The 72,089-nt window shown below is 39.9% G+C and overlaps 1 protein-coding gene across 2 annotated transcripts; it reads right to left on the reverse strand.

Annotated features, from left to right (window-relative positions):
* Positions 1-497: 497 nt before the first annotated feature.
* Positions 498-39,567, reverse strand: LOC119725894. 2 transcript variants are annotated; one of them, XM_038197488.1, is made up of 25 exons: positions 39,445-39,567; positions 39,079-39,153; positions 38,724-38,837; positions 28,563-28,688; positions 28,117-28,236; positions 25,731-26,114; positions 25,178-25,315; positions 24,041-24,424; positions 20,514-20,624; positions 17,881-17,991; positions 17,153-17,545; positions 16,398-16,505; positions 15,981-16,094; positions 14,751-15,131; positions 11,428-11,526; positions 8,990-9,361; positions 8,333-8,458; positions 7,637-7,753; positions 7,291-7,411; positions 6,735-6,806; positions 6,078-6,149; positions 5,710-5,781; positions 3,812-3,883; positions 1,936-2,028; positions 498-1,820 (listed from the first exon to the last, which is right to left on the reverse strand). In XM_038197488.1, the coding sequence occupies exons 2-25, from the start codon at positions 39,149-39,151 to the stop codon at positions 578-580; spliced, it is 5,016 nt and encodes a 1,671-aa protein (XP_038053416.1). In that variant the 5' UTR covers positions 39,152-39,153; positions 39,445-39,567; the 3' UTR covers positions 498-577. The 2 variants fall into 2 exon arrangements, with proteins under 2 accessions (XP_038053416.1, XP_038053417.1); XM_038197489.1 differs by lacking the exon at positions 11,428-11,526.
* Positions 39,568-72,089: the final 32,522 nt, after the last annotated feature.

A 72,089-nucleotide genomic window follows, 5' to 3' on the forward strand; every position in this document is an offset into this window, starting at 1 on the left:
TTACATTAATCTGCATTTAATTTCTCCGGGTAACGTTAAGAAATATTAAACAAATGTGTTCTGGAGATTCAGGATTCAGGAACTCAAACCCGAAAAATTATATTTCATATTTCAAAAAATGTGTAGCACAGAAAATAATAACGAATAGAAAGCCAATTTTATAAGCTACTGTTAGATGGGAAAAAAACAACTGAAATGGCTGAATCCGTTCAAAGAATATGACCATTTCAACACAATGACCCTAAAACCTGCCTCGTCCCAAAAAAAATGCGATTGCAAGAATCGTCGTCACAATTGTCTTTTAACTTCACCAGCGATAAAACCTCAACTTAAAGTTAAAAATATTCAACAAAGTCTTTAAAGGCCCGTCTTAGATATAAAAAAAAAAATAGTGATATTTTTTTAACGGATTGAGCAATTTCAGAATTGTTTCAAAAAAAAGAGTAGCTTATGAAATTGACTTTCCAGTCATTATTAATGTTGGTGCTACATATTTTTGTAAATATGAAATATATTGTTTGAGGTTTGGGTTCCGCTTTTTTGACTCACTCCGTATTTTAGCTTTTTTTCCGGCTCACTACAAATGTGTTTCACTCTCGGGACAGGAGTGGGCACATTTACAAGCGACGACGGTATCTGCTACCTGGTTCTTGTTCTTGCCCTTGGTACGTAATGCCGAGGTAGTTTTGGTAGAACTGCTGCCGTTCGTGGAACAGCGAATTGAAACCACGCTGAATATTGTATACAGGTACGGATTGAGGGAGGAGTTGATGGGGAGAATGAAGACCACAGTCCAGGCGTACATGTGTGGTTGAATGGTAACGGCACCACTCTGAGAGAGAAGACCCATGACAATGACAGGCATCCAGCAACAGAAATCGGTCCCAACTATCACAGCCATCCTGAGCGCCATGTTTATTTCCTTCCTGTCGGCCTGATGAACTGTTGAGCCTCGGCTCCTCGAGCCTCGAACTCGTTGATAGGAATCTCGGACTTTGATAAAGATAAAGACATAACAAAGGGCGACGGTTAGGAAGCAGAGCAAATTCACGCCGAGGAAGAGTACGATGGAGTAGACCCAAGCTGGCCTGTGATCCTGGGGGATTGGAATTTTAAAACTCTGGCTACCAAGTGGGTTACCGATGTCATCTTCTTTGAGAGCGTAACTGGCGGGTTTAGTTATGAGAGGAAGGCCGATACAGACGTCGGATAGACCGTAAATATCAGAATTTGTGTCCGAACCAATTAGAATTGTCGGTAGGCTGCTTAATACAAACGCTACTACCCAAATAATTAAGGCAGCACGTCGAGCTTTTGACTTGGCTAACCGAACTCTCCCATGAGGGAAACCTATGCATAAAATCCGGTCCAGACTTATGAGTGTAATGAAGAACACGCTTGCTTCACTGGACAAAACTGACATGACACCAGCAAGCTTACAGACAACACTCAGTCTCCATTCGGAAGCTACCATATAGTACGCTTCACCGAAAGAGACATCAGCTGCAGCGATTATCACCATGTATATTCCCATCAGAAAATCGGAAACGGCCAAGTTCAAAATGAGGAAATTGTTTACGTATTTGGTACCGTGACCAAGATTTCCGTTCACTGATGTCCAGGACCGCCAAACAACTACTCCTAGATTACCGATGACAGCGCTCAGACCCAGGAACCACATGGAAACCCGTAGAAATGTGTTCTGCATGAGACTTCCGCAATTGAAAAGGGGCGACTGTTGTTCGGTGGTGAAACAATTGTCAACGTCGAATGTTTCGCGTTTTCGGAACTCGCAGCACAGTCGATGGTCATCGAGATATCTACGTACAAGTTGACAGAGAAATTGTTATATTATTAGAGTAACTTGGTCACTGAATCTATGTTATTCGTGTTGCACAGTTTGTCCGATTCGCGAAAAAAATCGCAAATACTTACAATGTTTGAAGGTTTGTTAGGTCCAGAACAGCAGAAGGGTGAATATTTACAGGTTCATCCTGAGCATGCGCAAACCTTCCGCGAATCAACACTCTAGAAGGAAATAATACAACCCCGTTTGACTTAATAAAACAAACTCATTACCGATAATAAGTTACTCAAATGGGAATTTTCAATTACATTTTACAATCACATAATTAAGGGGACGCGATTCTGTTTCCACGTGTGTGCTTTCTTATGGTATCGTTAAATTTAAGGAAGGGATGGCTGGCCTTGGGAGACGCTCACGCCTCTACTTCCTGCAGTTCATCATTAAACTTTATAAAACCGACATACAGATCCTTGTCATTTAATTGGTGGAACTCACATCAAGTGACATTTGTTATTACTCTCATTCACCGACGGGGCTCAAAAGGTCCCATTTGCTCATGGGGAATGGGAAATACTATCGAAAAATAAGGATCATTCTTATTCCATGACGCGGTATTTGTGGGCAAATGCATGTTGGTGTGCGCGTTCAGCGTTCCGCGTAGCGTGTATTATTCCAAAGAGCCAGCGCTACAGAGTTGGGTTCAAACGTTTTCGCTAAGGGGTGGTTTAGAAGAGAGTTAACACATTTTCCACCAATTTTGTATTGAAATAAAAGATCAAGTATATCAAATGACAAGTATTTATATGTCAGTTATATAAAACAAATATTGAGTGACTTCGAACTGTGAAATCGGAGGAATATTATTGCTCGGTAAAATCTGGACTTTTCCAGTTCACTCGGCTTCAATCGCCTCGTGAACTCCAAAAGTCAAGATTTTACCTTGCGATAATATTTCTCCACTTGTACTCTGAGCCACTCAATATTTGTATAATATTGCAGCAGCAGTGACTACCTATAAGTAATTGAAGGAACCAGCAACTTGGCCAATTTGAAAAGCGAAGTAGTGAACTGGTCAGGTCACCAAGTTGATATTTTGGTACCGAAGTGAATACATCACGCGCACAAAATGTGTGTAAAAGTCATAAGCGCGTGATTCAGCCACTGATCTCTATATAAAGACTGGATAGCTAATACAGAGCCGCACAATGTACGAATTTGACGCCATATTGGTGAGACCGGCTGGTGATCTACAAAGGACAAGTTGCCGTTTTTATAGACAGCATGATTTATTTTGTAACGTCGCGGTTCACTTGACTTATATTTTGACCACCACCACTGACCAAGGTTAACTACAGTTTTTCTAATGTCGTGGTTATTAAAATGCCGCAAATATCACTTTTTCGGCGTTTTGAAATAATAATCACTACGGAAATGTGTCCCTTTTAGAACATCATAATATGTGTACGTGACCAAAATGCGCGTATTTACGCGTAGAACGTTCGTGTTATACGCGGCCATCTTTGTGAGACCGGGGGCGAATTGGTCAATATGCAAAGTCTACTGTGTGAATGTTGTATGCATATCCGCTATCCAGTCTTTATATAGAGATCAGTGGATTCAGCCCGTGAACCAACACGCGCGCGTACTAGCACGTTTGTACTGCACTTCCTGGTTCTAAATGACGTCACACTTAATTCGGTACGCTAAAGAGGTGCTGTTTAAGTATGTTTGCATATGCCTTTACATGAGTACACAAGCAAAATTACACCCGTTCCTGTATGTTATGTTTTGTTGAATTATAACGTAAATTGGGTGTTTGGAGCGCAGTTGTAAGTGCTACACAGTGGTGACATTCCTGCAATCTAGGTAATTCTGCTAAAATGGGTATACACAGGGAACATTTAATCGGGGACGCCTTTTGAGTGTTGGATGGAGAGCAAATGGCCTCCTTCCCGGTATCGCCGTTCATGGTCTATTACAATTAAATGAACCTTGAATACTTACAATGTTCGTAACTCCTGCAGTCCGTTGAATGCAGATTCCTCAATGGTTAACAGGGGAACGTGAGATATGACTCTGAAAAAAATAAAAGAACACAGGGACTGAGGAAGATATGATTAGTTTCTTTGTAAACGAAGTATTGGTATATAGCCTTTCATGCAGAAAGACAACTCAGCATTTGAATTAAATCAAATAAAAGCTCGAGACATACCGTATATTGCAATTTCATCAAAGGCATGATACCTATCATTTCAGAACAAATAGCTCCATGTAAACCATACGGAGAACATGGAATTATAGTTTTATTTGGCTGAGAGGACAGCACGGAACTAGCAACTTCAACATTGTTTTCTATTTAACAGTTGGAGCTAAGTGAACCACACTATAACAGTAAGGTTCAAATGTCTGCAGAACTGCAAATATAAGCAACAATGAAATGAAGAATAATGGTGGAAAATGTAAAGGATAAAACGCGAGGAACATTGTTTTGGCTGCCCCCCCCCCCCCCCAATAGTCTACGTGGTCTATTACGCGCGAACAGATTTGCTGATTAATTAGGCAAGACCCCGTCTCTTGACTTCCTAGATTTAGACCAATCAGCAGGCGCTTTCTATAGGCCTATCGGGTCTTCGGTCATTCACCCGTTGCGCGTCATAGACATAGATTTAAAAAAACTGTCACAGCGCGCGGCGCTCGGTATCATGTTACGCGAATGCGCTCCCGGCTGTTGTTGTATTACAAAACACTGCATTCGAATTGACCAATCACAGCGTTAGTCTTGATTTGGGAATGAAATGGCGTCGCAATTTAGTAAGATCGACTCCGATTGGCTGGCACGCGGCTTGCATAAATTTGCATTTCGGGATATGTCATAACGTTCGACGGAAAGAGATAGGGCTCCGTGGAGTACGCGTGATACTTAGACTATTCCCCCCCCCCCCCCCCGCCCAAAAAGGTAATTTGTTTTCATCAATTATAAAAAAAAACACCAATTTCCATATTCCTATTCATATCTCATAAAAAGGGGCACTTAAAAAGATGCATATTAAAAACAAGATTAAAAACCAAACTGTTTCGCTTTTTTTACCCACGTGTTTAAAGTGGCAATAAAAGCCACCCATTAAAAGGTCTTCTTTTGAAACATTTTAGTACACTTTGTTTTCATGCAAAAATATATGATATTAATAATATGATGTGATGTTAAATCACTTATATTTAATACAAATTAAAGGTTTCTTTAGTTTAAAAATGCATAAATACAATTCCATTGTTTTGGTGTTATAAAAATAACCTAATTGAAATTACCAAAGTTGTCTTTGTTAAGGGTTGATTTCGAAATCATAGTGGCCCCTTATAAAAGTATAAGCCTCGAAAAGTTTGGGAGCTATTGTAACAATAACTGTTTGGGCCATTGTCCTCCGAATCCGTCAAAATGCAAGAAAAAAGAACAACAACACAGGATTCCCAACTTCTGAAGAAACTCTCATATATGCAGCAAGAAGAACTCTGCGATTAACCTGCCACACTGCTACCAGTACCACAACTGATCATTCCCAGCATAGACAAGCACAGCTTCACAAAATCTATTACAATGTCACAACTTTACCCAACCCTGGAATCTTGCCAAGCCCTAGCGGCGTGAGTGAACAAGAGAAAAACCCTATTTATATACAGAGCCTATTTCCGGAGCGCGCGCCATCCAGACCTAAAACCAGATGGGGTGGGCGCCGCCGAAGTTAGACCCTACGCCGGTGTCCCAGAGCAACGGCATTGACTAGAAAAGTGCTGCATAATCTGTTCGTTACACTATTATTGAAATATAATAAATAACGGGGAAGGGGAATGTATGCCTCTAGTCCTGATGTGTTACAGACAATGTATCTGGAAAAAATCGCACTTACATCCCTTGCAACTTGTGTAAACCCTGGAAGGCATTACTTTCCAAAGTGGTGAAATCATTCAGTGATATGTTCCTGCGAAGGTGATGAAAAAGTAACAAACTTTCTATAAACTTAATGAAGGCACAAAGCGATTTGGTATCTTGGTATCCTGCTTTAACACGTATTAACTCAAGGGGACTGCACTAAAGGCAAACAAAATTTAATCAAAGACCAACTACAAATTCTACAATTGTCAGGGATGAGGTTAACTGAGGAATTTCATTTTCAAATATTTCCATGTAGTATGATGGCTACAACATGAGAAAATGACCGCAATGTAGGCCTATCAATGTAGGGTTGATAAAAGCATCGCATTTAAATAGACCTACAACCAAAGCAGATTCTGCAAGCCGTCGAAAGACCAATGTGGTATCCTTTGGATGTGATTGTCGGTGAGGTACCTGCAAAGCATATACCATAAAATGTATTAGTGAAAATAGAAGGAAAAAAAGGAACAAAAAATTTAATTCATAACGAGAACAACTTTGCCAAAGACAAAATGTTTTTTTAGTTCAGGGAATAAGTGAATTCTCACACCATTCATGTTTCTGATTGATAGTGAAATACTTGCTTTCTACTAGTATACTAAATGTCTTCGTTTGGTTGTGTCAACATTAAAGAAGCATTTTTTTATTAAAACTATTTTCATGATTTTTTTTACAGATGGATTCGTAACCATGCTGGAATTTCGTGCCTCCCTTCATAGTGTTTCACTACAATGTCTACTTTTTGTTGACCAAATCCATTCCACTGATATCAGGGGATTCCAGTCGGGTTTTCGATCATTGTTTAAGTGCTTGCAAATTCTACTCAGAATAGGAAATGCAATCACAAACGTTAGAAAATAATACTGAATACCCAATTTGCTCCATTTCAATGATAATACCTAAAGTTACTCCATAAAAAAGCTCATTCTGACTTTGTTTGCACTCAATGGGATATCTTCAATGCCGCAGCTACACACAAGAAACAATTGCACTACTTACAGAGCTTGAAGCTTGAAGAACCGTTTAAACAGGCCGGGCTCAAGGACGTTAATAAACCCAGAAGACAGCTCACTGATGGAAAAGAAGTGACATAAGTCACCGTTTTTGAATAACAGTCGCAAAATACCAACAGCAACATGAGTTCTATGTAATTTGATCGACTAAAGGGAAAACTGTACAGTGATATAAATGTCGCTGTCGGTTTTGTGGAGTAACTAAGGGGGCACGCCCCCTCCTTAAAAGTCGATGCCCCTTCCCTTGCACCCTCTATCAGAATGAAACTAAAACAAACAAGGGACGTTAGTTGTTAGAAACACATCGAGTGCCCTTCCAGAAAATTTCTCGGGAATATTAGAAATTAAAACCATATTTGATTCCAAGAAAGTGTGCGATGAAATTAATAATTGTTCTAGGAAATTTGTGTTAAGGAAACCTATACCTTGCTTCAATTTGGCTGAATAACTCACAGCCGTGTTTAAGCTGTAAACAATTTTTGAGAAGTTTGTAGATCTTTTCTATGCAATATTGATTCATGTATTATGTAAAACGCACTTACAGCACTTCGGTAGTGGCTGCCATGTTTCCAAGTGTGTCCGTCGACCATCCCGACTGACAAATGACATAGAGTGCGTTATCCTTGTAATAACATTTACAGCCACTTGGACAACGATTTACATCTAAAACGAAAACACAAACAAATCATAAACTAATCCAATTTAGGGAAAGATAAGAAGAACCCTTTTAGGATACACATACAATGTATCGATAATCAAAATGCCCTTTGAATGTTACTGATCACACATGTTTTCACAGTAGTTGTTTGATTTCCCACAACTAGCTGCAAAACGTCTGAGAAAATTCCAAGACAAATGTTTTGATAAAGTGCAGTGAGGGCTACATACCACAGCGAATCTCGTCATCACCGAGCAAGCAATCATCGGTTCCATCACAGACTTTATCCCATAATATACATTCCCTGCTTCTACTACATTGGAAGAACCCAGAACAATCGATTGTGTCTGGAAACAAACAAAATGGTGGGGAGATAATCAGGTTGATTTTAACTACTCAGTAACATGGCTTCTGTCCGCTCAGGTTCGTCAGAAGTACAGGCTGTCTCAGCAGTAAAGTATACCAAACATTTAATGTAAATTATCAGAAATGTACTGAATACTTCAGATATAGCCAACTACTATAGAAAAGGTAAGGATGTCATCTATCCAATGGTATTAATTAAATTACGTCATTGTCAAGCAATTAGGTCATTGGTAACAAACTCGCTGTGGAGGAGGCGTGGCGCCCCGGGCAGTATATGAGTCCGTCCCAATCACTAAGGAAAGAGATATGGGCAGTTCCTACTAACACAGGTTCGTCCTTTGTTTACGTCAGCACCCTGCCACGTAGTTTGTCTGTTGTGCTCAGGTTTATATCCAATTCGACGCCATCAGCCTTTCTTGTGCCGTGAGAAAGGTTGTTTAAATATGTGGCAAAAGGCAGACAAATGTGATCATTTCCTGTTACATATGAATGTGGACCTGCAGGGACGCCTAATGTGGGCATACCTGGATATAGTAACTTTAGTCTATGGCAAAACTTACAGCATTGCTGCTCGTCGAATCCAAAGGCACAGTCCTTGAAACCATTACAAACCCCATCTGGTGCTATGCAGATTGTTGTATTTTCACACAGTAGATCCAAATCACCGGAACAATCACCCAGCGGAACTGACCAGTGAAAACAAAAACATGAGTTATATCGGAAATCCGAAAATACCTCCGAAACGCTTCGGCTGATCGGTTTGAAAGAATTTGATCGTGTATGATAGGATGACGCCAAAACCAATGTTATGGGATGCCACTGTTATAACTAGTAGACTATTCTATTCTGGTAAAAGGCTTACATTTTGCATGAATTTTTTTTTTTTAATTCATATTTTTTTTTCCTAGGAATTGTATGCAAAACTCGTTTTTAAACCTTTGAAATAACTTCCTGAGTAAAATATAAGTTGAAAGAAAGCGGGAGGATTGTGTTTTTGTAGAATGATTAAGCAATAAATTTTACCCATTACCTGTTTGCGGAGGGGGGGGGGCCGAGGAAAATAATACGACCGATTTCAAAATTTGTTATAGCAATCTACATAATAAACTTTCGTACAGGTGTCAGTATGGGACTGCAACGTACACCTCTTGTCTTCAACCTCCTAGACACATCCTTGCTAACGTATAAGGTAGCTTGGGGGAAGAAGGTATACTTACAATATTTAAATGCTTCAACCGTCATTTGGAATCCTTTTTTCGTAATTGACCAGTCGGTGGTTAGGGTGACGTTAACCGTAGATATCTGTGAGGTTACCGTAGTGATGTGTGTTGTTCCGGTTATGATTATACTGTTAGTGGAACCTTCAGCAATATCGCCGAGATACAGTCCCGGTCCTCCTATTCTGACCTTATCGTATTTCGATTCGGTCTGGAAATCCAAGATGGTCACGACAATGGCTGAAAACTCCCGTGAAGCTTGAAATTCCCACACACAGTTCACGTCGTTGGGGTAGTCGTTAGGGTAATTCGGAGAAGTCAAAGTGTGTGGAATATTCTCACCCAGGTGCATTTTCCTCTTTCCGCAGATATCTGGTGCAAAGAGACAGTCATAAGAAATAAAATATTGTAATTTATTTATTTTTATTTTTTTAATTTTCTGCATAGTTGTAGAAAAACAAAGCTTTGGTATTTCCTCTGATTTTGTGTCGCTGTTCCGCATGTAGTTACAGAAAAGCCTTCGTTTTTGTTTCGATTGCTTAAAAGCGGGAAAGTCCTTGTTTTGTCTTGTTTTTTCTTTCTTTCTTTCTTTCTTTTCCTTTTTTTTTTCTCTTTTGGGACCAAAATCCCAAAACTCTGTATACGTTTGATTCTACCCTTCAATTTTGGCATAAAACAAACTCATATCCCAACAAATTAACATGGGCAAATACATTATAAGTAAGACCAACCTTTGGAAGAGTGACGTCATGATGGCTCATCATGGGTTTAGTGACGTCATCATAAAGGTTCATACTTTAAAGCCATTATATGGAGATAACTATACGTCCGATCGGGTTGAAACGTCAGATTGGGTTAAAATTAAGGTGATGTCATTATGACTTCATATTGTGATTTTAAGTAGATTTTAAAGATTTTAAGATTATCACCATGTCTCTCGAACCGTAGGCCTATATACAAAATTCAAAATTGTTTTTGTATTAGGTTTTCTAGAATTATGCACAAAATTTTACAAAATATGCGGTCATAATGACGTCTTCAAAACTGCCATTTTTCGAAACCCGTATTCGGGCAAGTCTGATTGTCGTGAATCCTGGCGGGTAGGTAGATACTGTTACTTATATACAAAATCCGAAGTAACTTTTTGAACATTTTACACGTTTTGTACTAGCAACATTTGACCAAAAATGCAATCAGTTTGACTTCAAGATACCAAAGTAAGGTTGGCCCAAGAAAAGTGATGTCGAATTGATGTCATCAGTGGTGTTATGACGTCATCTTAAAGGTTTATGTTTTAAGATTAGATATCTGGAAAAATGTAAGTCCGACTGAGTTGGAACGTATTATGTTCGTAGACAGGGACGTGTTAAAGACAAATACAAATTAAAATGAGTTACGTCATTTTGACATCATACTGTATCATGAGACGTCATTCTAAAGGTGCAACAATTATTTTAAAGGCCCAAGTTTGGAGAACTACAATGCAGCTTAATATGTCATGGAACTATGTTCTTGCATATAATTTACCTGACTGAATATGAACGGAAACAAAACATAAACTCATAAAAAGACAATGCGGAAAAGCCCTATTATGTTCTGTCCATCCATCAGACAAAGATTTGGTTTTTTTTTGTTTTTTTTTTGTTTACCTGATCCCAAAGACTTTGTGCATGTTTTATCCCAGCCTCCACTTTTGACATAAAACAAAGTCATATAGGCAAAGACATTATAAGTAAAACCTATGTAGAAGAGTGAGGTCATGCTGATGTCATCATGGGTCACGCGACGTTATCTTAAATGTGCATATTTTAAAGTCCTTTATCTTCTGAACTGCAAGTCTGATTAGCTTGAACCTTCATATTTATGTGATTTTATAAAGTTAATTTTGTCATTTTAAGGTCAATGCAAAATGTTCATATATATGAGCAACATTTGGAAAAGAAGTTGCCAGAATTTGGGATACTCTTCTGTTGTATATATTTTCTTTGGTGATTAGTTGCGTTAGTACATGGTTGGAGGTCATTTCAATAAGTAAATGTTTGGGTTCACAACTTTAATAGAAAATCCTTTAACTGAACAGTGTCTTCCTGAAACGACATAACAGCAATAACGCCCTCAGTTGTCCAGAGAGTGGGACAATATTTTGTGTGTCTAAAAAAGTCGAGTTTTTATCAAATTAACCAAAAAGGAAAGTCAAATTGTTTTCATACAATTAAAAGAAACAAAAGGTTGCACCGAATGAGTTCCATAAAAAACTTCATTGCATTTGGAATTTAAAAAGTAAATTATATGTTTAAGGAAGATGATGTCAAACAGGAGCTGACAAGAGAAAACGTCGTTTCTTGTCGGATTCATCGTTGGTCTCACATCTTAAACAGAATTACATCAATGGCCTTGTTATCAGTTTTGTGGCTCCAATTTAAGGTACACGTACTCACCATCCCCACAGAGATACGATTTCTGATACTCGCTAGCGTTTTCTGTTACACACAGAGTATCAGGTTCGCCGCACATCGTCTGACCATCGTCACAGGTCACTGAAATTAATAGGATTGTGTTTTTTATATCACTCCAAAGGGCGGCTGACGTTCCGATCTTTACAATGCTCCTCCTCCCAAAAAAAGGATAAACGATGCTGGAAGGAATTCACAATGCATTTGTATTGTGGTAGCGTTAGTGTACAAGTGTATGCATGCGTGGCAATGGTTGACACAGTCCCATAGGTACCGTACATGCATGCGTTTTGCACGGTGTCATTGTGCGTGCTTACCTGGGTGATATGCACGTGTTGATTGTAAGAGCTAGAGTTGAGCCGCGACAGCGAGCAGATCGGAAGTAGGTTAACTTGTGCTCTGTGTTTGCCCAATGATTATGCGCGATTTGTACAATGTCGTATGAGCTATGCTAAGTTACGCTGGCATGTATAGCTGATGTGTTGCAAGTACAAAGTTGCCATATATGTACGTCGCTGATGCTGGACAGTACACGGTTTATGCGTTGGGAGTACAAGGACGTAGTGTTGTACATTGTTTATCATGTTGTACATTGCTGATGTGTTGTACATTAATTGCTGATGTGCGTTGCTGCTGTGAGCAGTATATGCTTGGATTACCTCCCCAATAATTAAAATGACCCTGGTAATAAAATAGCCACCCAAATTATAGCATTATAATTCCAATAACTGCATTTATTGATTGTTGTTGAAAACATTATCATTGTTGATTGAGGTTACCGACAATTTTGTTTCAGATGTCTTTGTTACAGGTTTATTGTGCAATTAAAGGGAATGTTTAACATTAGCTTTCGCTGTAATTTTTAGAAATAAATGAATTTGGAGGTTCAGTATGTTATAGCAAATTATAACATATTTTAAAATGACTTGTTTCACGTTTTGGGCTTGTAGATAGTGAAAAAAACCAAGAAAACAAATCATGTTCTTGTAGTCTGGTTTCCTGACCCCATTTAAAATGAATCGGAGCAATTTATAAACTTTAGGGAATTGTAAGGTCAGAAAATCAGTCTAGAAGGCTTTCAAAGAAATTGTGGAATAGCTAATTAGCTAATAAGGAAAAATTAGGAGCACCTTTTGAGAAAAAGTCTGTTTTCTCCAATGTTAGATGGCCGACCAGCATTGGAAAAATACCATGTTTTCCTAAAATGTGAGCACACCAGGACCACGATTTTACAGGATGCTGTAGACTGCTGTCATTCCCTATCAATGCAGTAAGGTATTTCGTGTTAATTTGTTTATTTCGTTTTGTTAATTAAATTTTACAATCATTCACAATTGGCGGTATATTTTCATGAAAAACGGACCTGCAGCCTTAGCCTTGAGGTTGCTCTGAGTGGTCACTCGTCTAGGGAAGAGCCTTGGTGTCAGAAGATCATCTCCATCCTAATAGTTGTAAGATTTGGTCCTAATAGACTTGGGTTTGCCCGGGCAGTTCCCGCCTCAGTGTTGTGTTCTAGTGGAGTTGATGGAGATACTGCTCTTTGGCAGGCAAAGCTTTTCTTCAGTTATTAAATAGAACTGGTGATTTGTAATAACTCTTTTAAAATGAGTTTCGCACATACGAATTAAAAAAAAAACTGCTTTATTGTGCCTTTCCACCGATGGTAACTGACGGAATATCCGAGATATCCAAGTCATTTTTTTCCAGTTCAAGTCAAGTCCCAAGTCAAATTTTAGCAAGTCAAGTCAAGTTTCAAGTCAATTTTTTTCAAGTCAAGTCAAGTCTCGAGTCATTTTTTTTTTAATATTAAATGTATATACTACGTACGAGGAACCAGTGTATGTGTTCGACGACGGAGCCGGAGTAGAGATGGGAAAGTGGTTTATCAAAGCGTGAATCATGTAAGGAGATTTTTTTTTAAAAATCATAATTTTAAAAGCTCCTGTCCCAAACACCTTAATTGTATCTAAAGAGTCTAAAATGCATTTTGATATAACATTTTCAAACTTGTTCCATCATGTTGAATTTTGAAGGTCGTCTGACAAAATGTCTTTCTGAACATTTTCGTTTAAAGGGAATATACATCATTTGCTTTTGCTGTAATTTTCAGAAATGGATGGAATTGGGGGGTTGGAAATATATAGCAAATATAGCTACACTGACTTTGTTGAGGTTTTGGGTTCGAAAATGCTATAAAAACCAAGAAAAACAATCATTTTCCTGTAGTCTGGTTCCCTGACTCCATATAAGAAGAAACAGAGCAATTTACATACATTGGGGAATTGTAAGGTCAGGGAACCAGTCTAGCTGGCTCGTACCCGTTCATAGGTTTGTAATCGATTGAAAACAAGTGCGATGGTCAATTGGGGCCAGTATTTGAAAAAAAGCAAGTTTTTTCCAACGCTGATCGGCCGATCAGCGTTGGAAATTGATACAAAAATACAACTTTTCTTGAAAATGACAGTATACCAGGTGCCATGATTTTACAGGATGCTTTACACTGTCATTCACTAACAGTCCATCAAGGTATTTCAAAATGATTTGGTAGTTTTATTTTTTGATGTTTGCAAATGTTGTATTTTCCCTTTAATCCATGATGTGAATCTTTTTGCTTTATGGCGGATTGGGGGTAGCAGCCGTTTTCCAGTCGTTTAAACCCCAGTTGCATATGGCACGCTTACGGTAAACCACTCAATGTGTACGTGTAGCCTATAACAACGGATGTACTACGCACGGCACAAACGTCACCTCACAATTTTCGAGGTCGAGTATGATACGTTGTCCCACGGATTCTACACACAGGATCCGTGGTTGTCCATAAAACACGCGTAGTGCTAGTCATGTATGTGACGTGTGGCAGGCTCAGGATTCGCTATGTATATCTGCATTATTTTCAACCGATTATGCCAGTGCGCACGAACGCCCATTTGTTTTTGTTTTTTAACATTAAGAAACGTGTTAATATCAGCAAGTCAAATTTATTCCAGTCAAGTCAAGTCACAAGTCACATTTTTTCAAGTGAAGTCAAGTCTCAAGTCGTTTTTTCCCCAAGTCAAGTCTCGTCTCGAGTAAAAAAAAAATAGAGACTCGAGTCCGACTCGAGTCCGAGTGAGCGAATCGAGTCAACTACACTGCGGAATATGGTAAAAGAACGAAAGCAAATACCACCATTACAAACACGGGGGATGTTTTCATTTTGCGAAGAAGTGCAAGATGGAATTTCCACATGAAAGTGATTCCCAAACCCCCATACAATGCATCTAAAAAAATGCAAAGGAAAATCGAATACGAAATTCAGTAATGCTAACCTGTCTCCTGAGCCTCAATGCGAATCGAGAACCCGCTGTAAGTTGAGGGTGAAAGACCTGAAGTAAACTTGATCCACAAGTGTTTGTCTCGAGAAGCAACTGAGGCCAATCCTAGATCCTGACCCATGAGTTCCGATCCAATCCGGGAATTCACGTCGGTCGGATCAATGCCCCAGCCGAAGGTCACCGTATCGTAGTCTGTGCTCATCTGAAATGCCTCTATCTTTGCCAGTGCCCGATGACCGTCCGGAGCTTTCACCAACCACGAGCACGAGAGACTCTGAGGGTACGGCTGTGGGTATCCAGGAGAAGTGAGAATGCGGGACTGTGCAGAGTTGGCTTCTCGATATGAAAGGTCAATCAATGATCGACCACAGGGACCTCAGGAAGAATAAACCACAAGAACACCAAATAGCAAAGTAAGAACATGATAAATTCATATTTCCAATGCGACGATTTGATGTTTAAACAACATTGGTAGCTCCATCGAATCAATACCACCACAATTCTGTTCAATTCGATAGGTTAGATATCGTACGTCAGCAAGTTTTTGTCTATGTGAAGGACTTCATGGTTGTTTTCAAATGCCATGATTTACCAATAATTATAAAGGATTTGACTGGGGAGGGTTTAAGCATTATTTTGATGTATATGTATGTACTCATTGGCCCCATTGAAAACAGGTCATTACAATTCGTTGGGGATATCCTGATAAAATAAAGCAAAACACATTAAATAAAAGGAAATATTGCTTTACATCTGAGTACAGGGTTTGATAACTTTTGCCCACTTTGATCCCATTCCGGCCAACTCTACACATCAGCTGTATAATTCGAAGTGAATATCCACATGGTTTTTGGCATCTGATGTAGTAGTTGCTGCTACGAAAGCTTATGCAAACTTTCATTCCAGTTATAAAGTGCCACCTTACTTTTCCATATGGTTCTTGAGTTATGTCTTATAGTGTTCGCTTTGGCTGGATTCACCTCTTGCAGTGAACATATTCCCAAAATAAAAATTTGAATTCCGAGCTTCAAAATTTTAGTGTTTTTACAATATCCAATTTAATTGAGATTTAAGGATTGTTTTTGTAGATACACAATGTCTATTGAATGTCTGTTTAAAGTGATTTAAACATCTGTAGCTGTCTCGTCTCCCTTGATGTACTCGTAAAGTTTTCCCTTAGTTTCACTTCCGTTTAATGCGATGAATGTATAACAAGAGACATACCACACGCATCCACATCAGACCCGTCCGAGCAGTGTGATACATGGTCACAGAGGCTCGTCTCGTGAATGCATCTATCACCGGAAAGACACAGGAATTCGTTGGAGGTACAATTACCTGACAGTAAACAGAATGATTTCTATATTACATCATGAGGGAAAATGCATTACGTGGAAGTGCGTCTTCAAGAGACTTTTTTTTTCTTTCACTCTTTAATTTTCGGAATAATAACCATTAATGCTTCGAAAAGTAGCTTCAGTAGCCTTTTAAATGATGTTACTTTCTGTACTGGATCGAAAGTTACGACCGTGTAGAAACTAAGCTTAAGACATCACATTATTTCGGGTCGGTTTCTGCTCAGTTTAAACTTTCAGGCTGATCGTATTAAAGCTTCACATTTTGAACTTTGAAATTGTTTACCACATCCAATTTCGTCACTGTAGTCCAAACAGTCAACGTAACCATTACATACATGTTGTTGGCTAATACATTCTCCTGGTGCGCATGCGTGGTCGTTGTCTGTACATGCTGCAAAAACAAGTGATCAACGAATGGGATAAGTTTCATACAGTAAAATGTCACTCTCCGTTTGGTATACTGGAAGATAGTTGTACACTCAAACTGTTAAAACGATTAGGGCGTTTATTTATACACCGTATATGTTTTGACATCCAAAGTAGGGTCTTTCGGTGGGGTAAAAGAGGAAAAATAGTAAGAAAAAAATATGGTTGTTTACGTTCAGATGGCTAAATTAAATTATGCCAAGTACGTATTGAAGCTTTTTTCGTTAATTGTAATGAGTTTATCACTGGAAAAAAAATGGTAAAGCCATCTTTTGGCAAGATGTAATTGAAATATGTCGTGCAACTCAATATTTTAATGTAGTAGCAGTCATGACATACCACAGAAGGAAAACGGTAGACCACTGGTATGATGATAGACAACATCTTAACACCAGGGGATGCGTTTTGCTCTGAATAGAATCAGATATTATTTCCATTGCTTTCCAAATAGCACTAAGACTGCTTGCCTTACTTTGATATATTTATGTTTTCATTAATTTATTATTTGTGTTTGTTGTGGTGCAGATAGGGTCGGCGGTTAAAAGCGTTTTCATATACTTGAGTCGAGGGTACAAACAAATAATGGCCTCGATTAACTTCAAAATGACGTACCATCTTGTCTGATCTGTGACATTTCCAAAAGGATTGATTCGGAGTTAAAGACGTCCACCTGGTCATTCGCATAATCAGCGAATTTATACTTGATCCACATCAAAGGTCCCGATGATGTGACAACTTCCCGATATGAATTCTCCAGCAAGAAGCCGACGTTAAAAAGCCGCGTGGATTGGTCGGATATATTGTGGCCGTTGCCCATAGCTAGTTCCAGATTCGGATAATCAAGGGAGAACTGGGGGATACGGCGAAGGCGGACCGATATCTGGTGATCAGCTGATGCCGTCAGGAAGAACAGACAATCACCTGGATGTCTGCTGGCTGGCATCCAAGATAGTTGATGAATGTCCCCATCAGACAGGTCTATTGCTGGCGTGGTCACACAATGTCCTACCACAACAACAGGCTCGGATTAGATAGGATATGGCACATGTACCTAATTTGTTATTGAACATTTACCACCAACCAAGTACAAAAACTAGAAACTGTAATATTAGATTCCTCATTCGAATACAGTACAAACCTGTGGAATAGCATGACTCGGGTGGAATAGCCAGTCTCGGGCGGAATAGAACACTGGTACTAGCATGTGGGACTAATTTTATCTTATTTTATATTGAAAAACTTTGACATTATTTTTTTTTTTAAAGTGCCTTTTCGCTTTTGATCTAAACAATGACCGACAGAGACCGTTTTCCAAATGAATCATCGATATAAGCACATACCACACAGATACTCGTCGGTCATGTCTTGGCATTGTGCCAAACCATCACAAAGCAGTTTCTCCTCCACACATTTATGTACGTCACAGGTAAAGACATGAGGCTCACATTCATCTGTTGTTAGGAAAAAGGCAAAGAAAATATTTAAGCAAGCAGAACGGTAATTCTCGTTCCAGCTTTACAAATTTGGTAAATATAACCAATCATTGGTTGAAATAACCAATAGTTGGTTAATATGTGTCTAACAAATCGATTGGTTGAACACCTATTAACCCATTGTTGGTTATTTCAACCAATGATTGTATATGGGCAATCCACACTAATGGGCCCAAAAGTGAAGACCTTTAAGTTTTGATAATGAAACTATGATTTTGGTCTGTCAATTTTTGCTGTAAACATTGCAAGCTTCGAACAAATATCCTCACCTGCAAATGACAGAACTGGTTTTGTATTTTAGAAAATATATTGTTTTAAAAAGTGTTACGTATGTAACGAAGGACAGATATTTTAGATAAAGTCAAAAATATAAAGCATAAAATTTAATGATCCCTTAATATTGGCTAATTGAAGAAGATGTACCCTGGAGGATTGCTTTTCAGTCAAAACCTAGAAAAGTCGGAGTCACTGTGAAGAATTAGTTGATATTTTATAATCAGGATTATATACGTAAAAACAGACTGGACATTCGTCACAAAATGTCTGTCCCTGTTCGTATGTAACCCTAATCACATAATAAATTTGAAGCCAGTGTGAAAACTGTTATATTTTCGATTGATAACAATTTAAAATGATTTAGTCACTGGAACTGCCTATTAAAAACTGAATGTGTCCTAAGCACCCTTTTCCTTGCAGTGTGTCTGTTCACGTTAGATACGTATCACACAGAAAAGATGCCTATTATTATTTTTTTTTCAATAAAACAGATATCATCGTTTGTTTCGTCTTGTCCTAGTCACTTTCAACTTTGCAAGGTATAGGAAAAAACTAAAGAAAACACTAGCTCATCTTTTAATCTTTATATACAACATCTATAAAGTTATCTAATTGACCCATACGTGTGGAATTGCCCATATGTTAACCAATCTGTTTTAGAGTGATGTGCTTTGCAGTCTGAAGGTACTCTTGTTTTTGCTACTAACTCTTGTCTACAATGTTCAGACGATGAAGCTCAAAGAATTTGCCATGTAAGTTTGCAATCTGAAAATTAATTGGCTGACTTCCTAAAATCAAAACATGATTTTTATTTAAAGATGACAGTGGACAGTTTTAGACACATAAAGATATGAACTTGCACTGCATGGCCAGCGTTCGCTCACATTTGAGTGGTGACGACTAAATACCTACTAAGCAGATTTGGCAGGCATAACCCCAAGGGTTACAGCCCGATAGTCCGAAGGTTCGATAGTCCGAGGGTTCTTTAGTCCGAATGGTCATTAGTCCGAAAGTTCATTTTTCCGAAGGTTCGCTAGTCCGAAGGTTCAATAGTCCAAAGGCTCGATAGTCCGAAGGTTCGATAGTCCGAAGGTTCGATAGTCCGAAGGTTCGAGAGTCCGAAGGTTCGAGAGTCTTAAGTGACCATTCGTCCGAATAAAGAAGAACGTTAAAAAGTCCAAAGGCTCGATAGTCCGTGCTGACCATAGCCCACATGTGGGGTGATTTTCTTTCATGGACATTAGCCCACATGTGAAATTTATAAAATAAAAAACATCACCCCGGATGTGAAATCTTTAGAAAATGGGGTAAAGGGAACACAATGCCATCACCCCACATGTCTCATCCGTCTACAACATGTATACCGAATGGACAATAAGGTCCAGTAGGCCGAATTTACGATAAGGTTCGATAGTCCGAATGGACAACGATGTCATATGGCAGTCGGGAGCTACCACCAATCAATGCAGTAGTATTGAAAGTATCCAGAAAAGGGCTTGTCGAATAATTTTAGGTGGGAACTATCATTCATATGATTCTGCACTTCAACTGCTACATCTTGACTCATTGACCACTAGGAGAGAGTGTCACTGCCTTAGTTTTGCTAAGGATCTTCTGAAGAGTAAGCATTGTAAATCTGTATTCCCTCCATCTAATTTGGCCATCCATGGTAGGAACCTGCGTAACTCTAAGAATATTTCCACTATGCCAGCTTAAATTTGCCGTTTCAAAAATAGCCCAATCCCATACTACGTTGTTATCCCTTGTTCTAGTGTTATTTTCATACATTCCTCATCCTGAATCCCTGACCAATTCTTACGGTGGGAACATTGTGTATTTTAAACTCCTCAATAAAATCACTTTCTGTATTTTAAGTCCTATAATTTATGTGAATTTCAAATGATCTTTTATCTGTAAATCATGTACAATTTGGCCTTCGGGCCACGACACATGTGTTTTAATAAACCAAAAATAATACAATAATAACTGGACGTTATTGTCGATTTGGACTATAGGACATAAAATTATAGTCAATTCGGTTTATTGGACCTTATTTTGAATTCGGAATAATGAACCTTCGGACTATTGTGAACCTTATTTTCGTTTCGGACTATTGAACCTTCGGACTAATTAACCTTATTCTAAATTCGGACTAAACTAAGTCTATTGTATTTGATTATTAAGAAACAGTTGTCTATGCTTACTGCATCCCCTCTCGTCACTCAGTGAGGGGCATTGTGGGATACCGTCACATCGCTGACTTAACGGTAGACAGAGCTCAGAGCCATAGCACGCAAACTCATCCGAACCACACTCTGAGTGGAAATAGAAACAGGTTATCTTCACCTGTACCCCTGCGTAAACTGTTTAAAGCTTACTGAAAGTGAGGTCAAATAATGTGTCAGTGTTGGCAGAATAAGAGAAAATGGTAAAACTAAAGTGCAACACCAATAGTTTCCCTCAGGGAGGCATATTTTCAACGTCAGTGTCACTTCCGCCGATATCGTCATGCACTTAACACTTGACCATCATTGCTTACGTTCAATACCCATACAAACACATGCTTTGAAAGACACTGTAAAATATTGTAAAATATCAACAGTTAAAGAACAAATATAAAACGCTCACATCCTCAAATGGTACAGATGCCGAGTCCGTGTAACCAAACGTTTATTTGTAACGTCACATCAAGTTTTCACCATGCGAATTCGCAAGAGATGAACACGTTTGAAGTCGTGCGAATTTAGCTTTGAATGTGTTCGGGCTTTGTTTTTGCATTCGTGTAAAGTATGGTATGAACCGGCCTCTTGACAAGATACCACCACAAATCTGCGCAATGAGGGATAGCAATTTACTCTCTAAATTTGTACAGTAAAAAGTCACTCCATTCGAGTGAAGATTCACTCCCATAGTCGGAAACTAGGGACTAGACGTTTTAAAGTGAAATTTCTTCAATCGTAAAGATCGAGATTTCACTCGAGCTTCGACTGAAGTGATTTATTTCTCAGACTTTTTCAATCAAAAATGAGAGTGATTTTCACTCTAAAACGTCTAGTCCCTTATTTCACTCTGGAATTTAGAGAGTATGAGCGGCTCCACCTCATTAACTAGTTGACGCTACTGGAGTCGTGCTCGACTCGAGACGTTGTGACTAATTGTTTTATTGCCATCGACGTAGGCTTTCTCCCCGTCGGAAGGGCTCTGATGGTTAGTTTTGGGGTTCATGAAGACAGCAAGAGGCACCTCAGGTCTCAGCAGTGCATGATCATTTAAGCGAAGTCGACTTCCAAAAAGGGTGGTTGTGGCAGGTGCTACGAATATACGAGCGTACAAGTCGACGTTGGATAGCTGTACCGGGAAGTGCCCACCGAGGCAGTAACGTAGGAGAGCGCGGTGGGTAGCGTCAAGATGCCTGGCCATGGTTTTTGGTGATCGCTTGGGCATTACAACCGTACTGTACAGTAGCACTGTCTCAACTGTGGACTTAAACAGCTGTATTTTGGCACTATCGCTGGCTTCTCCGTCCCCCACAGGTGCGAGTTTTCGTGCCGCGACCCACGCCAGCTGTCGTTGTCGCTGAATGGCACTTCTGCTATCTGCCACGCTGCATCCCAGGTAGTAAAAGTCATTGCAGGCTGCAAGGGTGACACCAGCTGTTGCACAATTAGCAGTATGTGGAATGGCCCAAATGTAAATCTTCGTCTTGCTGGCATTTAGGCGAAGCCCGCTTTGGCTGATGCTGCCTCATAGCGATATAGTTAGCGTTGGGCTGCGTCTGCATCATTGGACATCACCGTCCATCGCGCCGATAAACGTCTTCTCACGGTGTATTCATCTTAACCGTAATCAGGCCGGGTTATTTTGACCGTCTCTCAGCCGGGGGGGCGGAATAAGATCTCGGCCACAAATACGAAACATTTTGAAACTCGGTACATGCATAGAGCAACTCGTCATAAACATACCCAAGAAATTTCATGACTATAGGTCAAAGGGTTGTGGAATTATGGATAATTAAATATTCATATGCACGAATGGTAATTCTGCTCTGTGTACACGACGTATGGGAAAATTCAGTTTTCACGGACGTAGCGACGGAAAATTTTTCGCTACGCGGCAACCCCTGGTCGAATTTTTATGTTTTGGTATCAAAAGATGCGCAAGGCTCGAGGCTAAAAAGCTGCCGGTGATCTTATCAATAGCTCGCCAGACTACTTAAATGTGCCCTGCCTCGTGATGTTGTTGGATCTCGTTGGATATTTGATGTACCAGCTCATCCCTTCGTCGCACGTAGGTATTTTCGAGGCTCGCCTCCAACTGTCGGTGATTTGGGTATAATAAAAATACAAAATATAATTATATAATATCTAATTCTTGTATAGCGCCAAATCCGAGTTTGGATTTGTTCGTTATGCAGCCTTTAGTTGATGTCTGGCTCGCTCCACTTCCGTATCTGTATCCCATAAGCAGACCTTCGACAGAGGATGACGCTTAGGTAAAACTTTACCTGCAGCATGTCTAACCGACTCGTCGTAGACCGCGTATCCTGACCTTCGGAAGGTTTTGTATGGCGGGCATTCTTAAAGCAAACCAGAGTGGTGGACGTTCTTTCCGAGTGTGTTTCGTCGGCCTCCATAGTCGAAGACTGAGTGTGCAGGTTAAGATTGTATGATCGGAGTGAACGCAATATGGCTTGATGTTGCGCACCTTGCGTATCACACGTGTCCAGTTCTTGTTCACGAAAATGTAGTCTAGCCGACATTTCCGTTTCCGAGGCCCAAAAGTCGGAAGCTTGGCACGACGTTGTCGCAAAACACCATTACCGCCACTAAGTCACTGCTAACAAAGAAACGGCTTCAGCGTGGGGTGTCATGTGCTCGACGCGAGCTTGATGAGCGTAACTGTTAATGCCGTCAGGCGGAAGATCAGCGTTGAGATCGCAGACGAATGCCGTCATGTCGCGACTCGGATTTGAAGTCAGGTCCCCCCCCCCAACAGTGTCAATACAATCGTTCGTGTCGGCATTTGGCATGTGGCAGTTTATCAGGTGTAGCCGTTTGTTGTGCAGTTGGACGGTCATTGAAATTATTCGATGGTGCAGTGGTTCCATATTTAGCGACGTGCTGTCGACTCTTGGTGAGATCAGAACCCCGTGACCTCCGGCTCGGGCGGTGGCAATGTGTGCTTTCCAACCACCTCCGAAGTTAAGGCATGTCGTAGGTGTGTCCAAGACCCAACGGTGTTCCTGGATCTCAATGATGTCATATTTTGAGTCATACAAAGTTTGATCAGCTCATATAGACGATTGTCTCTTGCGAGAGTTCGGAATTAATGTTCAAATGGTCACAGTCTCACAGATGCAGGGGCAAGTATTGGTGCCTCATTGCCCGAGCTGGCAGGCTCCGGGTCCGTCGGTGTTACAGATTTATCATAGGTTTCATACACATGGTTTTCGAGCATCAGGCTCATGGCATAATCTAAATAGCTCGTAGCTGACTTATATTTTTAGTTTTCAATTGTCTTCGACGATGCTGAGTTATGTTTACCAAAAATAAGTTAAGGAGGTATATCCCCTGCCCTCCCCCCCCCCGGACTTATACTCTTGCCCGCAGCTGAAACTTTAAGCCGCCTGATAAGTATTACAATACTCAGAATTACCGACTCGCATGATAGAACTTTACAGTAACAATCTCAACAGTGCTTCTAAACTAGGTGTACTATACGGAAGACTTACCTATCTCCATGAATGTTCTTAATGTGAAAGCGGCTAACCCCATCTCGTTCTGCACGAATAAACTCGAAATCAAGTGCGCTGTGATCCACAGTGGTTCTCCTGCAATTGGCGTATACACAGAAGGCATAACCCATTTTTCCCTGGAGACCACAAGAAACGTCGCTGACTGATCCACCGTATGATTTTCATGTGTCGTGCCGAACATTAATAAAGCGTCGTTTCCTGGAAATGTGTGGATGATGATTTCAACTCGAGACTCCGGTGGTACGTCGACAAACCACAGACAGTCGGTACTGATTGCCCAGGGGTCGTAAGCTGCATGGATTTGAAACTCACGCCTCCCCACAGGGTCCAAGGAAAGAAGTTGTCGAACGCCACACAGTTCTATGTAATATGGTAAGTATTAATAAACGTTGTAAACACAAATTTCAAACTACCTACTTATGTTGTATGGGTCTCTCTCAAATGACGTCATTTCCCACAGAGCGTTGACCGTCTTTTTATTCTATATCTATGGCGTCGACTTGCATAACGCGCATCAGCTGCGTTGTATTTCGAGCACCAAGCGAGCGTGTTTGGGAACATTTTCAACACTGCGCAATCATAGATATAGAATAAAAAGACATTGCTTGCTTGATTGCGTAAAATACGCAGATACAGTTCCCTAACAGAGATGGTCGTCTTTGAGAGAGGCATATTCACACCTTCGGTATTGATAAGACTAGGCTGATGGTAATAATAATAATTATAATTGGGCTTATATACCGCTTTCCATCATATCAACAATCACAAAGCGCTTTACAATTATTCTATTATTTGCATCATGTGATGCTTCATAATCAAAATACTTTTACAGAAAGAGGGTTGCGAAGCTGTGCGATATGGTCGTTTGCGTCAGCATTAGGGTAGAATAAGTATTTGTGTTTTGCAAGCTATCCAAACATAAACGGGACTTAAAATTCCCATCATTTTAAAATTAAGTGAAAAATACCATGGCTTCCGTTTCCTCGGTGATATCAGAGGTGTTACGCGTAAAAAGGAACCCCAAACGTGACATAGTCAATTGACTGTTTTTATGGTCAGTGCACTTATCTGAAAAACAGTTAATCCAAGAAGCCCCAGATTCATCAACCTTACCGTTTCGCTTAACATCACACCTGCTCTCATCCCAGAAGTCGGGACAATCAAACTGAGCATCACACAAAGCTGACTCTGTAATGCAGACCGTCACATCAGTTTCATTTGAGCAGCTTGTAAATCCAGCAGGGCACAGTCCTTTTTCAAAGTTTTCCAGAAAACGAAGGAATAACCGACAAATCTTATCAATACTTAATGGTGTAAATAACAATGGTCACCGAGCTAAAGACTAAATTTGAAAAGGATCAGAGGCCGGACGGTACTGGTGGAGACTTTAAAATCCTCATTTCATAATGCTTTGTGGTTTAGAAAATTCCTGTAAATAATCACTCACTCTTGAATAGTGTGCACTATTATATGTGCCTTAGAAAACAAATCAGGTTTTAATCATCGTACTATGGACTTTTGCGCTTCAAGTTGTATACGTCTTTAAAAATAAACGACAATTAAATCTCCCGCATTAGATGTTTAATTTAAATGTGTGTGGGTGTTGGTTATAATAGAGTTTAGACATTACAAAAGAAAATGAGTGCAATCTCTGTAAAGAACTTACTCTCCTGGTGCTGGTATATTTTCAATGCAACCTGTGGCTCAAACTGTTCATCTCCTCGGATCCGACTAGAACGCATTAACACCCAGGCCCGCGTTGTTTGGCTTCCCACGTAGATCTTGCCCATATCAACAGTAGAAACGTCGGTAGAGAACAGCACAGTCTCCGTCACCGTCGGATCCGACCCGACCCCGGCCGACAGACGGAACTTCCCGAATGATGGAATTTGCAAATGCAACACCTCAATGAAAATGTACGCGTGCACCTCAGCCACAACATACCAAGAACACTGATAAAATCCACTAAGAAATCTATCATTTGTGAAGTGATCAACGTATACGATCTCATTGAAAGGTAGCGGATACTCTTCCTCACCACACACACGGTCTAGATAGAAAAAAAAATACCAATAACATTATGGTGTGTAGGCCTTTAGTAACCCACGCCGAGTATGTGAAACCAATTGATCAGTGTGAGTCTACAGGATGAGTAAAAAAAAAAAACCAAAATGCCTTGGTGTCCCCTATTTTGGAAGAATGTTTGCATGTAGCACTTTCCAGATCGAGGATATGAGAGCCCAAGTAAAAAAGCTTTTAATAAAAGAATCATTCAAATCGCTCATGTACTTTTCCAGTTATGGAATTTTGATGACAAATATTTTTTTTATAAACCTTGTCAACAGATCACATTAGGTACTTGATACTTCAGTTAAAATGAAACCATGTCGTTTCAGAATAATCCCATAAGTGTCCGGTGTAGCCAAGTAAAAGGCAGGGCAAAACTACAAACACTTGTCATTCTAATGCACGTTATTTTAACATTGAAAGCAGCAGGTTTTTATCATGGTTATGACAGTGTTCTGAAGTGTTTTCTTTTAATGTGAATTGTTTTCGTTTTGCTGAAATATAACTAACCTTTACTGTGATCCGTGGACAAGCTTAAAAAAAAACCCGGTGTTTGCGTTCAAACTTCAATCACTGGAAAAGTACATAAATGATTTGAATGATTCTTTCCTAATAGAAAGCTTATTAGTTGGGCTTTCAACCCCTATCTCAGGAAAGCCCTACATGCAAAACTTCTGTAAAAAAAAAATAATAATAATAAAAAATAGAAGGCACCATTTGGATTTCCTTGTTTTGTTTTGTTTTTGACTCACCCTGTATTAAATATCAAAACTGACCAATCCAAAATTGTGAAACTTATCAAATAGATTCGTTAGCGTGTGTTATCAACACATTTGTTCATGTCAGCCTGTATCTATAGACAAATCCGGAAACGCGATAACTGTTCACTCACGAGGCCCCTTACAATTGAGAAACCATTGCGGACGCTAATGAAACTTCCCCGTGACAGATTGTCTGAGCAATAGCTTGTACAACGCTTTCGCCATTGAAGGATGCCTTCGTGAAAGAAGTGACAGCGTGCCCGGATTGGTCCACGGAAGTGATTTCTTTGTACCGACGCCCAATCCATGGCTTGGAACAAACGACATATTTTGAGGCCAATTGTATGGGGTTTGTATTGGCTGAAAATACGATTGTACCGATTTTGATGATATTATTTAGTATAAAAAAAACCCAGATCAATGCTCTGAAATTGTAAACATTATTTTGATATTTGTTGAGTTCTTGGCTCATTGCATTCTAATAAGAGGACGGTTCTTACATTTTACTGAGGATATATGTAACAGAAACCAACGTGTTTAACCTCAGCGGAAGCACATTGTTACAAGAGTCTAAGTAATAATAAACGTGTACACGTTTCCTCTTAGATTTTCAAAACCGGAAAACCAAGTTCAAGGTACTGCTAAGCAGTAAACATTTGATAGCAAATGTACTTGGTATGTGAAAGGAAATGTCACTTTTTTCCCCAGCAATCTGTCTTTTTTGGGCATTTTTTAACCCTAAAAGGGCCGGGGCGGAATCCTCCCCCCCCCCCTCAACATTTCCGCGATAGCTTTGAAAAAAAAACTAATTTTTCGCGACCCGAGCTGTAATGACTTTTTAGCCTTGAGCCTTGCGCATCTTTTGAAACCAAAAACATAAAAAAATTCCTGGCGCTATGCGCCGTAAAAAATAGATTTTCCCATATACGTCGTATACACAGAGCAGAATTACCATTCATACATATGAATAATTAATTAGCCATAATTCCAAAACCCTTTGACCTATAGTTACGACATTTCTGGGGTATGTTAATAAGGAGTTGCTCTATACATGTACTAAGTTTCAAAATGTTTCGTCACTCGATGGCCGCCCCCCCTCCCCCCCCCCCCCCCCCGGCTGAGAGATGGTCAAAATAATTCGGTCTTTTTAGTGTTAAGGCATTTAATGCTTATGTAGCAGCAAGGTGAATCTGTCCCCAGGATATATAATTAGACTGCACTTACGACAGAAAGACTCATCAAACCCAGGGCAGTCATTTACACCGTCACACAATTCCGTGAAGTCTCTGCATGTGTAGTCGGATGGGCAGAAGAATTGGTCCGCTCTGCAAAAATACGGTGGACCTGGATAGATACCACAATGAAAGAACTTGCTCACATACAATAGGCAGGCACTGATGCTCACGAAAAGTAAACGAACATAGCAAGTGAAATCTGAGTGTGAAATATTAGTAAGGTTTAATTGGAAAAACTACTCCAAGGAATATGTTTCGTTTCTGTTTCATTACCAATCTACATGCCTAGAGCTAATATGTACATTAAACAATTCATGAGTTCATTACGTTATGTTCCTTTTTTTTCCCGCAAACTGAGTTGTCTGAAGAATGGGTGAATTTCATTATACCAACAACCTCGTATAATATATAACTAAAATTGTCCCTGTAAATTACCGCATCCTAGTTCGTCAGAAGCATCCTGACATTCCGCAGTACCCGAGCACCTGGCTCCGTAATCTATGCAAGGATCGAACATGGAATATCTACATGGGAAATCCTCGCCACACCAATGCAGTATCTCTGAAAAGGACACAGAAAAGAAGATATGTGGCACCAATATTAATAATACCAGCACAAATACAATACATGCATTTATAAGGTCATACACGTAAACAAAAACAAAGAGACGAATAAAAAAAAGAAGCTAGATCGGATCTTGAAAGATGCGGGCCAACAAATTCGTGTATTGTTTTGACCTTAATTGGCCCCCATATGTGTCAGATGAAAAGGCCACCATGGATAATTGTTAATGTTTGACCAAGGCCAACATGTTGACAGCGCTACTTTTGTCAATTCAGCTTCTTTGAAATTGGACATCTCTGACCCATAACTGTAGGTCAGCCGAAGAGCTACGTGGCCATTAACATTTATTTTGATGTTTGATCAATTAAGCCAACACGTTGACAGCGCCATTTGAAATTTCACGTTAATTTTACATTGATCCCATGACGACCGTTGACCCAAGTTTGATTATATGACATTTTGGGGCTGGGCCCTTGATACTTTTGACAAAGCTCAGTTGAAATTGGTCAAATATGTAGGAACAATGTCAACGTTTGTTGCTAACTAACTAACGTTCAGACCAACGGAGAGACATGATGATTTGTTGACCTGCTACCTGCAGCAAAGATAAGCGGAAAGTCAACCATCCTTAGGTTCCCTGTAAAACACTTATAATTTTCCCTTTTATCTGTTTGTGTTGCTGGCTGATTGACATGGATGGAAAACGGCAAATTGAAGAATGCGTATTGCCATTACATTTGTTAAATGTTCATATGTAAAAACTCAAACTTGTTCAGTGTCCATTCCATCTACAGTTATTGCCACTGATCGAAAGTTGTACAAAGAAATGTCGTGGTGCATATCCTTACAGGGCCGTAATACCATGGAAGCTAAAACGTTAATCTACGCGCACCAACATCTTCATACTCAGCAACCATGCGGTCAAGGCGTCGTACAACTCGATATGGCGTGGAACCGTATAATACACCCCGAGTAAAGTGTCCACCAACCAACCAACCAACCTACCCACCCACCCAACCACAAACCAACCCACCAACCAACATAAGCAGCTCAAGCCCACGGCGTGTTTTACACCACCGTAGAAAAAATTAAAGCCGAATAAAGTGCGTGTTAATGACTATTAACTTAATAAGTGTACGTTGGTTGTTTGCTATGTTCAGATATTCATTCTATTTTTAAAGATACACTCAACAAAAAACGCCCCCCCCCCCTTCCAATACTTTTTTGTCTAAATCAAAAACTACTGAGCACCCTTGCTCAAATTACAACTAATAAACAGTACAGAAATTCATTAGCAATCTAGCCACACTCTTTATATGGCCAAAAACATTGGTAATGTGTACGGAATCATGCAATTTAGAACATTCCACGTGCAAGTTGTGGTTCACACTCACTTTGCACGTACACTTTAATGAGCTTTTAGGGCGGTGCCTGTTCTTATATCTATACATCATGATGTTAAAAATGATGGCTCTTCGGCTGAGAAAACTGTGAGCTTGATTAAGGACCATTGGTCGACAACATGTTTCGTGACGTAGCTGTGACAACTTGTCACCATGAAACCTCTTGATGCTGGCTCCTTATGTGACTGTTGGTATTTTGGGTTGTATAGTAACCAGCGATTCATTACACTTTGGACTGTTCGCAATTAGTCATTAAGACTAGTCCAACCATTGCTGACTATTTAACCGGCGTTCGATCGGAATGAGCTGAATCAGTGACTATAGATTCCGATTAAACTTGATAAAATAAGGTTTTCCTCTTCGCATGAATTAAGTGCTGAAATTTAGTTAGTGGCTACCTAAAACGGTTGACAAGCGTTACATGGAACATGGACTCATAGCATCCCTTGGCAGGCAAACAAACAAAGAGGTTTAACCTAACAACTAGCATAAAGAACTTTACTATTTATTTAGAACATGTTGGCCTGGAGCTTGCACTCGAGCGAGTAGATAAAAAATACCAAGTACGTGACCAGCTTAAGGCCAAAAAAAGCTCCGGTTTCTGATATTCGCGCGCGTCGCCATAGCCATGCGCGTCGGCAAAATCAAAAAGTGTTTGTTTGTTTTTCAATGTAAGATGATGTCTCGAGACCGCCAAACTCACTGGTTCGACTGGAATCCTGCTGCTGCACAATTTTAACGTGTTTTGTAACGGGATACGAGCGAGTATAAGCTTTCCCTTACGAAAATATCCCATGTAGTCCCCATGGGAATCCCATGGGGACTATATGGTGGTTCATGGGAAAATAAGTTTTCCCATTGGGAATCATATTTACGCCATGGGTTTTATATTTTCCCAGTGGGGAACCATTTTCTTCCCCATGGGGTTTTCTCTTTTTTCCATGGGTGTTTATTTTTTCCCTTACATATTAATATTCTTCTCCATGAGTTTTCTTTTTTACCCATGGGTAACCATATTCTTCCCCACGGGTTTTTCATTTTCCCCATGGGCTTTTTTTCCCCCATAGGTGGCCATATTTTTCCCCATAAGCCTTCTTTTTCCCCATGTGTTTTCTCTTTGCCCAATGGGGAACCATATCCTCCCCATTTGGGAACCATATCCTCCCTAAGTCCCTATGGGGAACCATATCCTCCCAATGGGGAACCATATCATTCTAATGTGGAACCATGTCCTACCCAAGGGGAACCTTATTCTTTTCTCCATGGCTTTCCATTATTTTGGAACCTCACTTTTCCAATCGTGAACCTCAGCCTCCCCAAGGGAATATACACATGTAACTTCCCAGCAGGTCTTCATCATGAGGCAACATTGTAATTGTTATATAAAGCAATATTACAGACTTGTGCCATAATTTATCAACTAAATTGTTATTTTTATTTTGGATAAATGGCTTCTTCTCAAAAATTTGATAAATGGCTTCTTCTTTCACAAATATGAGCAGACACTATTCATATGTTTTGTTCTCAAACGTATTTTATCTGTGCGTCACTTTGCAAATAACCTCCAATATGCACAATACAGAGTCAAAAAAAAAAATTCTTTTAAAATTGGCCATTTTTTTTTGTAGTAATATAGATAAGATATTTTCGAATGTACTTTTTAGAGTAACTCTTCCTGCTTCTTTTGGTGACATTTTCACTGGATTAGTTTTCATGCGTGACTGCACAGGAGACAATTAAAGGGGTCGGGTGAAATCTGACTTGCGCCAACTGGTCAAGGCTGGATAAGACTGAGACAATTAAAAAGAACACAACCAATGTCTTGGATCCGGTCATGGAATGCATGATCAGTTCAGATTTGTGGATCTTGCTTGCAAGAGTTTCAGTAGGCAAATCTGAATGACCTCCAGAAAAGGATAACTCGTGAAATTGACATTCTCAGACAAGACGGGGAGGTGATTCGCCCTGCTGTTGCAGGAATGATGCGCCGAGCCCAGCTTTGTGCATTGTACGATATTGTGGCCATGTTGAGGACTAAGACACCGTAGAATTAAATTGCCTTTTTAATTTAATTTAAATGTTTTAAATAAACACGAAGTTTAAAAGATAATGAAATCCTGTTTTGTCTCTTTGTTAGACAACGGTTGTATTCTTTTAAAGTGTTTCTTTCTTATATAACATTTACGTTGTGTCTTTTGACTGTGTCTGTGTCTTTTGACTGTGTCTGTGTCTTTTGACTCAATTTTCTTTAACCAAAATCGAATTATTATTTCTCTAAACTTCTGCATATGTGCACAATTTCTCGTTGAAATGTAATCTTCACTTTTTAAGTGGTTTATTTAAAGATATAGTCCATCATTTGTAATTTGTGCATTTTGTTCGTTTGAAGCAACAAAAGTGCTCAAAATCTAAAGAAGGGTACTGAACAACTAACTTGATGAAGTTTCAGCTTAGCTTCAGCTGTATATTCCGAGAAAAACAGTATTCTAGGATCTCAATTTCAAATCAAAAGTTGCTGACTCATGTTTTGCATTGGGCCTGAATTTAGCGTCCGAGACACGTTCTCACTGAGCCGACTGCAGCTACGCAATACTTGCGCGCGCTCCCGCCGAATAACAAAACGAACTTCTAATTTAAATTTCCTACGGTGCGTCTTAAGAAGCACCGTTGGAAAAGCCTTCTTTCGTTGAGAAAACAGTGAGTAGCAGTTTCTATTTTATCAGTTATTTTGTGCACGTTCACACCGCATTTCAAAAGTGGCATTTAAAATTTTGGCGGTCTCTAGATATCATTTTCTCGCAGATTAGCAATTCAGATAAAAAATATTTCACAGGGGGTTTGATACAAGTGTCTCCTTTGCAAACAGTAGGCTTTCAGACACTTGTCAAAAGATATTTTGATCATTACCAAAGCCACCTACCCTTAAATTTAAGCATTCTTTGAAAAATTGTGTTTTGATTTACATGTATACATTTTACGAACTGGAAATGTTTACAAGTTAAGAACCCAATCACTCTCAATGGTATTAGGGAATGTATAGATATAGGAGTGTGGGAAAAGTTATCTTTTTTGAATGAATATTGTTCTTAATATCAACAGGTTGACAAACACCGACATCATTAGAAGTACCAGTTACGAGTTTAATATGGGCTGCATTGGCATCTGTTTGTATGTCATTTAGTATGCTTCTGTAAGCGCTTACCGTTAAAGGGAATGTACATCATTGGCTTATACTTTAATTTTCAGAAATGAACTATTTGAGGGGTTAGTATAATAGATCAAATTATTGTTACACTGACATGTTTGAAGTTTTGTTTTCGAAAATGCTGGAAAAACCAAGAAAAACAAAAATTTTCAAGTAGTCTGGTTCCCTGACTCCACTGAAGATGAAATGGATCAATTTACAGATGCCGGAAAATTGTACGCTAAGGGAACCAGTCTAGCTGACCTGCACCCATTCATGAACATAAAACCAATTAGCAAACAAAATTGGACTGAAAAAAAATGGTAAATTTGGAGCAGTAGTAAAAAATAGTTAGGTTTTTCCTACGGTGGTCGGCCGACCACCGTTGGAAATGTAAACAAAAATACAATTTTCTTGAAAATGACTTCACACCAGGTGCCATAATTTTACAGGATGCTTTAGGATGCTTTAGGATGCTGTAAGGTATTTCGTAAAAACTTGGTCATTTTATTTTTCGATGTTTGCAAATGTTGTATTTTCCCTTTAATCTATTATACAAAATAAAGCATTTGTTCTCAGTAACACCAATGTTCACAACTGTATCAAAAGACCCGTCATTCAGAACAATGCAAGAACAATTCTTGCGAGTGACTCTGTCATATTGTTTAAAGTGAACTAATTTTTCTTCAACTATCACTCGATCATAAAAGGACACATGACCCTGAACTGGGTTGTCCAGTACAGTGCCATTCTTTGCAGAACTGTTGTGTTGCCTATTTTTGGACAGCCTAGCAAAGTGACATCCTCATCAATCTGAAAAGCATGGCTTGATGGAAGAAGATTATCTAGTAATGGGTCACAATCAAGTTGAACTTGTTGCGACTTATTAGTTACAACAAACTTGGACATTAATTTAGGAAAATGCTTCCATATAGTAAAGTTACTATGGTAAAGTTACTACTAACCTGGACTGGTACAGACTGAGTGCCATGAAACATATTCAGTAGATTGCCATTGTAAGACTCAAACAAAAATGTTGAGTTGGCCCACAAAGGTCCCCAATTCCTAATGGTATAGACTACATGAATGACCTGGTGAATATTGAATGTGTTGTGTTGTTTTCCATTGAGCACCCCGACAAAGATAACAAATGTCTTTTAACATAAGATCTGCATTCACTAAACCGGTTTCAGATATTTATTCTGATAGTAGCAATGCCATACTGTGAACCAACGGCAGCCAGTGCTTCAAGTAGTCTTCCGGGAGAATGCCAATTAGACAAGGAAGTGAAAAAAATAGTAACCATGATCTCCACTCCAAGCCCTTCCAAAATCGACTCTGAGTCAGACATCGAGGTGCTCGTGTAAAATTATTTGGGGGCTGAATACTGATCAATCGCTCATCAACTTGATCAATTTGAGTCCCCATGTAATATCCCTCTTTGTGATTTGATGAGTCGAACCAAAGGTTCCCAAAGATCCTTGCAACTCCAAGAAGACTGTTATGTAAATAGTCAACAGTAAATCCCTGTATAATATTAAATGTTGTGAGAAGCATTAACATTAAAGGCCCCTTGACACCCCGCATGTCATTATTTTGGAGAAGTGCTTCCTCAGCATCTACTACAGTTTGTCTGTGAGTACGCAATTCGGCAGGTTCTTCTGATAAGGGATAAACCTGAACAAATCCTCTCCCTTTTTCCACACGTTCCCCTTCTCGAATGCTGTGACGTCATCAAACCGGATGTTATGTGTTATTAATACATACACTTATTTTTTTCATATTTTCATACGTTATTTTAACTTTACAATGAACACTTCACAATGAAAATAAATTATACGTGTACATAAAATGTTTACTGCAATTAATCACACCGTTAAGATTTATTTTCTTTTCACAAAATAATTGATTGGGAAAGGGTACACGTTTTCAATTTAATCAGGAAAACTTTTTATGGCATATTTACACTTTCATTGTTATGTTTAACGCAGTTAGATTAACCTTAGAATTTGAAGGGTAACAGACAAATAAATTTTACTTTAAATCTACAGTCCATCATTTGCAACTATCGAAAAAGTAACTGTGTTACAACTTATAATGTAGTAACCAACGGATAACGTATCACCAACCAATTATGTATCACAAATTGACCGATATTTTATCACTAACCGATAATGTAGCAAAAATTGACTGATAGTGTAGTAAAATTTGTATCCGATAATGTATCACGTGTCGACGGATAAATGTAACTACAAAATAACTGTATCCGATAATGTATCACCACGGAACGGATACTGTATCAACTGATAATGTTTCAAAAATCAACCGATAATGTATCAGTATATTTGGAAAAGGTGTATATATTGCAAATTAATTGAAGTCTAATAAGTGCCTTTACTATGATAAGTCCCCACTCGGGAAAGTTTATCATTAAGAATTTTTTTCGGTGAATTTGGGAGGGAGTTGCTCTGGTTTGGAGACGCTCTACTTCCAAGTGGGCCTAGGCTATAGTGGCGTATGCAGCTTTTGATGTCGGGGGGGGGGGGGGGTGGTAACCGCACTCGCACATCCGCGCCGAAATGCGGACCAGTTCTTTTCTCCGGACACTTGGGCTCCGTGCTCCAACCAAGAGAGCGCGTTTTACCACTTTTGAGAGCACCATGGACGTATGGGACCATTGATCTCCGTATGGAGATCAATGGACGGGACAGCATGTGCGTACTGTACTGTACTGGTTCGCGCGCCAAGTTCCACACCACTTCCAGAATGTGCCAAGGCTATTAGCCGCAGCGTCTTCGCATGATCGACAGGCAACGTCGGCGCGCGCATACGTTCAATTTAACTTGCGATGGTCTCCCAGATTATTCCCTCCCCCAATTTCGCTCGTACCCCGCGCCCTGCAAACAGGACGCTGTGATACCCTGATGAATTCACGCTCTGATTGGTTGGATTTTGCGTGGCCAGTGATCTGCGCGTCATCAAGGTTATGACTCTGCAAGGTTTGAAACGGCCATTAAGACTGATTCATTACTCTTTTATTCCAGTTTAGAGATGTATTCTTTCTCGTTGAAAAGCGTAATAATGTACGAAATTCTTTAAAACGTATCGTGTTGTAAATTTACAATTCCCGTCATTCGCTCAGGCTCCATTTCGAATCACGAACGGTCGGATTGCATTATGCGATGCTCAAAATTGTGTCCACATGGTCCGCAATGAAACAGAAATCACATCCGGTATTGAATGTGCGCAACTCTATTGGAAGTTTTCGGATAGCATTTGCGCACATTGTTTAAGTGTGGTCTTGAACAGCTGCAGCCAGATGCTTTATACAAAGGTCATAGGCCACTTCCTTCATAAGATTCCGGGAAGCTCATCAGAGTATCCCAGCGTCCTGTTTGCAGGGCGGGGGGTACGAGCGAATCCCCCAATAACTTTGCATCATTCAAAATACGCAGTGGATGGACCGGGAACCAGCCTTGGTCCTCCCCCAACTCTCTCCGTTTCTGGCCGTTGAAGGGGAACTTGTGCACGGAGCCCATAGCTCCACGGTAAAATCAAAACTGAGGGAGGGGGGGGGCTGGAGACCACATGACACTGGGGGCGCTGTTCATGATACAAATGTATCAGCGCATTTCAAGCTTTTTGTACTCTTTCTCCCTTTCTCAGTACTATTTAATACATTTCGGCGGTTGGAAAGTTTGAAAAATACCTCAAAATCTGCCTTTTTTCTCTAAATACGAAATAATGGGGGGTTTGATCCAATAGCACAGACCCCCCTCCTCGGTCAAAAAGTGGGGCGGGATATATAGGACATAAAACAAACATTTGTGTACACCTTCTCCCCATACTGATACATTATCGGTTGAATTTTTTTATGCTTAATCGGTTGATACAGTATCCGTTCCGTGGTGATACATTATCGGATACATTTACTTTGTAGTTACATTATCCGTCGACACGTGATACATTATCGGATACAAAATTGTACTACACTATCAGTCAATTTATGCTACATTATCGGTTAGTAATACAATATCGGTCAATTTGTGATACATTATCGGTTGGTGATACGTTATCCGTTGGTTACTACATTATCAGTTGTAACAAACTGACGTAATTATTATTGAAAAACATACATGGTTGAGAGAAAGTAAGGGAACTAAACTCCCTGTGAAATTATTCTTTCTGGCATGCTGTCAGGTTGCACAAGTGCGCGCGGTTTTTATAAGTTCCTGTGCTGCATGCCCATGGCAAATTCCATGGTAAATTCCCATGCAGATCACCATGGTGAATTCCCATGCAGATCTCCATGGTAAATTCCCATGCAGATCCCCATGGTAAATTCCCATGCAGATCCCCATGACGAATTCCCATGCAGATCCCCTTGGCGAATTCCCATGCAGACCGGGCAAATTCCCATGTAGCTGCATTTGCTGCATGCGCATGGCAAATTCCATGGTAAATTCCCATGCAGATCCCCATGGTGAATTCCCATGCAGATCTCCATGGTAAATTCCCATGCAGATCCCCATGGTAAATTCCCATGCAGATCCCCATGGCAAATTCCCATGGTAAATTCCCATGCAGATCCCATGGTCAATCCCATGCAGATCCCCATGGCCAATCCCCATACAGAACCCAAATGGCGAATGTCCATGTATCCCCAAAACAAAACCCCATGGTGAATCCCCATGGCTAAATCCCCAAGCATATCCCCATGATGAATCCCTAAACCCCATTGTAAGAACCCATGGTAAATCCTCATGGGGAAAATTTTCCATGACCAATTCACCATAAGAATCCCATGGGGAAAATTCCCATGGGGTTTTCCATGGGGTTTCTGCATGGGACATTCTTGTAAGGGTTATGTGGCCTTTCTGGGCTCCCATATGTTTTGCACCTAATATTCGGGCACCATTTGCAGACGGTGTTGTATTTTTGTGATTGTGTGTGTAAGCCAGACGAGCGTGTGGAAGCGATGGTCGTGTATCTGGAACCTGTAAACACTTTTTTAATTAGCTAAATATGTAAGGAAGCAGACTAATGACCAGCCTGGCGGCACAGGCACAATGTCGCTGGTCTGACGTGACCGTTTCCTGTGATTTTCGTCTTGACTATCCAAATTTCCCGAATGTCCGTGTCGGTCGAGATCGTAAGTGGGTGCAGAGTTCTCAAGCCCTATGGCCTTACTGAGGTCATCTCACTCTCCACTCTGAAGGATATTTTGAGAGCTTTAAGGGGATCGAAGCGTCATATCTGCGACATCAGCCGACATTTGAAGAAAAAAAAGTAGGAAAAAAAGCATCGCCGCACCACTTTTAGGGCTAGCTCCATACCAGAAACCGAAGACTTGGGGGGGGGGGCATAACCTTAGTAAATATTAACACTTCTTTTTGCTTTTTGTCTCGACTCTCAATATCTCGTCCCCTACACTGCACAACTCACCACAGTCCGTCTCATCCGCTCTGTTAAGACACTCACTATAGCCACTGCAGACCAACTCCCTTGGAATGCACGAGCCATCCCCACAAGCAAAATACCCGGGTCCCGTGCAAGGATCTGCAAATATAAATGAGTTAGATCGATTGAACATAATCTACTGGACGGCACAGATTCATAAATCCGTGGAATTGGCAGTACATGTACAGTATACTACTTTCCTCGCGTTTTACACGGGAACATACGGCTTATGTCACCCACCTTCAATCACAACATGGCTACATTCAGACGCAAAATAGTCATGTGTACAATGCACGGTAGCAAAAACAACAACAAAAGCTAATAATATAACGATTCATACCTCTCGCCCAAGTGGTTGCAAAGAACAGACTGACAGAAGTCCATGTTAAAAATAAAGCTATCTTCCAAACCATTCCTGAAAAGGCAAAAGTATTACATTGAAACTGTAGCAAAAGAAATACAAAATGCAAAAACATTACATACAAAATAGTTATTATTGATTTGCACACGAAAGTGCATTACATAGGAAATTAAGGGTAAAGGAAACGGATATTTCAGTGCAGTATTTTAGTTTTTGCATTGCGCTACATGTGGGCAAGCTGCAATTAATGAAACAAGTTTGGATTTAAAAAAATATATTATCTTCAAGTAAACTTGAAGACAATAAACTATTTGCAAGATATATAAATAGAACATTTACACTTACTCTCTGTAGGAAGCTTCCCCAAAAGCGTATATTTCCGTTTTGACTTGATCAGACAATTCGACTTCCACTGTATTTTGAACTACCTCGACTCTTATTCTGCGCAATACTGTACCATTTGTTCGTTTCACAACGAATACTGAGAAAGATAGTAGTAAAATTAGAGAGGTCAAACTGTTTTATTGTCTCTTTGCATGATTTAATTACCCTGGTGAGGTGAACCAATACCTGCAGAAAAACAAGTTGCTTACAGATTGATGTCATTAAACACGTGGTTACACCTCATACATATTAAATATTAAAACGCGTATCTCATCGATCAATTACGACGAGTTAGGTAATTTGAAATCAATCTCTCATCTAGAGGTACAGTCAAATGTTGCCGACACCGAGGGACTAGTGGTCATTTCGTAATCATAGGAGCAATACGTTGTATATGTAAGCTTAGACTTGATGACAAGTCGTCAGATGTTCGTGTTCTGTCCGTCAACTTCAGTTGGATATGCATTGGGCGTCTGTTATAAGACTAGTACGAAATCGGCCGGGTTGCGACCAATCTAACGACTTGACGACTACGTTCTCGCACCGTTATTTATTTATTTATTTATTCCATTTCTTTACCCAGGGTATGCCCAAACAGTTTAAAACTGGTTTCCATTGGGGCCCTGCATACAATAAATAATGACTACAAACATGTATAATTATACAACATTACAAATACAATACAATTCAATACGGTGAGATAAAACATTATTTGAATAATGCATAGGTGTTAAGCAAATATTATAATTACAGTATATTTTAAAACTATTATAACTACATGTACAGTGTGAATGCTCTACTATAAGGTTGATTCAGTGAACACGAACAATTTGGATTTATCTTGTAACATCAAGAAAAGAAAAACAAATATTGCTGTAACTATATTCGCTGATTAATACGGGAGGGGCAAAAACCCCGCGAAAATCCTTTTGGGAGAAAACACGGAGAAAATCCCATAAGGCTCCTTATTATCTTCTTCTTATTATGGCAACCAAGTTTGTTAACTCCGTAGATCAGCACATATCTAGATTTGTATAATCAGAGAAGACAGCGGCAAATACACAAATAATTATTTGCAGAAATATTATTACTGACTGAACGTTTTACGTAGTTCAGATTTGAATGAGGCTAGTGAAGTCATGGTTCTCAACTGCACATGTAAATTATTCCAGATGATTGTATCAGTTACAGCAAAGCTTGAGGCATAACACTGTATTTTTGCAAAGGGAATCCTCAGTGCCATATCAGTGGATTTTCTCGTTTCACGAATCTGAATAAGTGATGTAAACATATTTGTCATATACAAAGGAGTAATTTTGTTTATACATTTGTAAACAAGAATAGCCTTTTCATACTCTACTCTTTCAGCAAATGACATCCAATTAAGACTAGCAAACATATCGGCTGAAGGAGTTAAGAATGCACACTTCAGGATTATCCGCGCGGCTCTTTTCACACATTTATTAAGAATATTGTCGTGTGATGTGTACCTTCCTCCCCATACAGTACTACAATAATCTAAAGATGGCAAAACTAAGCTAACAAAAAGAGAGTGCAGACTGCTTTGGGGGAACATAGTCGCGGAATCTATTTAGCATACCTAGTTTAGAGGAAACTGTTTTCTTCGCGTATTCGACGTGTGGGCCCCAACTTAAAGTGTCATCAATAATAACACCTAGACAGCAGTTCACCTTTACAACTGGACTACCAGCAATATTGACATTAAGGTCAGTACTGCAGACTTTTATTTTCGTTCCAATAAGCATGGATTTGGTTTTGCTGGTGTCTATTGTAAGTTTGTTTCTGACACACCAGTCGTAAATTCTCGCTAGGGCTGTATTCAAGTTGTTTTCTACTTCATCAACACTGGTAGAACTACACGTTAATGTGGAGTCGTCGGCATACATGAACAAATTACACTCGCTAGGGATACAAAGCGGTAGGTCACTTGTATAAATAATAAATAACAGTGGACCTAAAATTGATCCCTGTGGTACGCCGGTGTTAAGTGGTAGGGCTTTAGATATGTTGCCCTCAATGTTCACAGATTGACTACGTTCACTGAGATATGACTTAAGCCATCTGAACAGAGGTTGACATATTAACCCTTTCAAGTTTATCTAAGAGAGTGGCATGATCAACAGAGTCAAGTGCTTTACTTAAATATATAAAAACAGTGCATGTTATTTCCCCACGCTCCATAGCCTGAAAACATTTGTTCGTTGAATCGTGTAAGGTAGTTTCAGTTGAGTGTGAGGGCCTAAACCCTAACTGACAACAAGGAATCAGACCACTTTCATCAAGGTAAGAGTACACTGCTGAGTGTATCCATCTTTCCAGAATCTTAGAGATAATCGGCAGTATTGTATTGAGATAGGCCGATAGTTAGTTGTATTACACTTGTCTCCACCCTTGTGAATAGGCGTAATCAGGGCGTGTTTCCACTCATTGGGGTATTGTTCGCATCTTATCGAGAGGTTAACGATGTGGTTTAATGATTTAGTTATGTACGGAGACGCTATTTTAATCATGTTCACACTTATTCCATCTGGATCTGTTGCTTTTCCGACCAACATTGATGATATTTGCTTTTGAACATAGTCTTCAGTAATCTCAGGCAGTAAGCACTTTTCATCAAGTGAATCTGTATCAAAAGAGTGGATATTGTTGTCCACTTTGAGTTCACATGGAGGGGCATTACTGGCCATACGTGTTCCGATTGTTGAGAAATGTTCGTTAAAAGTATATATCAGCAATGTCGGTGAGATCGTCAACGAATTCCCCATTCTGGGAAAAAAAGACCTTGGAATACTTTTCTGTTTATTGGGGAGAACCTCTTTTAGTTTTTTCCACAGAACGGAAGAGTTGCCTTTATTTTCCTCGATGGTTGATTGAAAGTGTTCGCTTTCCTTGCTGCGGATGTTATCAGTGGTCATGTTTCGCAGCATTTTGAATGCGTTCCAATCATTCTGTGAGCCTAAACGTCTAGCCACTTTGTTTGCATGATCTCGCTGTCGCATAAGTTTTAGAATTTCCCCATCGAGCCAAGGCAACGATGCACCACGAATACGCTATGATTTCATTGGCGCATGGTGGTTAATAATAAACATAAACAAAGAGTGCCACATGGACCATGCTTCATTTACATCATGACAATTAAGGACATGTTCCCATGGGGCATTAAGGAGGTCCTCTTAAAAAGCGTCATTATCGATATCTTTAAAACATCTGAAGTTAATTGAACGGCTTCTTTTTTGGGAGGTTTCCAATTATGAAGACCGTAAACAAGATAATGATCATTAATCAGGACAGGTAGGACACCACTTTCACTTACTAGTTCAGGATGAGAGCTAACATTCATCGGGCTCCAATCGCGCACCGCATATATGCAACTGAGGACTTATTCATTCCGTTTTAGCGACCAATACACTCAGCTTGGTCAATAATGTAGAAATAAAATGTATCACTGTGATATACATTGTACTTGATTTATTTCAGTCGTGTATTCCATACAATGAATTTGAAATGTTACACAACACAAAGTACAAACCCTCGAAGTAATGACAATGATATAAGATTTGAGGCTTTGCATGGTGGGGTATCGGTATCGTTTCGGTTTGCGGTAACACCATGTGGTAATAACTACTGCTTAGAAGATATATGTTCTGAGAAGAACTTGTCCTGCTTATTATCAACTTTGCTAAGTAGTTTTTTGTTCTGTTTAGAACAGTCCTGCTGTAAGTTCTAAAAGAACTTGTCTTTGGTCTCAACGTTTCGACTAGCCTGCTCTAGTCATCGTCAGTCAAAGAACTTGTCTTTGGTCTCAACGTTTCGACTAGCCTGCTCTAGTCATCGTCAGTCTCCTGACGATGACTAGAGCAGGCTAGTCGAAACGTTGAGACCAAAGACAAGTTCTTTTAGAACTTACAGCTGGACTGTTCTAAACAGAACAAAAAACTACTTAGCAAAGTTGATAATAAGCAGGACAAGTTCTTCTCAGAACTAATATCTTCTAAGCAGTAATTATTACCACATGGTGTTACCGCAAACCGAAACGATAATGACAATGATCTTCCTTGGCGGCCTGGAATGCACTCTGGAATCTGAACCAATCAGAGTTCTCGCATAGAATTTGCTAGCAACTCAAAACACTCCCATTATGTTGTGTACAAAATTGAAAACGTATTCGCCAAGTCGGTAATTGATCATTAATGGTCAGCATCATTTGGTCTGGGAACCAGACTACGCGCATTTCAGCGATATTTGCAGCGGTACCGTACGCGAAACAATTACCAACATGGCGCTAAACATGGCGCGCTTTAAAAGCAGTAGCAGAACTGCAAAAGCAGCATAGTTGAAGCAGTAACAACACTAGCAGTAGTAACGGTAGCAGAGCACCTGCAGATCAGTAGCCTTAGTGTTAACAGTAGCAGAGACAGTAGCAAAGCCGTATCAGTCGCAGCAGCAAATAAACCCACTACTACTTTCAGTACGATTGAAATTTACGCAAGAGTCAGCAGTAGCAGCAACGGATGTAGCAAAGCTGTGGTGCAGCTATACTCTTACAGAAATTTCCCATGTAGTTCTCATGGGAAAATGTCACATTGGACCCCATGGGAATTGCATGGTGAATAATAGGACCCCATGGGAATCCCATGGGATGCTCATGGGACATTTCTGTAAGGTAGTAGCAGAAATAATTATTAGAAATAACATTGATTCCAGTGATAGCACTTAAAAAAGGCACCAGCGGCAGTAACAGCAGTAGTAAGAAAAGGAGGGCACTACCAGTAACACACGCGCTGAAACTAACGCCAAAAATGGATTTGACAGGGGAAAAATGACATTTGCAGAACAGTAGCAGTAGCTTTGGGAATAGCGTTAGTGCTTACGGTAGCACAAGTGAGAAGCACTTGCAGCAAAGCCGTAGCAGGCGAGCAGCAGTATCGTTATATCATTAGTAGAAGTAGTCGCAGTCATAGAGCACTATAGAAGAGAAGTGCCCTCAACTGTAGCAGCAAATCTGTTCACGCATAATAGACTAGGTGGCGGTTAGTTTTGCTACCCAATCCGGATTGTAGCTACATGTAGTACTTATTTCTGTATAATTTGAACCCGCCGCCCGTCAACATTTTATGAAAGTATATTTTTCTGTATATTTGTTTAGACCCCTTTTACACAGGGCTGCGACCTTTGGGCCTCCCTTGTGCGACGATAAAACTGGCCAGGTCGCCGTTTGAGGCTCAAAGGAGGCCGAATGGTTGCCTAGGTCGTTCAAAGTTGGTACACAGAATGTTCAAAACAGTCGCACAAATGTCGCCAAGGAGGTTGGCTGCTCAAAGATGGCTCAAATGAGGCAGAAAGGAGGCACAAGCATTGCCGTGGTTGCAGAATTGATGCGCAATGGTCGGGCGACCACGGCAACCCTTGAGCCACAATGGCCGTAGGTTGCACACACCGTTTTAGCCGATTTTCGGCTAACTTTGACAGAATTTTTGTAAAAAAAACGAGTTTGACAGAAAATTTGACAGAATGGATTTTTTGGCAGATTTCTGGCAGAATACTCCAAAAATGGTTATTTGACAGAAAAACAGCAAATTTGAATTAAAACGTGTACACTTGTTTAAAAAAAAGCTTCAATCCTTTCAAGCAAACCCTTGCATAATCGGACAAGCTGGTTTGTGGCTCAGCGGACGCACAGGTCGCTCGTAGCTCCACATGAAAATGCCCGAAAATTGCAGTTTTGGTGGTTCAAGGGAGGCACAAGGATCGCTGGAGCAGTTAATACATAGAAACAAGATTTTTGGGGTTTAGGTGACCATTGAGCGTCCTGGCCATGTTTGGTCGCTCATAGGTGGTACAAAGGTCGCAGCCCTGGGTAAAGGGGGCCTTACATATTTAACGAGCGTCCTGGGCTCCTGGCCGAGCTGAATTTCCGTTTTACTGTGGGCGTGGCACTTTTGATAATGCAGCTATATGTGTGTGTGGCTAAATTTATTTTTGGTGTGTGATATCAAAATGTGATTGTCCAGAGAATTAATTATATTATATAGTTTCCTGAAACCAACATTTCTCGTCTCGTGTAGCCTCCATAAGGGGTCACTGTTACATAAATAACCATGCAAAATGGTGATTTTGTTTTTGTTTTTGTATCATACGTAACTCGTATGCGTACATTTACATACGCGGCTCCAAAAAATGTTGCTTGCTATATCACCATTGCTTTATGCGTGGTTATTTCATCTGGCACACGATGGGCAATCTGCCGTTGATATCAACACAGGAGATGTATAATTGTGTGTTTGTTGAAATAACCACACAGACGGTGATATAGCAACAGCCAGGTGATTGGGTTTTTTCCTGAGCCGCATGCAACGGGTACCCGCACCATTCCTGACATTTCCAAATAATTAGTCTATATTCTACTCGAGCACATTGCGCGCAGGTGGGTAGTGGCATGCTGACGCGGGTCTATTATTGCAGAAGAAAACTGTGCAGGTCAACGTAGTGCGAGGATACAATTGGAAGGTTGTTCATTGATTTGATTGTAAGAACGTGACGACATTGACGGTTACAGTGAAACAAACCCTTACGTATCCCGACTTTCCGACCTTGGTAATATATGCGGGTAGAGTGCGAAGTCGATGGCTGGAGGCAAGGTTTTGCTTTAGAAATCCGATTTCAAAAAATGTGGCCAAAATCCGTAAACAAAAACACATGTATCTGACATTTAGATTATTAATAAGGGAATATATGTGTCGTTGGGAGGTGTTGAACACTATGTTTAAGACTCGTTGGAGTCTGGAATGCTGATAATTACTGGAGGCGAAGCCAACAATTTTACTTCATGTTTTATGAAACACCCCTCTGACTATAGTGTAGCTGGGGTGGTGTAGTGTGAATTTCGGACTATGAAATACTGATTCACTGGTAATATTGCGCATGCCTGCCTGAGGATTGTGAACGTTCACCCCCCCCCCCAAAAAAAAAAAACGGTACAAGGCACTGGATTTCATAGGAGTCCAAATTTCATGTGACACAGGAAAAGTGTTTTAGACCAGCCAGTCATGTCTTTACCATCCGTTTATGACCGGCCACATGACGGGCTATCGACCAATGGGAATGGGTGTTTACCCATTAGTATTTATGAATAGAACATAAAAGTGTGCGCGACCTTGAAATCGCTTCAATGTTTTCAGTTAGGGCGAAATGCTTCCATACTTCAGAGGAAAAAACATTATATTTGACCCATTTGTACATGACAGTTGGTTTGGGCTTAAATAAATTGTATACTAAATACATGGTTGACAAACGTTTCCATCTCTTTTTTCGTGGCGATATGGCAAACTATTTGATTGAAAATCTTCTTTTTAGTTCACTGAAAACGCGAACACCTGGGAAGAAATACGTATGCCATCCAGTTCATCGCCAGATCTTTAATCTTGGTTTACAATTTTACTTAGCGAAATTCATTTGAGGTGACTAATTGACCTAGCTAGGGAGATCAATGAATGTTGCTGTGAAGCAGGCAAGAGTCGGTGCCAACGTAGTTGCTTGATTGCTGTGATGTACCCTGAAAATGCACATTGTCCAATTGATTGACTAACAAGTAGCAGCGTGTTTCAAAATACGTCACAAAATTGGGATGCTTAAAAAGGCTTATGTCATGATTGTCTATGATTGGGTGTTACTTCGTACAGATAGTATAGGCCTAAACAAGAAGACCATGCAGTAGTGTAACCGATATGGGTTATGGGAAACACTTCAAAAACGCCACACCATATGGAAACGCCCGTTACCATTGTAACAAAGATAACAAATCAGTTACCCGAAAAAAAAAATCATTAAGAACGACACCATCCACACCAATAAAGATCGTTACTGCTAACATCCATTTCCCTGGAACATCCCGCTGTAGAATACCCTCATATTATGTTAAATGCGCAGCTGACGTCGAATTGTTTAGATGGCTCAGTATTGACAAGGTCAAGCTTATGAAGGGATCTGCATAAACACCTGCATGGATGAGGGCTGGACGTTTATACAGCCATATGGTCGCGAAGGCAACGCGTCGGTCGTTGTCAAGGAAAGCTAATCCGATTACGTACTAATACGCTGTAACAGAGCATTGTGGTGAAACCCAAAAAACATGGCCTTTTGAAAGTTGTGTTTCTCAAGTCTGGCTGAAATCGTTCGAAAACTTCCCCAAATGTATGTATTTATCCCAATTTCCAGGAATACCCAAGTTGTTATTTCACGAGTAGTTGAACACTTATTTCATCTAAGTATATTCCGAATTTCAGCTTAATCTGTTGTTGCGGACGCTGGTGTTACTCCTGGAACCGTCCCCACGGAAAATTTCGAAGCGGACAAAACAAAATTATTTGCCGACCCAACCCATATGCATTGTTCAGCAAAGCGCCATATGCGCTACGGCTGACCGATTTCGGCCTGGCACACAATGATAAAGGACATATAAGCATTCGTTAGCGTCACTCGGCGCGAAATGGCGTGGGTCTCGGTATCGACCAATGGAAGCCGGCAAAAAGGGTGATATTTGTTAATTAACAAATCGTGAAGGAAGCTTTTATGCAATTGTTAACTGCACACCGTAATGGATAGGAACCTTATTAATATTCGTGAGGCTTGAAAATATTGATAGATATTGCGCACGCCAGTGTTACAATTTTCACAATTGCACGTAGCCAGGCCTTTTTTCCAATTTCAACGAAAAGTAATAAACATATCACAACGACTTTTAGCACATACTTGGATCATTATAGGGAAAATAAATCCTGAAAGTTGCATGAAGATACGGTCTTCCAAACGGGAGAAACTAAATTTCAAAGATTTCGCCCGCCAACGTGAACATGTCTGTGTACATGTAGTTTCATTCAAAATAAAGTGTTTCGTAACCTTTAGAAATCGCCCTTCGCAACCATATAGCTGTTTAGCCCAGTTGTGGCTGATGTGGGGTTTTTTTTCAATGTTAGATGATTTCTCAAAAGTCCCAAACTCACTAACTGATTTGATTAGAATCCTGCTGCTGCACAATTTTTACGTGTTTTTTGGATCGGGTTATGATCGAGTAGGCCTATAAGCTTTATGTGTCCTCTCTGGGCTCCCATATATTTGTATTAAATTTAGTATGGAACCATATGCAGACGGTAATTTTGTAATTTGTAATTTTACGTCTGGAAGCCAGACTGAGGGGGCGATGGTCGTGTATCCGGAACCTGTAAATGCTTTTTAATACGCGCAATATGTAAGGGTGTAGCTAATCATGCACGATGTCGATGTCACTGTGTGGTCTGACGTTACCGTTTCCGCCGATTTTTGTCTTGACTATCCAAACTTCTAAAGGGAGTGCTCGTGTCGTAAACGGGTGCAGAATTCTCAAGCCTAATGGCCTCACTGAAATCACCTTCAGCTCCACTCTGAAGGGGCAGAGTTATTACGAGTCACTAGTTTTGTGACTCGAGTCGAGTCGAGTCACAGTGTGTAGTCGAGTTGAGTCGAGTCTAGTATTAAGCTCGAGTCAATTCGAGTAGCAAATATATGAAGAAATTTGACTCTTAATAAAATAAAAAGGGGGTGCCAGCTGATCGCCATGGAACTAATTGGGACACTGATCAAACCGCGTATATATGTATACATTATTCGCGAACATTCTAAAGTGACGAGAACACTATCTGGCACCGGCGTAAGTCATTGCAAATATTTTTCACAAAGTGTTGCTTTTATTTTGGGGACTCGAGGGAGACTTGGGGAGTCTTATTAGCCTTCCTCGAGTCGAGTCGAGTCATTCTGACGAGGGACTCGAGTCGAGTCGAGTCATTTGCTTGCAGTAACTCGAGTCGAGTCGAGTCATGGACTCGAGGTCATTACAACTCTGTTAAGGGGATCGAAGCGTCATCTGCAACATTAGCCGGCATTTGGAAAACAGGTGGGGAAAAAACGCATCGCCGCACAAGTTTTGGGGCAAGCACAATTTGGGGGGCAAGATCCATACCAAAAACCGGAGACTTTTTTGGCCTAAGAGAGGTCACGTTGGAGCAGTTCCCAACGTCTGGTGTAACTTAAAGACGTATATGTGAAACAGGTTTGTAAGATTTGGTAATTGAGAGAAATGATAATGGAGTCAAAATTTAACATTCCTGTCCAATAAAATGCTACAAGCAGAAATTTGCCTCAGAAATAATGATTCTGGTGAGTAGTTGGTTAAGTCGGAATTAGAAATACAAGCAGTACTCCCTTCTCTAAATACATCTTCGAACGAGGGATAAATACACTATAGACCTTTACCATTTGGCAATAAAGTAATTATGACTGGCTTTGAGTTGTTGCTTTTTTCATCATATCGTGTCTGAACATCTGTGCGTACTTCAGATAACGTTAAAAAAAATGTGCTTAAAGCTACCAAACAAGTGTTAGGAACACCAAAAGTGTCGATAATCCTAGAGGCCAGGCGCGTACGCAGGGGGGGTGTTTTGGCTGTTAAACACCCCCCTTTGCCATGTAAAAATATGGAGGGAAAAGAGAGTTATGTGCCCGAGCGCGCAACAATTACAAATTATGTGCATGTGTGGCAGGTGTAGAAAGACCCTGTGTTGATGTTAGAGTTAATTGCCCTTCCACTGTTTACATTTCCCCTTTAAGCTCTTCCAGCACCCCCTTAGTTAATTTCTTAGGAATCCTGTGTAATAAACAATGAACCCTCTTACATAATCCTTGGTAGCGTGGTTGGTCACCCCTATAATGTACATGTACTTCAGTTAGCAGACTGGCAGCGCAAGGGGAACACCCACACTTGTTCTCCCTTCCCAAGCTTTGATTTTTACTCTATAAGTTTTGCCTGCTTCAAGACCTTACTGCTACATGTATATGGACTCGGTAAGCTTAAACTTTGTTTTATTATTTAGTTGTTTCATTAGTTGATTAGTTTGACAATCATATTATTCCTTTATTTCTTTGGAATTTCATTTCTAAAGTTGTATTTTAAAGATCGGACTTGGAAGTATTTGTTATAAACTTAGTTTGGATTCAATGTTTAAGACTTTGTGTTTCTTAAATTTGATTGAAGAAGTGTATTTTAATCGATTGTATTTTTTGTTGTTTTATTTGACAGGTTTGAAAGCCATTTTGATTTTAATCTGTAACTTTCTTTGGCACTGTGTTTTTAATTGTTTCAATTCTGGGTTTCATTTAATAGTTTTACTGTGTGTTGGTCTTGGTTAAGGTTACACTGGTTTGGCTTTTGGTCACTGCTTTAGTATCAATAAAGTTATTTTTCTTATTTTTGTTTATTGAGGAAACCTACATTTTGAGTCAATGTCCCACTTCTTGCATTTCCTCGCGTCTTTACCCTATTCGATCATTAGATTAATTGAGTTTTCTTAAGTGAGTTCCCCCAGCGTTTAGTTTTATTTAGTTTAGGCGAGCGGTCCATTTTTCCCGATTACACATGCTCTCAACTTTAAGCTTTGAATACAGAAGAGACTTCATAGGAGCAAGAGTATATAGGCCTATATGTATTTGAAACAAATGAAACAAAATATCCCCTCATAATTTAAAAACTTCTGCTAAAACAACCAGGGGAAAGTGGCCAGGAAACGCCTCAGATTGCACCACAGAGCATCTACGATCCAAAATTTCCCGGGGCCCTTAAGCGGGCCCCGGACCCCACGCCGTAAGTGCTTCGCGCTCCGCGCTCGCATTGGTCCTCCGGCCAAATTCCTTCTATGCTATAATTTCACCCTAGCGGTGCCCCCACCATTTTGTACCTTCAGCAGTGAACGGCTCTACAAGTGGCCTAATTCCCTTTCCAAAATAGAAAATTGTGAAAAATACGGATATGAACATGGTTCTCAACTTTGAGTACATAACAAACTTTATAAACAACAAAAAATAACAAATTTCAATGGAATTTTCGATGTTTAAAACGTTTTCTAAACGGTGGAAGTGGCCAGGAATCGCCTCAGATTGCACCACAGAGCATCTAAAATCCCAATTTTTCCGGGGCTCTTAAGCGGGCCTTGGACCCCTCGCCGTAAGGGCTTCGCAGGTCCTGGACCCTTCATTACAATAATTCTAGGCCCCCCGGCAAATGGCAGTCTGAATCCGCTCCTGTGACCAGAGCGCATATGTATCCTGTATCTGAAGTTTGGCCTTGGGGGTGGGGGCGGTTTACACAAAGATTCCCAAGATCCAGGGGACGAAGCTGAGTAATTTTAGCCAATTACAAGAACAGATCCTAGCACTTCCGCAGCCCGTGTCACTTTTTTTCTTGAATTTCTTCTTTTGTTTTTGTTTAAATGCTGTTGGGGGGGGGGGGACTGCCCACATTGACTCCTTATGTTCATCATATACTCTAAAGACACAGAACATTTTTTTTCCCGATTTACTATGCTTTAGCTCAAAAAGATAACTGATGGTCGTGGGTTCCCGGCCCTTCGAGTTTAACCCGTCCAAATATACCCTCTTTTATTTCTGGCGCCAACACAAACTCCTGACTTTTATTTTAGCGTTAAGTTTAGCCCACTGATACTATCTTTTATTTCTGGCGCCAACACAATTTACCATCTTCATTTCTAGCGTCATAAATGACGACATCCAATTTTGAAACACCCCCCTTGAAAAAATCCTGCGTACGCCACTGCTAGAGGCAATGGTAGTTTCTGCACTAAGTCCTTTATGAAAAGTTTTCTTCCACTAGTAGCACCCGATTTCGTGAATCTCATTGTATCCCTACGATGCGTCGCAGCTGCGACACGTCTTGCCTTCCATTTCACAAAACACGTAGTAAGTGCAATGCGTCGTAAGTGTATTTATAGCATAACTATGTGACTGTTTTATGCATTTTTCAATGTACAGTAAATATTCGTCTGATATTCAACAAAGAGTCATCGGATCTTGTCTCGAAAAGTTGTTAAAACGTAAAATGAAATGGCGGACGTGGGACGCAATTTTAATTAAATGGAAAACAAACTCGCAGTGGGCTGTATAGCTACTTTGAAATTTCAACTGCAGTATGCCAGGCTAGTTCATAGCTTCTTAAATTATTTTCTACTTACAACTTTACACACGTTGCCTCGGTATTATAGTCTCGCTTAGTATGGCATAAAACTGGCTAAGAACAGAACACTTCTTATTTTTGCGATGATCACTGGACATGTCGTAACTTGCGACCTGTATTAAAGTGTTGTCAAGGAACTACTTACGACGCGTTCAACAAATCGCAAGTTTCGTGAAATTACGACGCGTCGCGAGTTGCGACGTGTTACATATGTCGCAGCCAGGCCGGGTGCTGAATTATTGTACACTTACAATTGGCGACAATTTAAAAATGAAAGTATTATTTCATACGAGATAGGTAAATTGATTTCCATTTGAAAACTGGAAATTGTCTAGCATAGACAAAATTGTCTGGAAATTGTCTAGCAAAACAATTGTCTAGCATAGAAGAGGAAGGTACAGTTCCGTCTGCGTCCTGATCTCGAGATTCTGACCATTAGGTGGGCACCTTCTATCGGGTCCTCAGTAAAGGGCCTGTCACATTATATGCGCTGTCATAGGAGACCTTACGGCGACCAATTTTTTTTCATAAATTGAACAATCGCAGCGAGGACGCAGAAAATGACAACTTTCTGTCTCAAAGAAGCTCAAGCTACGCTCATACTGTGCTCTTCCCGAACTTACGATGCGTTCAACTCGCTCTCTATGCGCCCCTGTCAAGCCCAATTACTCGATCTAGTCGCTGCCGCTCCGCTGTCACTGCGCCCACACTACGCTCTGCTCGCTGTTGATACGTCCTAGTAGCTCGCGTCGCGCTCTCTATTCGACCAATATACGCTCATGTGACGTCACTTGCGCTGTATAAATACCACGACAACACGGTCAATACACAGTCCAGTTTCAAAAAATATTAAACAAGTTCATCGCAGTCAAGTTACTTCTCATAGAGGCTACATCGACTGCCTTGCGCCTATAAGCTGCCTCAATGCCACTTCAATGTCGCTCGATTCACGCTCGCACAGCGCCCGAGTTGCGTCATTACGGCGCCCTGGCCAGAGCGCCCTGGCCAGAGCGCAGAGATGTTCAAAGACCTTTGCGCTCATCGGAGACCATTAAGACTCTCTGGCGCCCATCTGGCGATCTATGTAGTTGTCGCTGCGATCTAGTAGTTGTTGTTGCGCCCCAGCTATTTTTCAAGGACGCAGTGAGAGCGCATATAAGATCGCAGACAGCGTGACAGGGCCTTTACCCATTGTTGTATAGCAAAAACATGTCAGCCAAATTGACCAAAGAACAGCTAAGTCCACATTTCTGATCTGAATGAGTCAACATTTCTAAAGTTGACTCCGACTGGCTTGCGCTTGGAGTCGCATAAAATGTGCATGCCTATGTGGCGATTCATAATAATTTGAAAATCATCAAAACGTATTTTGTCACCCCGTGCTTAGGCACGCCATACTTTTTGGATGCAAATGTATACATTGCGTGGCAAATGTATACATTGGGGCCTATATGACACAGCGCACAAAAGCCAGTGCATGCTGCAGACGCAGGGAGATGACGCTGTTTTCACGTACTATTATTAAAGTACTAGATGATAACTTTTGTTTTGGCTGAGCCTAGCATATAGCCAGACATACCTAGTCTGCGACGTGTAGACCAGTTCGAGGGCTTTCTCTCCAAGCTGTGGGCTGTGCTGTTTTGTGTATCCTTAAATAACCGAAGCCAAAGGCACTGGGGTAGGTTTATCTGTATAATTTATTATTTAATAATATTTATAAATCAGACCGATTACTTTGTTAGAAACTTAATTGTCACCTCACTTATTGTAATTTTTCAGGGTTTTTACTTCTACTGAAAGAAGTCTTGTCTTCTTCGGGATAATAAAGCTAGTTAAGAGATAGATCTGAAGCTTGTCATTTGTCATGTCATCTGTTGAATAAAACAACGGCGAGGCCTGCTGACGAGGCGACCCTTGATATGTGGCTGACCAGCTACCACAGAATGGCGACGAGGATGGGATGACGTGCCGTTTTCCACTTTCAGACAAGACCCCTAGTGTCAAATTTAGTTCGAACTTATCATTATAGGGCTGTATCAAAGATTTGTTTATTATAAAATTTGTTTTAAGAGTTTAAACAAACTTGCAATTATTTGAAGAAGCTTTAAGCTTTGTTCAAGTTTCAATTTCAGCCCGTCGTGCAAGTTGGCACATGGTTTGGAGTTACATGTAGAATATCAGGTCGTGTAATTTGTGTTTTTGGTCGCATTGATATTTTATTTACACGATTCACGTCGGTATTCATGGAAAATTAATGATACACTGTAGTGATTGACTGGCGATCGTACATGTTTTTGTACACAATGAAGATGCCACACATGTGTTAATCTTTTTAAATTATATTACTGTTCTGTGTGACTTGAATCTCCTCATTTGCTTACCGTATTGTCCTGACAATTTGATATTTGCACCATGGCCTTACCTGCAGATGTGGCTGATGCCATATTGCAATCGAACCAAGCTCTCGCAGACACTCTTGCAGGGGCATTTCAGAATTTAAAGTACCAGCGAGTCAGCACAGTACGACTGGTGAAATTTTGTGGGCCTCCCACTAGAGCTGGGGATCTTGTTTTGTGAGCTGCGTGAACTTGCGTTGGAATTATTTCCTAACACGGAACAGTCACACACATGTGACATTGCTCATTCTGCAACAGGCCGGGGCATACTGCTGAAAATTGCTACAAGCGAAAGCGAATCGAAAATACAAAGCCTGTAGAACATGCTGGCAAGAACGCAGAAGGCCATACCTCGGGAAACGTGGATCCTCCGTGGCAGAGGGCAGTGTAACGGAGGCTCATACCGTATTTTTGCCCACGGACTGTGTACCTGATATTTCAGTTGTTTCTAATTCTGTTATTGAAAGGGATGAGCCACTGGCCGGGAGTGTCAATCTTTCCGCTTCCGAGATTCGTAAAAGGCTCCTCGGTAAATGTCCTACTGCAACTGTTATCGTGAATGGGGTCACCACAAAGTGTTTGCTTGACACAGGCGCTGAGGTCTCTTTACTGTCAAGTCAGTTTTATCAAAAACATGTAGCAAACACCTTGGGGAAATTACAGCCCGTGGGCAAGCTCATCAAACTGATGGGCGCCAATGATCTCGAAATCCCAGTAGAAGGTTACATAGAGACCTCATTAGAAGTTTTGGGCCAAAGTTTTAAGGCTACTTTCTTAGTTTCTAGAGAGACGGCAGCATCCGCTAACGTCTCCCAGAGAAACTATTGCCCCGTGATACTTGGCTGTAACATTTTGAGGCGAATTGCAGCCAATTCGAAGAGAATACGGGCGATTCCAAATAGTGCGCCTCCAAGAGTTTGCAGCGCGTTGGCCAATCACAATGCGCGAAATCAGTCGACCTTTTCCAAACGGGCGTTGGGTCGACAGATTTTGCGCATTGTGATTGGCCAACGCGTTGCAAACTCTTGGAGGCGCACTATTTGGAATCGCCCGTATTGGGTCTGTTCAGCTAGATCCAGACTGGGATCTAGCACTCCGTTGGTTGCAAACCGCAGCATTGGTTGATGACCTGCATACCGCAGAGTACACGTCAGCAGACGTGTACACGTGTGAACGTGTTGTTGTTTTCGTATTGCTACAAACATAAGGTCTATAGCTGTCCCTAGGCGTACCTCACGATACGTCAGACGATCAGACGATCCTCGTGGAGAAAGGGGGTTTAAACCGTTCGGAAAGTGCCTTTAAATGAGCTTGACGACCAGTTATAAAGATCCAATCATTGCCAAGCTCGGCACGAGGGGATACAAATGTTTACAGACACAAAGATGGCAACAAGTAAAACGACAGAACGAACGAAAATCTTTTTTGCCTGGAATTGAATTCTTTATTTTAGTTGAAGGTATTATATGATTATCAGAGCTATAAGTATAACTTCCATTAGAAGGATTTTTTTTTTTTTTTTTTTTTTTTTTTTTTTTAATTTATTATTTTGTTTTAATTTTTTAAAAGGAAATTGGGGAAGACTAATCAGCATGGCTAGGAGGATATTTTTTATAAGGAACATTGGGGAAAACTAACCAGCATGGCTAGGAGGATATTTTTTAAAAAGAAAAATGGGGAAGACTAACCAGCATGGCTAGGAGGATATTTTTTTTTGAAGGAAAATTGGGGAAGACTAACCAGCATGGCTAGGAGGATATTTTTTAGAAGGAAAATTGGGGAAGACTAACCAGCATGGCTAGGAGGATATTTTTTAGAAGGAAAATTGGGGAAGACTAACCAGCATGGCTAGGAGGATATTTTTTAGAAGGAAAATTGGGGGAGACTAACCAGCATGGCTAGGAGGATATTTTTTTAGAAGGAAAATTGGGGAAAAAACCAGTATGGCTAGGAGGATATTGTTAAAAAACAAAGTTGGGAAGACTAACCAGCATGGCTCGGAGGGTACTTTTTAGAAGGAAAATTGGCACAGCTAGTAGCCTAGCATGAATACTAAAGGAAGTTTACGTTAGGCCGTACAAACGCAGCGTGGAAATTTCAAGGATTGTAAGGAACGGATCATTAAAACATACACCGGAAAGTGAAGTAGTTTATAGGTTAGTATAAGTAGTAAGGAATGCCGGCATGTAAAAGCTCTTACCAGTCTGTTTTGGCAAATTTGACAAGAAACCAGAAATTTGTCTAAAAAGCGAGACTCATCAGGTACAGTTCGCTAGACCTTGGGTAGGTTTCGTCTCGAGACTGTACGACCTACCCCGTAAGAACTTTTACGTGTTGATGTTATATCATAATTTAAATTTCAAGGAAGGGGGTATTTAATTGGGTTGTAAGAGTATAATTTTCATTAGAGATCAACTCACCTAAAACGATAAGACGTCCGCTCATTAAAGCCGAGGATATGGTGTTAAGAGGTCACGTTCAAAGGTACAAGTACATGTAGTAAAGGAATTGCGTTTCAACGTCAGAAGAATACGTGTTGTTCTTATGGTAGCTGGGAGCAAAGTGTGACGTGACGCCGGCGCGACGCACGGTTTTTTGAAAACGTCTAAGATACACGCGTTTTTGTATTGCTACAAACATAAGGTCTATAGCTGTCCCTAGGCGTACCTCGCGATACGTCAGACGATCAGACGATCCTCGTGGAGAAAGGGGGTTTAAACCGTTCGGAAAGTGCCTTTAAATGAGCCTGACGACCAGTTATAAAGATCCAATCATTGCCAAGCTCGGCACGAGGGGATACAAATGTTTACAGACACAAAGGTGGCAACAATTAAACGACAGACGAACGAAAATCTTTATTTGTCTGGAATTGAATTATTTATTTAAGTTGAAAGTATTATATTATTATCAGAGCAATAAGTAAAATTTCCGTTAGAAGAATAAGTTTGAATAAATACGAACGTTACAACAAAGATTTAAAAAGAAGTAATTATATTAATAGTAAAGGTATTTACAATTTATCGGACATTTTGAAAAGTCATGCGTGTGATAAAAGGGTGACCATTAATTACTCAGTCTGTGAGGGTGTATATAATATTGAAATTAACAAATTAAATTAATGTTTTATATATTTTATATATTTTTTACTTTTTATTTATTTATTATTTTAAATAGTAAGGATTTATACAAGCATGTATTAGTGTAGAACGAGATTAATACAAGCATATATCTGTAAAAAATAAGATTATTATCTAGATTAACCATCACAGCGAGAAAATTTATAATGAAACAATTTAAGATGAAGACGATTAGAGGAGGAGGACATTGAGAAAGACTTATTTCCACTCTAAAGTAATGAATTGGGAAGGTGTAATATCAAAACGATAAAAGAATTATACGAAAAAAGGAAGGCATATATATATAAAGGAAATTTTGGGAAGACTGACCGGCATAGCTAGGAGGATATTTTTGAAGAAGGAATTTTTGGGAAGACTAAACCGTTATGGTTAGGAGGTTATTTTTGATGAAGGAATTTGGGGAAGACTAACCGGTACGGGAGGGAGATTATTTTTGAAGAAGAATTTGGGGAAGACTAACTGGCATGGTTAAGGGGATATTATTGAAGAGGAATTTGGGAACGAATAACCTAAAGGGTTAGGAGTATATTTTTGAAGTAGGAATTTGGGAAAGACTAACCGGTATGGCTAGGAAGATAATTTTTAAAGAAAATCGGGGAAGACTAACTAGCATGGTTGGGAGGATTTTTAAGAAGGAAAAAATGGGGAAGACTAACCGGCATGGCTAGGAGGATATTTTCTAAAAAAGAAAATCGGGAAAGACTAACCGGCATGGTTAGGAGGATATTTTTTTAAAAGGAAAATAGGGGAAGACTAACCGGCATGGTTAGGGGGATATTTTTAGAAGGAAAATCGGGAAGACTAGCTGGCATGGCTAGGATGATATTTTTTTAAAAAAGGAAAAATGGGAAAGACTAACCCGCATGGCTAGGAGGATATTTTCTAAAAAGGAAAAATGGGAAGGACTAACCGGCATGGCTAGGAGGATATTTTTTAGGAGGAAAAATGGGGAAGAATAGCCGGCATGGCTAGGAGGATAATTTTTTAAAAAGAAAATTGGGGAAGACTAATCAGCATGGCTAGGGGGATATTTTTTAAAAGGAAAATGGGGAAGGCTAGCCGGCATGGCTAGGAGGATATTTTTAAAAAGAAAAAATGGGGAAGACTAACCAGCATGGCTAGGGGGATATTTTTAGAAAGGAAAAATCGGGAAGACTAGCTGGCATGGTTAGGAGGATATTTTTTTTTAAAAAAGGAAAAATGGGAAAGACTAACCGGCATGGTTAGGAGGATAATATTTTAAAAAAGAAATCGGGGAGGACTAACCGGCATGGCTAGGAGGATATTTTTTAGAAGGAAAAAATGGGGCAGAATAGCCCGCATGGCTAAGAGGATATTTTTTTAAAAGGAAAAAATGGGGAAGACTAACCAGCATGGCTAGGGGGATATTTTTTCAAAAAGAAAATGGGGAAGACTAGCCGGCATGGCTAGGAGGATATTTTTAAAAAAGGAAAATTGGGGAAGACTAACCAGCATGGCTAGGGGGATATTTTTTAGAAGGAAAAATCGGAAAGACTAGCTGGCATGGCTAGGAGGATATTTTTTAAAGGAAATTGGGGAAAACTAACCAGCATGGCTAGGAGGATATTATCTAAAAAGGAAAATTGGGAAAGACTAACCGGCATGGCTAGGAGGATAATTTCTTTTTAAAGAAAAAAGGGGGAGACTAAACGGCATGGCTAGAGGAAGATATAAGAAGAGGAGTAGATTGAGAAGACTAATTATTATCTGATCAAGGCGAACGAGGATGACTATTATTAGAAATTTACCGGAGGAAACAAGCTGAGGAAACCTAAGAATAGAAGGAAGCGACTTTGGTGTGTAAAGCCCGGCTGGTACAGAAATGTTCCTTCAACTTGGGGTTGTTCACAGCTGCGATGTTCATCAGAAAACCTGGTTTGTGTAGAGATCTATATTTTCTGAAAATTTTCTTGGCCATTGGAATGCAGTTATTGGCTTTGTTGAAGTGGATTTTACAGAAGATGGTGTGATCGCGCTTTCTGAAATGGTGCAATCTTGGTCTAGTTGCGCCATCGAATTGCAAGAAATGTTCCTTTATGAAATGTAACGGGTATCCGCATTTCAAAAGTCTCAGTTCAAAGAGTTTAAGCATGTGAGTGTAATCGTGGATATTGGAAGAGTGAGATTTGTAGCGGTGGCACTCGCCTCTGATTACACTTTTGAAGATGCTCGGATGATGGCTTGATTTGTAGTTGACGTAGGTGAACTTCTGGAACGGCTTTTGGAAGATGCGGTAGTGTACCTGGTTATAGCTTATAGTATGGTGGTCAATGGATAGTGTAAGATCCAAAAAATTAACAGTTTTGCTGTTAATCACGAAGCTGACGGGGATCGACTTCGGATACAGAGTCGCAAGAACGTTGACGACATCCCGGCTAGTGGAGAAGGGTTCATTGCGAAGGATAATAAGTCCGTCATCAATATAACGCACGAACAGGAGTATGTTTCTGTGTCGAAAGGAAGACCAGAACTTGAATTCTTTGTAAGCAAGTACAAGGTTTGCAATTTGTGCTGAATGATAGCTACCCATCTGTACTCCTTTCTCTTGTTTGAAAAGGCGTTTGCCGACCGAGAAGTGACTGAATTTGCTAGTGAAATTGTATAAATTATGAAGGTAGGAAAAATCCTCATGAGATAGATCACATAAAGCAGTGATCTTGAAAAGGGCATCGTATATGTCACCAGGTAGGATGTTAGTGTACAGGCTTTCAAAATCAAAAGAAATGAAAGAGAGGTCGTCTTGGTAAGAAATATTAAGGGCGCGTAAGGAATCTATGAGCTGTAAAGAGTTAGTGATGATGGGCCAAGGGAAGTTTTTCTCGATGAACTTGTCTTGGAATGCTAGAAGAAGGTGGTTGAGCCTAGAACCTAGAATCTTGGAGACCGGCGAAGTAACCCAGCTGTGGGCAGTGATGATGGGTCTTCCTTTCAGAGACTTTTCATTCTTTGGCGATGGGGGATCTGTAAGTTTGTGGACCTTAGGAAGCAGATCCATGGAAGGAAGCTTGGTTGTTTTGGTGGAGAGCGCAGATTTGACAGTTGTTAGATCGGAATGAGCAAAGGGGGAGGTGTTATCTTTAAAGATTTCTTGCAACTGACTGTGGGCTGATTGGATTAAAGCACTAATTTTGTCTTTATCGACTCTGCCACAATATGAGTAAGTGTCGGAGTTTAACTGTCTTTTATATTCTCGTACATACCAATTCACACTATTAAAGCAGAGTCCCATGTTTTTATCAGAGATTCTTATAACCACTTTCTTGTCGCTGGCGAGTTTTTTTATATCTTTGATATTTTGTGCGGTCACATTGTGCTTGGCATCAGGATTCTTGAAGTTTGACAACGGGGAATTATTAATCTCTTCAAGTACAGAGAGAGCATAGTCGAAGGTGTTCTTGTAAACAGCCGGGTTGCTCAAGGCGTCAGGGAAAGAGGGGAGTTTGAACTTTTTCTTCAACTTAACAACGTTGGTTTCAGCAGAGGGAAGGTGACAAACAGTGTGTTTGCTTTTGGTCAGCATGTGGGTAAGGGAAAGTTTGACAGCACGGTGCAACCTGTATTTGTGTGACGAGGGCTCTTCATTGGGGTCATTGGGAATAAAAGAGGGCCCGTAATTTATAACATCACGAAGGTCTTGGTTGACCTTACAAGAAGTGAAATTATGAAATCTCAACGAACTATCAGCTTCCGTGGAAAGGACGTTATTTCGGGCTGTCTTCCGTTGTAGTTGGATCAATTTTTTCGTGAAGAATTTCTCATGAAGGGAGGTTCGTTTCTTTATCAGAGACGTGGCAATATGGTAACTTCGAGAAAGGGATTTCATCTTAGGTTTAAAATTGCGTGGTCTAGAAGAACGAAGCTGATGCAATTCGTGACAGAAAATGTCGTTTACAGCAGTTGATACGTCTACGATATCTTTACGCGTGGAATCCGTAAGAGATTTAAGATTATGGATTTCTTCGACAGTGTTATCAACTGCGTCTGCTTGAACTACATTATCTTTAACATAAATCTTAGTACTAAATCTACATTCCAGTTGGTGGAGGGTAGGCATGTATCTATCTAGGAGTGCGCAGTCTTTGCTAACTCGGTCGACGTATCTGCTGAAGGGGGTGGAGCCGGATTTCTTGTAGACCATTTTCCACGCGTTCAGGCTTTTACAAGCAGTGATCTTGTTTATAGTCTTCGATGCGCTAGTGAAAGGCATCTGAGGAAATTAAATTTGTATGGAGAAAAGGGAACCATGAAAAGTGAAGGAAATAATGTACGTTAGGCCGTAAAAACGCAGCGCGGGAAATACAAGGATTGTATGGAACGGATCACTAAAACATATACCGTAACGTGAAGTAGTTCAAAGGTTAGTAAAAGTAGTAAAGATGCCGGCATGTAAAAGCTCTTACCAGTCTTATTTTGGTAATTTGGACAAGGAACCAGAAAAATGTCTAACAAGCGAGACTCGTCAGGTACAGTTCGCTAGACCTTGGGTAGGTTTCGTCTCGAGACTGTACGACCTACCCCGTAAGAACTTTTACGTGTTGTTAAAGAAAGAGGAAAAGGTACAAGTATAAACGTACAAATTACCTTAAAATTGGTCGTGTGGTATATGGAAGAAGAAGAGAGGTCACAAGTCTGGCTCGGGTTTTTTACAGCGTCTTGCACCGTGACACCGTTTGTTTAGCGTAGCGTGTCGTGGCGTGCTAGGCTATATCGGAAGAAGGGGTTGATAAGCGACCGATAATCTAGGTGCAATATGTATTTTTTATCCTAAATTATATCAGTTTATTATAACATGACGTTATAGGTTTATATAAGTTTACAAGTTGGAGGGGGGGGTAAATAACAATGGCTTTTATTTTATTTTATTATTTTTTATTAGTCAGTTTTTGATGTTATATCATAATTTATTCATGATTCAAGGAAACGGCGTATTTAATTAGGTTGTAAGAGTATAATTTCCATTAGAGATCAACTCACCTAACACGATAAGACGTCTGCGCATTAAGGTCGGGTAGATGGCGTTAAGACGTCACGTACAAAGGTACATGTACAAGTAGAGGAAATGCGTCTGAAGAATATGTCTTGTTCTTATAGCAGCTGGGAGCAAAGTGTGACGCGACGCGATGCGCGTTTTTTTTGAAAACGACTAAAAAACGCGCGTTTCATACGCTCGCGCAAAGAGGAATCGTTGTGCGTATCAAATGAAAGGAGTGGCATATTATCAGTGCGGGGTTGACGTAAGTAAAACGCAGCTCAGAGATTTTTATGGGTTAATAATGAATTTTTATATAGTTAAGGATCTCGCTCATAGAATTTATTGGATAATTTAATAATTTTTATAATATTATTAACGTGTCAAAAAATAGATGTTCACAAAATAAGATAACGTTCGTGAAAAGAAAGAAGAAAGAGTAGAGTAAGAATGGAAAATGTAGGGAGAAGAGGAAAAGGATTACAGGGAACGGCCCCGCAGACTCTCGAGAATTACGTAAGAACGCCAGTGCAAATCTGTCGATTTGTCTTTCAATTGTTTTTGTATTGCTACAAACATAAGGTCTATAGCTGTCCCTAGGCGTACCTCGCGATACGTCAGACGATCAGACGATCCTCGTGGAGAAAGGGGGTTTAAACCGTTCGGAAAGTGCCTTTAAATGAGCCTGACGACCAGTTATAAAGATCCAATCATTGCCAAGCTCGGCACGAGGGGATACAAATGTTTACAGACACAAAGGTGGCAACAATTAAACGACAGACGAACGAAAATCTTTATTTGTCTGGAATTGAATTATTTATTTAAGTTGAAAGTATTATATTATTATCAGAGCAATAAGTAAAATTTCCGTTAGAAGAATAAGTTTGAATAAATACGAACGTTACAACAAAGATTTAAAAAGAAGTAATTATATTAATAGTAAAGGTATTTACAATTTATCGGACATTTTGAAAAGTCATGCGTGTGATAAAAGGGTGACCATTAATTACTCAGTCTGTGAGGGTGTATATAATATTGAAATTAACAAATTAAATTAATGTTTTATATATTTTATATATTTTTTACTTTTTATTTATTTATTATTTTAAATAGTAAGGATTTATACAAGCATGTATTAGTGTAGAACGAGATTAATACAAGCATATATCTGTAAAAAATAAGATTATTATCTAGATTAACCATCACAGCGAGAAAATTTATAATGAAACAATTTAAGATGAAGACGATTAGAGGAGGAGGACATTGAGAAAGACTTATTTCCACTCTAAAGTAATGAATTGGGAAGGTGTAATATCAAAACGATAAAAGAATTATACGAAAAAAGGAAGGCATATATATATAAAGGAAATTTTGGGAAGACTGACCGGCATAGCTAGGAGGATATTTTTGAAGAAGGAATTTTTGGGAAGACTAAACCGTTATGGTTAGGAGGTTATTTTTGATGAAGGAATTTGGGGAAGACTAACCGGTACGGGAGGGAGATTATTTTTGAAGAAGAATTTGGGGAAGACTAACTGGCATGGTTAAGGGGATATTATTGAAGAGGAATTTGGGAACGAATAACCTAAAGGGTTAGGAGTATATTTTTGAAGTAGGAATTTGGGAAAGACTAACCGGTATGGCTAGGAAGATAATTTTTAAAGAAAATCGGGGAAGACTAACTAGCATGGTTGGGAGGATTTTTAAGAAGGAAAAAATGGGGAAGACTAACCGGCATGGCTAGGAGGATATTTTCTAAAAAAGAAAATCGGGAAAGACTAACCGGCATGGTTAGGAGGATATTTTTTTAAAAAGGAAAATAGGGGAAGACTAACCGGCATGGTTAGGGGGATATTTTTAGAAGGAAAATCGGGAAGACTAGCTGGCATGGCTAGGATGATATTTTTTTAAAAAAGGAAAAATGGGAAAGACTAACCCGCATGGCTAGGAGGATATTTTCTAAAAAGGAAAAATGGGAAGGACTAACCGGCATGGCTAGGAGGATATTTTTTAGGAGGAAAAATGGGGAAGAATAGCCGGCATGGCTAGGAGGATAATTTTTTAAAAAGAAAATTGGGGAAGACTAATCAGCATGGCTAGGGGGATATTTTTTAAAAGGAAAATGGGGAAGGCTAGCCGGCATGGCTAGGAGGATATTTTTAAAAAGAAAAAATGGGGAAGACTAACCAGCATGGCTAGGGGGATATTTTTAGAAAGGAAAAATCGGGAAGACTAGCTGGCATGGTTAGGAGGATATTTTTTTTTAAAAAAGGAAAAATGGGAAAGACTAACCGGCATGGTTAGGAGGATAATATTTTAAAAAAGAAATCGGGGAGGACTAACCGGCATGGCTAGGAGGATATTTTTTAGAAGGAAAAAATGGGGCAGAATAGCCCGCATGGCTAAGAGGATATTTTTTTAAAAGGAAAAAATGGGGAAGACTAACCAGCATGGCTAGGGGGATATTTTTTCAAAAAGAAAATGGGGAAGACTAGCCGGCATGGCTAGGAGGATATTTTTAAAAAAGGAAAATTGGGGAAGACTAACCAGCATGGCTAGGGGGATATTTTTTAGAAGGAAAAATCGGAAAGACTAGCTGGCATGGCTAGGAGGATATTTTTTAAAGGAAATTGGGGAAAACTAACCAGCATGGCTAGGAGGATATTATCTAAAAAGGAAAATTGGGAAAGACTAACCGGCATGGCTAGGAGGATAATTTCTTTTTAAAGAAAAAAGGGGGAGACTAAACGGCATGGCTAGAGGAAGATATAAGAAGAGGAGTAGATTGAGAAGACTAATTATTATCTGATCAAGGCGAACGAGGATGACTATTATTAGAAATTTACCGGAGGAAACAAGCTGAGGAAACCTAAGAATAGAAGGAAGCGACTTTGGTGTGTAAAGCCCGGCTGGTACAGAAATGTTCCTTCAACTTGGGGTTGTTCACAGCTGCGATGTTCATCAGAAAACCTGGTTTGTGTAGAGATCTATATTTTCTGAAAATTTTCTTGGCCATTGGAATGCAGTTATTGGCTTTGTTGAAGTGGATTTTACAGAAGATGGTGTGATCGCGCTTTCTGAAATGGTGCAATCTTGGTCTAGTTGCGCCATCGAATTGCAAGAAATGTTCCTTTATGAAATGTAACGGGTATCCGCATTTCAAAAGTCTCAGTTCAAAGAGTTTAAGCATGTGAGTGTAATCGTGGATATTGGAAGAGTGAGATTTGTAGCGGTGGCACTCGCCTCTGATTACACTTTTGAAGATGCTCGGATGATGGCTTGATTTGTAGTTGACGTAGGTGAACTTCTGGAACGGCTTTTGGAAGATGCGGTAGTGTACCTGGTTATAGCTTATAGTATGGTGGTCAATGGATAGTGTAAGATCCAAAAAATTAACAGTTTTGCTGTTAATCACGAAGCTGACGGGGATCGACTTCGGATACAGAGTCGCAAGAACGTTGACGACATCCCGGCTAGTGGAGAAGGGTTCATTGCGAAGGATAATAAGTCCGTCATCAATATAACGCACGAACAGGAGTATGTTTCTGTGTCGAAAGGAAGACCAGAACTTGAATTCTTTGTAAGCAAGTACAAGGTTTGCAATTTGTGCTGAATGATAGCTACCCATCTGTACTCCTTTCTCTTGTTTGAAAAGGCGTTTGCCGACCGAGAAGTGACTGAATTTGCTAGTGAAATTGTATAAATTATGAAGGTAGGAAAAATCCTCATGAGATAGATCACATAAAGCAGTGATCTTGAAAAGGGCATCGTATATGTCACCAGGTAGGATGTTAGTGTACAGGCTTTCAAAATCAAAAGAAATGAAAGAGAGGTCGTCTTGGTAAGAAATATTAAGGGCGCGTAAGGAATCTATGAGCTGTAAAGAGTTAGTGATGATGGGCCAAGGGAAGTTTTTCTCGATGAACTTGTCTTGGAATGCTAGAAGAAGGTGGTTGAGCCTAGAACCTAGAATCTTGGAGACCGGCGAAGTAACCCAGCTGTGGGCAGTGATGATGGGTCTTCCTTTCAGAGACTTTTCATTCTTTGGCGATGGGGGATCTGTAAGTTTGTGGACCTTAGGAAGCAGATCCATGGAAGGAAGCTTGGTTGTTTTGGTGGAGAGCGCAGATTTGACAGTTGTTAGATCGGAATGAGCAAAGGGGGAGGTGTTATCTTTAAAGATTTCTTGCAACTGACTGTGGGCTGATTGGATTAAAGCACTAATTTTGTCTTTATCGACTCTGCCACAATATGAGTAAGTGTCGGAGTTTAACTGTCTTTTATATTCTCGTACATACCAATTCACACTATTAAAGCAGAGTCCCATGTTTTTATCAGAGATTCTTATAACCACTTTCTTGTCGCTGGCGAGTTTTTTTATATCTTTGATATTTTGTGCGGTCACATTGTGCTTGGCATCAGGATTCTTGAAGTTTGACAACGGGGAATTATTAATCTCTTCAAGTACAGAGAGAGCATAGTCGAAGGTGTTCTTGTAAACAGCCGGGTTGCTCAAGGCGTCAGGGAAAGAGGGGAGTTTGAACTTTTTCTTCAACTTAACAACGTTGGTTTCAGCAGAGGGAAGGTGACAAACAGTGTGTTTGCTTTTGGTCAGCATGTGGGTAAGGGAAAGTTTGACAGCACGGTGCAACCTGTATTTGTGTGACGAGGGCTCTTCATTGGGGTCATTGGGAATAAAAGAGGGCCCGTAATTTATAACATCACGAAGGTCTTGGTTGACCTTACAAGAAGTGAAATTATGAAATCTCAACGAACTATCAGCTTCCGTGGAAAGGACGTTATTTCGGGCTGTCTTCCGTTGTAGTTGGATCAATTTTTTCGTGAAGAATTTCTCATGAAGGGAGGTTCGTTTCTTTATCAGAGACGTGGCAATATGGTAACTTCGAGAAAGGGATTTCATCTTAGGTTTAAAATTGCGTGGTCTAGAAGAACGAAGCTGATGCAATTCGTGACAGAAAATGTCGTTTACAGCAGTTGATACGTCTACGATATCTTTACGCGTGGAATCCGTAAGAGATTTAAGATTATGGATTTCTTCGACAGTGTTATCAACTGCGTCTGCTTGAACTACATTATCTTTAACATAAATCTTAGTACTAAATCTACATTCCAGTTGGTGGAGGGTAGGCATGTATCTATCTAGGAGTGCGCAGTCTTTGCTAACTCGGTCGACGTATCTGCTGAAGGGGGTGGAGCCGGATTTCTTGTAGACCATTTTCCACGCGTTCAGGCTTTTACAAGCAGTGATCTTGTTTATAGTCTTCGATGCGCTAGTGAAAGGCATCTGAGGAAATTAAATTTGTATGGAGAAAAGGGAACCATGAAAAGTGAAGGAAATAATGTACGTTAGGCCGTAAAAACGCAGCGCGGGAAATACAAGGATTGTATGGAACGGATCACTAAAACATATACCGTAACGTGAAGTAGTTCAAAGGTTAGTAAAAGTAGTAAAGATGCCGGCATGTAAAAGCTCTTACCAGTCTTATTTTGGTAATTTGGACAAGGAACCAGAAAAATGTCTAACAAGCGAGACTCGTCAGGTACAGTTCGCTAGACCTTGGGTAGGTTTCGTCTCGAGACTGTACGACCTACCCCGTAAGAACTTTTACGTGTTGTTAAAGAAAGAGGAAAAGGTACAAGTATAAACGTACAAATTACCTTAAAATTGGTCGTGTGGTATATGGAAGAAGAAGAGAGGTCACAAGTCTGGCTCGGGTTTTTTACAGCGTCTTGCACCGTGACACCGTTTGTTTAGCGTAGCGTGTCGTGGCGTGCTAGGCTATATCGGAAGAAGGGGTTGATAAGCGACCGATAATCTAGGTGCAATATGTATTTTTTATCCTAAATTATATCAGTTTATTATAACATGACGTTATAGGTTTATATAAGTTTACAAGTTGGAGGGGGGGGTAAATAACAATGGCTTTTATTTTATTTTATTATTTTTTATTAGTCAGTTTTTGATGTTATATCATAATTTATTCATGATTCAAGGAAACGGCGTATTTAATTAGGTTGTAAGAGTATAATTTCCATTAGAGATCAACTCACCTAACACGATAAGACGTCTGCGCATTAAGGTCGGGTAGATGGCGTTAAGACGTCACGTACAAAGGTACATGTACAAGTAGAGGAAATGCGTCTGAAGAATACGTCTTGTTCTTATAGCAGCTGGGAGCAAAGTGTGACGCGACGCGATGCGCGTTTTTTTTGAAAACGACTAAAAAACGCGCGTTTCATACGCTCGCGCAAAGAGGAATCGTTGTGCGTATCAAATGAAAGGAGTGGCATATTATCAGTGCGGGGTTGACGTAAGTAAAACGCAGCTCAGAGATTTTTATGGGTTAATAATGAATTTTTATATAGTTAAGGATCTCGCTCATAGAATTTATTGGATAATTTAATAATTTTTATAATATTATTAACGTGTCAAAAAATAGATGTTCACAAAATAAGATAACGTTCGTGAAAAGAAAGAAGAAAGAGTAGAGTAAGAATGGAAAATGTAGGGAGAAGAGGAAAAGGATTACAGGGAACGGCCCCGCAGACTCTCGAGAATTACGTAAGAACGCCAGTGCAAATCTGTCGATTTGTCTTTCAATTGTTTTTGTATTGCTACAAACATAAGGTCTATAGCTGTCCCTAGGCGTACCTCGCGATACGTCAGACGATCAGACGATCCTCGTGGAGAAAGGGGGTTTAAACCGTTCGGAAAGTGCCTTTAAATGAGCCTGACGACCAGTTATAAAGATCCAATCATTGCCAAGCTCGGCACGAGGGGATACAAATGTTTACAGACACAAAGGTGGCAACAATTAAACGACAGACGAACGAAAATCTTTATTTGTCTGGAATTGAATTATTTATTTAAGTTGAAAGTATTATATTATTATCAGAGCAATAAGTAAAATTTCCGTTAGAAGAATAAGTTTGAATAAATACGAACGTTACAACAAAGATTTAAAAAGAAGTAATTATATTAATAGTAAAGGTATTTACAATTTATCGGACATTTTGAAAAGTCATGCGTGTGATAAAAGGGTGACCATTAATTACTCAGTCTGTGAGGGTGTATATAATATTGAAATTAACAAATTAAATTAATGTTTTATATATTTTATATATTTTTTACTTTTTATTTATTTATTATTTTAAATAGTAAGGATTTATACAAGCATGTATTAGTGTAGAACGAGATTAATACAAGCATATATCTGTAAAAAATAAGATTATTATCTAGATTAACCATCACAGCGAGAAAATTTATAATGAAACAATTTAAGATGAAGACGATTAGAGGAGGAGGACATTGAGAAAGACTTATTTCCACTCTAAAGTAATGAATTGGGAAGGTGTAATATCAAAACGATAAAAGAATTATACGAAAAAAGGAAGGCATATATATATAAAGGAAATTTTGGGAAGACTGACCGGCATAGCTAGGAGGATATTTTTGAAGAAGGAATTTTTGGGAAGACTAAACCGTTATGGTTAGGAGGTTATTTTTGATGAAGGAATTTGGGGAAGACTAACCGGTACGGGAGGGAGATTATTTTTGAAGAAGAATTTGGGGAAGACTAACTGGCATGGTTAAGGGGATATTATTGAAGAGGAATTTGGGAACGAATAACCTAAAGGGTTAGGAGTATATTTTTGAAGTAGGAATTTGGGAAAGACTAACCGGTATGGCTAGGAAGATAATTTTTAAAGAAAATCGGGGAAGACTAACTAGCATGGTTGGGAGGATTTTTAAGAAGGAAAAAATGGGGAAGACTAACCGGCATGGCTAGGAGGATATTTTCTAAAAAAGAAAATCGGGAAAGACTAACCGGCATGGTTAGGAGGATATTTTTTTAAAAAGGAAAATAGGGGAAGACTAACCGGCATGGTTAGGGGGATATTTTTAGAAGGAAAATCGGGAAGACTAGCTGGCATGGCTAGGATGATATTTTTTTAAAAAAGGAAAAATGGGAAAGACTAACCCGCATGGCTAGGAGGATATTTTCTAAAAAGGAAAAATGGGAAGGACTAACCGGCATGGCTAGGAGGATATTTTTTAGGAGGAAAAATGGGGAAGAATAGCCGGCATGGCTAGGAGGATAATTTTTTAAAAAGAAAATTGGGGAAGACTAATCAGCATGGCTAGGGGGATATTTTTTAAAAGGAAAATGGGGAAGGCTAGCCGGCATGGCTAGGAGGATATTTTTAAAAAGAAAAAATGGGGAAGACTAACCAGCATGGCTAGGGGGATATTTTTAGAAAGGAAAAATCGGGAAGACTAGCTGGCATGGTTAGGAGGATATTTTTTTTTTAAAAAAGGAAAAATGGGAAAGACTAACCGGCATGGTTAGGAGGATAATATTTTAAAAAAGAAATCGGGGAGGACTAACCGGCATGGCTAGGAGGATATTTTTTAGAAGGAAAAAATGGGGCAGAATAGCCCGCATGGCTAAGAGGATATTTTTTTAAAAGGAAAAAATGGGGAAGACTAACCAGCATGGCTAGGGGGATATTTTTTCAAAAAGAAAATGGGGAAGACTAGCCGGCATGGCTAGGAGGATATTTTTAAAAAAGGAAAATTGGGGAAGACTAACCAGCATGGCTAGGGGGATATTTTTTAGAAGGAAAAATCGGAAAGACTAGCTGGCATGGCTAGGAGGATATTTTTTAAAGGAAATTGGGGAAAACTAACCAGCATGGCTAGGAGGATATTATCTAAAAAGGAAAATTGGGAAAGACTAACCGGCATGGCTAGGAGGATAATTTCTTTTTAAAGAAAAAAGGGGGAGACTAAACGGCATGGCTAGAGGAAGATATAAGAAGAGGAGTAGATTGAGAAGACTAATTATTATCTGATCAAGGCGAACGAGGATGACTATTATTAGAAATTTACCGGAGGAAACAAGCTGAGGAAACCTAAGAATAGAAGGAAGCGACTTTGGTGTGTAAAGCCCGGCTGGTACAGAAATGTTCCTTCAACTTGGGGT

The sequence above is a fragment of the Patiria miniata genome, unplaced genomic scaffold, assembly GCF_015706575.1.
Source record: "Patiria miniata isolate m_02_andy unplaced genomic scaffold, ASM1570657v1 HiC_scaffold_19, whole genome shotgun sequence".
In the NCBI taxonomy this organism is placed as follows: domain Eukaryota; kingdom Metazoa; phylum Echinodermata; class Asteroidea; order Valvatida; family Asterinidae; genus Patiria; species Patiria miniata.

Bases quoted from the DNA above. Each gene is read 5' to 3' on its own strand.
- LOC119725894 (XM_038197488.1), bottom strand. From the start codon at position 39,151: ATGGTTTGGAAGATAGCTTTATTTTTAACATGGACTTCTGTCAGTCTG. The intron at 16,506-17,152 runs GTACGTCATTTT...TTGTTTTTGCAG, and splicing joins GTCACAGATCAGACAAGATG to CATGTACAGACAACGACCAC. The intron at 7,754-8,332 runs GTAAGTTTTGCC...GTTTGTTTCCAG, and splicing joins ATTCGACGAGCAGCAATGCT to ACACAATCGATTGTTCTGGG.